The 69,682-nt window shown below is 35.8% G+C and overlaps 6 protein-coding genes across 6 annotated transcripts; 1 reads left to right on the top strand and 5 right to left on the bottom strand.

Annotated features, from left to right (window-relative positions):
- Positions 1-6,837: 6,837 nt before the first annotated feature.
- Positions 6,838-7,788, bottom strand: LOC118713238 (olfactory receptor 52K2-like). The gene has a single exon (XM_036427645.1). It carries the CDS (start codon positions 7,780-7,782, stop codon positions 6,838-6,840), a length of 945 nt encoding a protein of 314 aa, XP_036283538.1. The 5' UTR covers positions 7,783-7,788.
- Positions 7,789-19,448: 11,660 nt separating this feature from the next.
- On the bottom strand, positions 19,449-20,405 carry LOC118713237 (olfactory receptor 52D1-like). The gene has a single exon (XM_036427644.1). It carries the CDS (start codon positions 20,391-20,393, stop codon positions 19,449-19,451), a length of 945 nt encoding a protein of 314 aa, XP_036283537.1. The 5' UTR covers positions 20,394-20,405.
- A 9,604-nt stretch (positions 20,406-30,009) lies between these two features.
- Positions 30,010-30,955, bottom strand: LOC118713714 (olfactory receptor 52D1-like). Its single transcript, XM_036428619.1, is given in 2 exon segments — positions 30,010-30,159; positions 30,161-30,955. Coding segments are annotated over 2 exon segments (945 nt in total).
- Positions 30,956-44,330: 13,375 nt separating this feature from the next.
- LOC118713236 (olfactory receptor 52A1-like) lies at positions 44,331-45,281 on the top strand. Its single transcript, XM_036427643.1, has one exon. It carries the CDS (start codon positions 44,331-44,333, stop codon positions 45,279-45,281), a length of 951 nt encoding a protein of 316 aa, XP_036283536.1.
- An 8,097-nt stretch (positions 45,282-53,378) lies between these two features.
- On the bottom strand, positions 53,379-54,323 carry LOC118712777 (olfactory receptor 52B2). Its single transcript, XM_036426885.1, has one exon. It carries the CDS (start codon positions 54,321-54,323, stop codon positions 53,379-53,381), a length of 945 nt encoding a protein of 314 aa, XP_036282778.1.
- A 6,671-nt stretch (positions 54,324-60,994) lies between these two features.
- Positions 60,995-61,939, bottom strand: LOC118713565 (olfactory receptor 52K1-like). Its single transcript, XM_036428257.1, has one exon. The coding sequence runs from the start codon at positions 61,937-61,939 to the stop codon at positions 60,995-60,997; it is 945 nt and encodes a 314-aa protein (XP_036284150.1).
- Positions 61,940-69,682: the final 7,743 nt, after the last annotated feature.

Here is a 69,682-nt window from a genome sequence, read left to right as displayed (position 1 = left end):
GAAAATGAACGCCCCATGTGAGTGGCTGTCAGTGACCATAAATGAGAGTCCCTTTCTTTGTTCCTCTCTAGAGGGTTCTCTCTGATTGGGCAGATGACATCTTTGGGGGCTTTTGCAGTCACCAGAGGATTAGCCTCAGGAACCAATAATTAAAAAGTCCCTGTGCAGGCATTAGGGTCATAATGGTGATTATTTACTTGTACTTTGGTGAGAGTAAACATATACTGATTATATAGGCAAAAAGTTCTCTTTGCAGCATGAAACTGATTTAGCTTTCCATAGTCCCACATTTTTCAACAGTAGGTTGTCAGTCAGTATGGTTTAGAACAGTTATTTTTAACATTTTTCATCTCATGGCACACATAAATGAATGACAAAAACATATTTTTTTTGCTGACCTGACCAAAAATAGGTATGATTTTGGCTGATTTACAAAAAATAAAATGAAATAAAAATTGCCTACCTTTTTGATCCAAAGTGATTTAAAAAAAAAATCAGGTATCTCTACTTATACTTAAAGATATCAGATATCAAAAATCAACAAATCAGACACAACCTTCCTCTGCTCGGTGTCCAATAAGAGACAACTTTATGATATGACCTATGTATTTATGGTTCAAGACAGGGCATTCACACCGATGGCTATTGTTGCGTTGGTTCTTGGCATGTTTTTTTTTTTTTTTTTTTTTTAATATATTTTATTGATTTTTTTACAGAGAGGAAGGGAGAGAGATAGAGAGTTAGAAACATCGATGAGAGAGAGTCATCGATCAGCTGCCTCTTGCACAACCCCTACTGGGGATATGCTCGCAATTAAGGTACATGCCCTTGACCGGAATCGAACCTGGGACCCTTTAGTCCCCAAGCCGACGCTCTATCATTGAGCCAAACCGGTCTCGGCTCTTGTCATGTTTTTATTTGACATTCTTAAGGAAGTCAGTTCCCTGACTAAATAATAAGATATTGCATATTTTAAAAATTCTTGCAGCACACTGGTTGAAAATTGCTGGTTTAAGCAATGCTAATAAAATATTATCCATCTAATACCTGCCTCAAAATCACCTGATTGATCATATTTCCCCCAGATATTTTCTAAAATTTCATATTTCTATATATTATCTATTATATCAATTATCTGTTATTATTTCCTCATCTTTAAAAGGAGAATAAAATCTTTTAAAAATATATTTTATTGATTTTTTTACAGAGAGAAAGAGAGAGGGATATAGAGTTAGAAACATTGATGAGAGAGAATCATCTATCAGCTGTCTCTTGCATACCCCCTACTGGGGATGTGCCCACAACCAAGGTACATGCCCTTGACCGGAATTGAACCTGGGACCTTTCAGTCCGCAGGTCAATTCTCTATCCATTGAGCCAAACCGGTTTCGGCAAAAAAGAAGAATAAAATCTTATTAACGACTAGGCTGCCAAGGGAGGGCAGTTAGGGGTGACCGGGCCAGCATTTCAGGAGCATTTTGATACTAAAATTATAAATACATAGAATAAATTTTCCCATATACTCTGTGGCAAATAAAAGACATTTTGTACATTTTATTTTTGTTATTGTTTTTTAATATTGCTTTTCAGTTATAAGCTTAAGATTTCCATTTTCAAATGGACATGAGGTATGCAAAACCAATGTCAAGCAATATAACTAAATCCTCTGTAAATCTTTAAAGAATTTGTGAAATTGGAACTGATAATCATTGATGATTAATGATGGAGATGGTGTATTAGACATGAATCAAACAGAAGGCATAATGAATTATTTGTCCTCTTTTCTAGCTCATATTTTATCATTACTCTTTTCTGACCAATCTCCAGTTATAGACTTCCTTGGACCTTTAACAGTATCACTTATTTTGCATGTAAGGCTTATATTAACCTATCCAGATATATTCACTAATGCTCACAGGTAAATGATCTGACCAAATCAAACAAAGAGGAATTGAGGATGTCTCAAAGAAAACATTTAGTTTTGAGGGATTTAATATCAACTTGAAAAAACCTTACAATACTACATAATATTTCTTTATCACAAAAACTGAGTTTTCCTTATCAAAACAAATGTCTCTGTTTCCTTTTTCTTAGTATAAGGTAAAGGATCTTATCTGATATGTAAAGTTTAAATAAAGCATAGTCTCATTAATGTCAGAGGTTTATTCCATAGAAAGTCAAATTATAAGACAAATATGTTAATTATCAGGAATTCTATATCCTATTACTTCTTTTTTACACATTTAAATCAATAGATATAAATATATTGATATGTAGATAAAGACATATGTGAACATTTATTTACATATAGCTAAGATCATTGAAATAGCTAAAATGCATTAAGTGAAAGGTTCTTAATCTTCTGCTGAGGTGGGGAACTAAATGGTTAGTGCTTCTACATGAACAAAGCTTCCTTTTGCTCTTAACTCCAACATTAGCATCTTTAGATCTTTAGGAATATGATGAACCTCATGCTGTGGAAAAATACCTAGTTTCAGGTTTGGCTTTGCCACTTATTACAAGTGTAACGTATTTTTCTCTTTTAAAATTGATTTTTAGAGGGAGGAGGAGAGGAGAGAAAGAGAGAGAGAGAGAGAGAGAGAGAGAGAGAGAGAGAGAGAGAGAGAGAGAGAGAGAGAGAGAGAGTTTTTTTGTTCCATAGATACCTTCCCAGTGACATTCAATTTTTATTTTATTTTTAAACTTTATTTATTTATTTATTTATTTATTTATTTGTTTATTTAAAAATATATTTTATTGATTTTTTGCAGAGAGGAAGGGAGAGAGATAGAGAGCTAGAAACATCGATGAGAGAGAATAATCGATCAGCTGCCTCTTTCATACCCCCTACTGGGGATGTGCCTGCAACCAGGGTACATGCCCTTGACCAGAATAGAACCTGGGACCTTTCAGTCCACAGGCCAACGCTCTATCCACTGAGCCAAATCGGTTTTGGCTATTTTTTTTTTTAATTTTTAAATTACAGTTGATATTCAGTATTACATTAGTTTTAGGAGTAGAGCAGAGTGGTTAGATATTTATATAACTTATGAAGTGATCCAGTAAGTCTAGTACCTAACTTGGCACCATACATACCTATTAAAGTTGTATTGACTATTTTTCATGTGCTGTATTTTACATCCCGATGATTATTGTGTAACTGCCTACTTGAACTTCTTCATCCCTTTGGAATAAGTGGGAAATTATCGACACAGACAGAGCTCACTGTGCTGAGTATCCTGACAGGCTTAGTCTGACCACACAAATGGAGCAGAGTCTCCATCACTACTTTTCTTCCTCCCCTGAGGAACAAATTGAGATTTGCATTTGATACTTCAAAGTATATAATGGAAAATTTTGGAATTTTATTTGAGAGTTAAATTTCTTTTTCTTTTCTAAAAAATGAAAATTCTGTCCTGCCTGTGTGGCTCAGTAGTAGAGTGTTGACCCATGAACTAAAAGGTCGCTGGTTCCATTCCTGGTCAGTGCACATGCCCAGGTTGTGGGCTTGAACCTCAGCAGGGGATGTGCAAGAGGCAGCCAATTGATGTTGCTTCATCTCTCACAGATGTTTCAATCTCCCTATCCATCTCCCTTACTCTCTCTGTAAAAGTCAATAAAGAGATATTCTAAAAAATGGAAACCTGCCCTTTTAACATCTATTTAAAGATATAATAAACACCATAAACACCATAATGAACAACAACAACAAAAAAATAGATCCAGAGACATAGAATCATAGAACAGACTGTCAAACATGAGGGAAGAAGGCAGGAAGGGTAGATGTGAGGGCAGAAAGGTGTTGAAGGGGTAAGAGATCACCCAAAGAATTTGTATGCATATAAGCATAACCAATGGACTCAGATAATGGGGGCAGAGGCGGGTGGTGGTGTGAGAGGGACTGGGTGAAGTCTGTGGTTGGGAGGCGGGACAGGCTGGGAGAAAATAATGGGGGAAATGGGGACATATGTAATACTTTCAACAATAAATAATAATAATTATATATATATATATATATATATTTATGTTGTCTTCCTTTTGGAGCCATACAGAAAAAGGTATATCTGCTTCTTATCATGGTCCTTTAAATATGTGAAGACATCAATGCCCTTAGGCTATGTTGTGCTTTTTTTTTTTTTTTTTTTTTTAGAGATGATGTCTATGCCCCAATCATCCCATTTTCCTTGATATTTTCCAATTTTTTCATGTTCTTAAAAGAAGGGTGTTTCAGACAGGGAAGCAATTTACATTCATGTGATTCTGACTTGAGATATGTCGCTTTACAAAAATCGTAGAGACTTTCTCCAAAGTTTATTATCATATCGAAGTTGTCGTGTATACCTGTGGTAAATATTTCCAACTGTCTTATCCTCGAACAGAGTTTCTGAATGCTGTCCCCTTAATTATGAGAGATAGGTATAAAACTGGTAAACATTAAACTGCTTTATGAGAGGTATTCTAAAAAGCCACAATGCTTTTAATAGAAAATACAGGTTATAATAAAAGAGAAAAACATTGTCATTTACATCTGAGAGCTAATTTTTAATTGCATCTCAAATTTCATGGAGAAATATACTGGAGAAAATAAAATCAAGACAAGAATTTGTCAATAAATTGCAACTCAAAGTAGGAGTTGTTGTGTGCATAGAAGATTCTACCTCCCATCCCTCAGAGCTGTAGTTATTTGTAACCCGTATGAGACTTACAGTTAGACTAAAAGGGACCTTACACTTAAGGCATACATGCAATAGCACAGTTAAAATTTCTTCTGAGTCTAATCAGAAATTAGGTACTAAGGTCAGAACTATTTCTAGAATTATTTTTCTTAATCCCAGCTGCTATCCAATGTAGTCTTAATCCAAATACACATAGACAAGTCAAATGTCTAGTCACCCAGAGAACATGGGATTTCAACTACTTCAGCTAACTCCATGGATATTTTTCTGTTTGCTTATTTGCTATTGAATTATTCAGACTCATATTTGTAATTTAATGCTTTCATGTAAATATGAACATTACAAATGCCAGTTAATATATTATCATAAATTCCCACATGAACACACCTTTTTAAAAAAGGTTAATTTCAAAACATATTTGGCATTCTCTTCTTAACTTTACTCTATTTTCAATAATAATAAAAACAAGAGTAGTCAATATTTATGAGGTGTTTACTATGAATCAGATATTGTGATTAGTGCTGTAATTGTATCAGTGGTTCCTAACAGAGTTGATGAACTTTAAGGAACATTTTAGATATTTCTTAGTGTGGTTTTGTTATTGTCACAATTTGGGGAGTACTATTAAATTTAGTAAATATAAACCAGAGAGAATCCTCCTGCAATACATAAGATAATTCCTCCATATTTCCAACACTCTACAAATATTCTGTATCTAATAGAAATTTCAGATATGCAATTGAACATTGTGTAGTTAAAAAATACCTTATATTATGCTAAGTGAAATAAGCCAGTCAGAGAAAGAAAAAACCATACGATTTCACTCATAAGTGGAATCTAATGAACAAATTGAACTAACAAGCAAAATTGAGACAGATTCATAGAGTGGGCTGACAGTTTTGAGGGATGGGAATGCAGAGGGAATGGAGGGATTGAGCAACAAAAGGGGGAAAAAAAGAGAGAACTAATGAATACAAACAAGAGTGTGGTGATTGTGGAGGAGAGGGGAGTGGGTGGAGGTGGAAGAGGGACTAAGGGGATAAATGGTGGTAGAAAAAATAAAATCAATACTATAATGTTCTGAATGTATAATTTTACCTTGCTTTGTATTTATTGTTCTGACTGCAGCTTTTTAAACTTTGCTATACTAGTTATCATAAATTAACTCTTCATGGTTTTAAAATGAAAACATGAACTTGATATTCCAGAACATTAACTATCATGTATGTAAATTGAATATTGTATATTGTTGTGTTAAGACAATAAATATCAAGTTTTTTTTAAAACATTTTTAAATAGAAAAAAATTCCTTTAACAAATGACATCACCAAATGCAATATTTCTCATGACATTTGAGTAATTGATAAAATATACCAGGATTAACTGGCATTTATAACATTCACATTCACATTTATTCTATGCATAAGTACAAGGATCTGATGACTTTATTATGTCATCTAGTGTTGTCATGCACAAGTATATGTGTTACTACTTATATTTTTATATTATTATTTGGGTACTCACGATTTTTTAAAAATTTACTATTTTTTATTAGGAGGGTAAAATATATGTTAGAAAACTTTGTTGCATAAAGGGAGAATTATATTTGATTATGTTCAGAATTATTAATGTATATTGTTTTATTTAAGACTCAAGTTTACAACCATAGATTATGGGTTACTATCTTTGTAGTATAAATGAATCTTAATCTAAATCTCACATCTCAAACCACATAAAGTTTTCAAATATTTTTTAACAGAAAAATTTCATAACCCCAAGTTAGGAAATCAATTTCTTAGATATGACACAAAAAGCATGAAGCATCCATAAAAGAAAATTAGATAAATTAGACTTCATTAAAATTAAAATTATTTCATTATAAAGTTATTTATGGCTTAATAAGTCCCAAATAAATATAAGGTTAGGGAACATAAATAATAATAATTATTATAAGTTTTGTTCTAATTTTTCCTACTTTTTCTATATCTTCTATAATTGCTACTTCTCACTGAAGTTAATATAATTACCAATCTTAGCTATCCAATATTAATCCAAAACTTTGATGAAAAGTTTTATATTTCAAGTCAATGCTGATTCATTTTCAACATTTCCTGTTTAATAAAACTCTCATCTTTGTTGGGGAATGTCAAAACTTGCAAAGTCAAACACATTTGACTGCTAAAAATTTAAAGAATCCCTCCCTGATTCTTTTGGTTTTAATACCATAAATAATAGGATTCATCATAGGTGGAATGAGAAGGTATATATTGGCTATAAAAATGTGGATATGTGGAGCAATGTGGTGACCAAATCTATGAGTGAGAAAAGAGAAAAAGGCTGGTGTGTAAAATACCAAGATGACCCATACATGGGAGACACAGGTATTTAAGGTCTTCAGACGGGCAGCTTTGGATGGAAGATTAAAGACAGTGAAGAGAATAAGGGCATAGGAACAGATAATCAATATGAAATCCAATCCCCCAGTCAGGAATGCCACAATTAGGCTGTAGGCTCTCCGAATCTTAGTCTCAGTGCAAACCAGCTTTATCAGGGCCATAAATTCACAATAAGTATGGGAGATGACATTAGTTTTGCAATAGGAAAGCCACCTCAGCAGGAAGGGGTGTGGACTGAGGAGGATAGCTCCTCTGAAGACAATGAACATACCTAAGGCTACAATCACTGTAGGTGTTAAGATAGTGGAATGTTTCAGTGGGTAGCAGATGGCTACATATCTGTCAAAAGCCATGGCCAAGATAAACCCAGATTCCATAGTAGACAGAGAATGGATAAGATACATTTGTGTGAGGCAGGCTTCAAAGTAGATCTCTGTGTCATTGAACCAGAAGAGACTGAGTATCTTGGGGAGTGTAGAGGAAGTAAGCAGCAGATCAGCCACCGAGAGCATGCATAGAAAGATGTACATAGGTTCATGCAGTTTGTGGTCTGTCTTGACAATTAATAAAAGAGCAACATTTCCCATCAGTGACAGTAGGTAGACCAGGCAGAAAGGAATAGAAATCCATTTGTGGACAGCCTCTAATCCTGGAATTCCAAGCAGTAGGAAGATGGTTGGTTGAAGACTGGTCCTGTTAAAATCTGCCATTATCCAAACAATGGATATTCCATGATCCTGTCCAAATCAAACATCATAAAGATTTTAAATATATAAAGACCAACTTTATTTGTTAAGTTTGGGGAGAGATGTTAACATCCAATAATTTCTTTGGTAATAAATTGTCTCAATGCATCAATACATAGGGCTCTGCTTTTTGGGTAAGAAAAGTAGTAGAAAGGAATTCTCTATACATCTTTTCTCTTTCTTTTCTCTTTTTCAGAAAATATTATCTTGTTGGCTAAATATATTTTAGCAATATTATGTAGTTTTTAGAGGTAGTGTTGATATATTCTCAAATACCAAGATAGACTTTTCTACCATGTGAAACAGTCAAAAAAATTAAAGCTCAATCATCATGAATGAGATCAACAATTTGTATATTTAACTCCTGCTACCAACTCCCAAAGATTGTGCTTGTAGTTATAAGGAGAAAGGAGGTTTTGGGAATACTAAAGAAAAAATAGTTCAATAAATAAATGAGGACAAAACTGATCTTATATTGGAAGATCAGTAATTGAGTTAATAAAGGAAGGAGCCTTATCTTCATAAAATCAGCCAAACAGAATGGTAAGAAATCACATTGTGAAGATAATCCAATATAGAAAATGACTAAGTCTGGAAAGTGCAGGTTACTAGATATTTTTTTTAAAATATCAATTAAATTATCCCAAAAGGTACATAATTTACTCTTCAGTCATACAATGCACTTGATGCTGATTTTTGCTTCCCAAGTAAACTTCAATGCAACTCTTGGCTCAAGATAGCAGGTGTGTCTTGGGATATATTGTTTTGGAAAGGTATCCTAACAATCCTAAATTTTAAATTGATAAATCATTACTTTGGTTCAAATATTTGCATATAATAAGCTTATATAATCTTAGTCATCCTTTGAGTCTGAATAGAACAAAATTTAATAAAAACAAATACGGTTTTGAGCAAATCAGGACTAAATTCTAAGGCTAGCTTAACAAAAATTCTGCACAACACATGTATCTCAGCTTAAATATCAAATTAATCTTCTTCTGTCTTACTTTTTGTCAAGTCAAGAAATTGTGCCATCTTTCAGACAACCACAAAGTCTAAACCTTTACTGCTGTGACTGGTCCTAGGACCTCCAGCCTAGGCTCCACCATTCCTTTATCAAAGAAGCACTGAATTGTCCCTTCTCACCTTATTCACAGCTCCTCTGTCTTTCATCTGATTGTCTTACCTCTATAACTAGAAGGTCTCACTACTCAGCATGAGGCTCAACATACTATTGGATTTAATTACAACAGGGTCCATTACACTTCTTCTCCTGGGGGAGCAGAGGCCTGCAAGGAATATCCTATGTATAGACTCTTATAGGAATGCTATTTGATTGTAGGCAGTTTCACTAATCTGTCTCAAAAGGCACAATTTGGTCTTTTGGAAGGATTCAGTCTTATGGGGTCCATGCCACTTGAATTCTGAGCTTAAACATTAATGGGAGATAGACTCTGGATTCCAGGTCTTGTGAGATAATTGGTTTATTGTACCCAGGGGTTTAAGCACTAAATGCTTCCTTATAGAGCTAGTAGTGGAGGATATTTTGGAGCAACGAATTTAAGAATAATCACGGTGATTGTATTAATCTTTACATGCCTCTAGATATTCTTAAATAATTCAGTGAACCAATGTTAGTTCTGAAAATCAACTAAAACCCCAGGATATTTTATAGTATGTTTCTACTCTTTAATTCCCCTGAAATTTATTTGTTTGATTGAGTACAGTGTATGCATTATCACCATGTATAAAAGCATTATTATTTGTGTTTTAGTTGGGATGTTATACAATGATTGGATATATTTTGCTACACATATGTTCCTTATCATTCTCTTCTGCTCTGTATTTCACGAAAAAATGTCATATATGAAAAACTCACAACTACTTTGTGATAAACGATGAAATATAGAAAGCATTTTCTCTATGGTTAGGAGCAAGACAAGAATGCCCACTTTTATTATTTCTATTCAACGCAATACTGAAAATCCTAGCCATAGAAATTAGAGAAGAAAGAGAAATAAAAGGCATCCATATTGGAAAAGTAAAATTAACTGTTTGCAACTAAAATAACCTTATACATAAAAAACTATGAAGATTTATCTCTCGTTCTGTCAAACTCTCTCTCTCTCTCTCTCTCTCTCTCTCTCTCTCTCTCTCTCTCTCTCTCTTTCTCTCTCACTCTCTCCCTAATAAATAAATTACCAAATTAGAGGATACAAAATACTGAATAAAACAGTTGCATATCTTTACACTATAAATGAACTATCTGAAAAAGAAATTATACAGTTTCATTGACAATAATATTAAAAAATAAAAGAGACATAAATGAAAATTAAGATTAAAATTTATAAACTGAAAACTGTAAAAAATGCTGAAAGAAATTAAACACAAATAAATGGCAATACATCTTGTGTTCATGGATTAGAACACTTAATATTGTTAATATGCCAACACTATCCAGATTGATCTTCAGATTCAGTGCAATTTCTATCAATGTTGCAATGACTTTTTTTTTTTTTGTAGAAATATAAAAATCCATATGAATTCTCAAGTGATCCTGAATCTCCCTCCCCCAAAAAAAAATCTTGAAAAAATGGAACTTACTAGAAAGAGATAGTAATCAAAGTGGGATAAAAACAAATATATAGACAATTGAATAGAATAAAAGGCCCAAAATTAAACTCTTGCAAAGATGTTTAAATAATTTCTGCAAAGGTGCCAAGACCATTCAATGAGACAAAGCTACTTTTTCGACAAATGGGTTGAAATACCCAGATGTCTACAAACAAAAGAATGAAGTTGGACTTTTATCTTACATAAAAAAGAAGACACAAAACAAACAAACAGACAAAGAAACAAAACAAAAATGGATCAAAATCTAACAGAAGACATAAAATTCTTAGGAAAAAAACTTTTCATGATACCAATTTTGACAAAGATTTTCTTTGGACATGACAAAGGCAATAAAAGTAAAAATTAATAAACTAGATTTCATCAAAATTAAAAACTTTTGTGCATCAAAGAACACTATCAACTCAGTGAAAAGTTAAGGTAGAAAATCAGAGAAAATATTTGCAAGCCTTATATTTGATAAGCAATTAATATCCAAAATATATATTTTTAAAATCTTAAAACTCAACAACTACTTAAAAAAAAAATCACTGGATTAAAAATGGCAAATAATTTGAATAAATGTTTATTCAGAAAATATGTTCAAATGACCAATAAACACACACACACACACACACAAAAATGCTTAACATCACTAATTATTAGGAAAATGCAAATTAAAACCACTATGAGATAACATTTCAGAATGGCATTATTAAAATAATGGTTATTATTAAAAAGAAAAAAGAAAAAATTATTGGTGTGGATGTGAACAATTGGAAAGAACATTTGTGCATTACTAGGAAGAATGTAAAGTGATTTAGTTGCTACAGAAAATTGCAGGACAGTTAATAAAAAAAAATTAAACATGGAATTACCATGTGTTCCATCAATTCTACTTTTGTATATATGCCCCAGAGAAGTAAAAACAAGAATTCAGACAGATTGTTGTGTGTTCATAGTATATTCATAATACCAAAAAATGGAAACATCACAAGTCCCATCAGCAGATGACTGAGTGGATTAAAAAAATAAATAAATTCACAAAACATTAAAAAGGAAGGAATTTCTAACACATGTTAAAACATGGGTGAACCTTGAAGATATAATGCTAGGTGAGCTTGCCAGTCACAGGAGGACAAATATTTTGTGATTTTATCTATGTGAGGTGCCTAGAATAACTAAATTTCTAGAGACTGTAGAAGAAAGACTGTAGAAGAATTCTTTTCAAAGTAAGTAAAGAAGTGTGAGTGGAAAATGATTGTTTTATGAATATGAAGTTTCAATTGAGAAAGATTAAAAAAAAAAAAGCTCTAAAAGTGAATGGTGGGGCTGGTTGCACAACACTATAAATGTACTAATTCCATTGAACTGTATAAACTTAGAAGCAGTTAAAATGCTAAGTTTTATGTTATGTATATTTCACCACAATAAAAACAAACTCTGGGCATTCCCGCAGGGGTGAGTAATGTGACCCCAGAGACCTGGGCAAGGCAAGAACATGGGGGTGTCTCTGTGGTTGTTGGGCAGAGAAACTAAGTCACAGAGCTCTGCTGACCCATAGCCCAGAACTCGCTTGGGCCAGCCACCCTTGGTGTCAGGTTGAGGAGCACTTTGTCTGGGCACCTGAACACTGGTGCTACAGAATCGCGTTTTTCCCTGGAGCAAAGGGTGCACTCTATGAGCAGCTCCAGGGCCAGCATCCAGGGACATCCCGGCAGGCACCCAGACCAATGGAACAGAACTGAGAGCCCAGAAATAAAACCACATGTATATGAGCTAATTATTGTTGACAAAGAAGCCAAAAATACACAATGGAGAAAAGAAAGTCTCTTCAATAAGCAGTGCTGGGAAAATTAGAAAGCCGCATGCAAAAGAATGAAAGTAGACCACAGATTATGCTCATATACAAAAATTAATTCAAAATGGATTAAAGACCTAAGATATAAAATCTGGAACAATAAATTACATAGAAGAAAACATAGGTACTAAATGTGTGGAGCTTGGTCTTAGAATTTGATCCCCAAAGCAAGGGAAGTAAAAGCAAAAATAAATAAATGGGACTATATCAAACTAAAAAGCTTCTGAACAGAAAAAAACAAACACACCAAGAAAACGAAAAGGCACCTACCCAAATGGGAAGTGATATTTTAAAAAACAGTTTAGTTTGCAAACAAAGCATTAATAACCAAAAGTATGAAGAACTCATACAACTCAATACCAAACAAACAATCCAATTTAAAAATGGGCAAAGGATCTGAACAGATACCTCTCCCGGGAAGACATAAAAATGACCAAGAGAAATAGGAAAAGATGTTCAACTTCACTCGCTATTAGGGAAGTACAAATTAAAACTGCAGTAAAGTACAACCACCTCACACCTGTTAGAATGGCTATTATCAACAAGGCAGATAATAACAAGTGTTGGAGAGATTGTTGGGGGAAAAGAAACCCTCATTCACATAGGTGGTAATGGAAGACTATATGTATGTGGTTCTTCAAAATACTAGAAATAGAGCTACCAAATGACCTGCCTATCCCTCTCCTGGGTATCTACCTGAAAAACTAAAATAAAAATAAATAAAAAAATGTATAAAGATATATGTCTCCCTATGTTCATTGTAGAATTAATCATGGTTGTCAAGACATGGAGACAACTAAAGTATTATTGATAGACACCTGGGTGAAGAAGATGTGGTACATATAGACAATAGAATACTACTCAGCCTTAAGAAAAGATGAAATACTGTTATTTGGGACAACATGAATGGACCTTGAGAATATTATGCTAAGTGAAATAAGTCAGTTAGAAAAAAAACTAGTAACCATATAATTTCACTAATATGTGGGATAGAAAACTGAAACTCATAGATCATCTGGTTACCAGGAAGAAGGGAGTGGGGACAGTGAAATGTAAAGGGAGCCAAATCAATGGTGATGGAAGATGATTTGACTTTGGATAGTGGACACACAAAGCAATATGTAGGCGCACTTGAAATACATATGATCCTATTAACCAATGTCACCAATAAATTTAATAAAATAAATAATTGAATGATCAAATGATTTTATCAACAAAAGACATTAAAGGTAATTACTATATTCTTATCACTATTCTATTGCACTGCATTAAAACTATCCTATCCTTCAGAAGAGCTTAAAGTTATCAATGGAACAAGACAATGTACAGCAAAGAAAATAAAACACAAGTTTTAGTGTTTTATTTATTTTTTATTTATTTTTTTGAGGTGTTGGTAAATTTACTAAATAAGTGGCTAAAAGGGAATGAAATAAAATACATTCATTATATAAATAACAAAAATACAAATAATGCACAATTACAAAGATGGTAATATTAAATATAGTTCTTAAAGCAGTTTAAACAAAGGGTGCAGAACATAGAAAATTATAATCATAGTGGAAGAATCTAAAAAAAAATAGCTTATTATGTTTCCTCTATGCCGTAGCACCGATCTTTATGTTTCATTTAATTGCCATACAACTGTATGAGGTAGGTGCTTACTTTATCACTGTTTTTACATATTATAAAATTGAGGGGAAGGGAAATCTAATGGCAATAAAGCTACCCAAGTAATGAATATTGGACTTGATCTGAAGCAGTCTAACTCTAAAGCCTGGATACTTAAATATTAAGTGATTAGAATACCTGGAAAAATGTCATGACATCTAAATTATACCACAGTAAGAACATTAGTTTGCACATCAATTAAGGAATCAAAGAAACATTGCCAAATATTTCTAGTTCTCCAAAACAGAAAGCTTCACACTCTCCCTGTATTTGATTATGAAGTGAGAATGGTGAATTCAGAGATGTTAGTCTGCATGTTTAACAATGGGTGTGAGCTTCTAATGATAATAAGCAAGGGGAGATAAAAAGTTTCAAAGCATAAATATCAAAACACAATTTTTACATATCCAAATTATAAAACAGGTCCACAGATTTTAGGTTGTATTTTTAAAAACATATATTGTATTGATTTTTTACAGAGAGGAAGAGAGAGGGATAGAGAGTTAGAAACATCGATGAGAGAGAATCACCGATCATCTGCCTCTTGCACACCTCCTACTGGGGATGTGCCAGCAATTAAGGTACATGCCCTTGACTGGAATCGAACCTGGGACCTTTCAGTCTACCGGCTGAAGCTCCATCCACCGAGCCAAACCGGTTTCAGCTTAGGTTGCATTTTTAAAAAATAATAGGAAATTGATAACTGGGTTAGGAATCTAGTGTCAATGAACTTGTAAGTCCCTGGTACTGAGGCAATAAACTATTTCAACATTGTTTCTAATAAAAAATACCAGATCTTGTTTCTTGATACTGGGTTCCAAGTCATACAATGAATAAATGAGATAGAATCACTGCATATGGTAGCCTGGTAATTTGGTAATATTGACTAGTATTTACCAAAATGGGAATTCATGAACTCAATTTTAACAGACAACAGACTTCACAATATTAGCTTATTTTAAGAAATATACTCCTCCTCTATCAAAATTTCTTCAGAAAATGTGTCAGCCTTAATACTAAAATTAGTCTTCACAACAATTCAAGTTCGTTTGTTGAGACATTTGCTCAATATTAATGTTTAATATTTATATATTATTTCTACTCCTTTATCTAAATGAACAATAATTCTTTAATTTGATTGCATTATAGAAGAGATACAACATTGATCACCTGTTCTGTGAAATCACAGCTACACACATAATCAAATGGCTTTAAATTGCCAGGTATATACTGGACATCATTAGGTTCTCTGGAAATTTTTTTGTATATTATTTACTTTTCTTTTTCCTCTTCCTTTACCATTCACTCTATATTGTAATTGCCCTCTGAAAAACAGGAAAATAAATTGTTCTCCAAAGTTTTATGAATAAAAAAAGCTGAAATAACTTGTCAAATTAGAATTTTTGGGATTTATAGACATCTTACTTAATAATGCACAAATATGTAAATTGACCATACCTTCGCTATGCCACCAGCCAATCAGGAGTGATATGCAAATGAACCCAACCAAGATGGTGGGTAAATTTGTATACCCAGGCGGGGCAGGCAGCACCAGGCCCCAACTGTGAGGGTCCAGGTCCATTGCGGGCCCGGGGAGGCAGGGAAAGCAGCGACAGACCCAAATCGTGAGGTCCAGGCCCCATTGGGGGGCTCGGGTAGGTGGAGGGGCAGCCCCAGGCTCCACCCCCAAAGTCCCGGTCCATAGGGGGCCTGTGGAATTGGGTGTACAGCACCAGCCCCAACCTTGGGGTCCAGGTCCATCAGGGGTCTGGAGAGGTGGGGTGGGTGGTGCCAGGCCCAAATCGTGGGGCCCAGGAAGGCAGTGCCAGGCCCTGCCCACAAAGTCCCATTCCATAGGGGGCCCAGGGAGTCAGGGCGGGCAGCAAGTGCCAGGTCCCAACCACTAGATCCAGGTCCATCGGGGGCCAGGGGAGGCAGGGCAGTCAGAGGGAGGCTTTTTAGGCTGCTGGAGGGCATGAGAAAAGGCCCACATTTCCTGCTGTTTCTAGCAACACAATTGTCTATGTATTGTGCCTGAATTCTTCCGCCCCCTTACAGGGACTCTACATTCCCTTGAGGGTTGATTTTCAATGATAGCTGTTTATGGGAATTACTTGAGAGGGGTGTGTTGTGTGTGTGTGTGTGTGTGTTTAAAAAGATGATGTCTAGCCGAAACCGATTTGGCTCAGTGGATAGGGCATTGGCCTGCAGGCTGAAAGGTCCTAGGTTTGATTCCGTTCAAAGGCATGTACCTTGGTTTGGGCATATCCCAGTAGCGGCTGTGCAAGAGGCAGATGATTGGTGATTCTCTCTCATCGATGTTTCTAACTCTCTATCCCTCTCTCTTCCTCTCTGTAAAAATCAATAAAATATATTTAAAAAAAGAGATGATATCTATACCCCTAATCATCTCATTTTCCTTAATATTTCCCAATTTTTCACATTCTTAAAATTGTTTCCCTGTCTGAATTGTTTCAGACAGGGAAACAATTTACATTTCTGTGATTCTGATTTGAGATATGTCGCTTCACAAAAATCTTAGAGACTTTCTCAAGTTTATTATCATTTTGAAGTCTTTGTGCTATATCTATGGTAAATATTTCCAACTGTCTTATCCTAGAACATACCCTTTTTCCCCAAAAATAAGACTGTGTCTTATATTAATTTTTGCTCCCAAAGATGTGGTCTTATTTTCAGGGGATGTCTTATTTTTCCATGAAGAAGAATACGGTACACATTTATTGTTAAATGAAAATAAAGGAAATTTATTACCTGTATACGGTATGGTAGTACGGTAGTTGTCAACACAAACCAGACAAACTGAATCCTACAGTATCAAGAATTTACTCATTTATTCAATGACAATCATGTCATCATCTTCTGGAACATCAGCATAACAATCCAATTCCTGAATTTCCTGGTGAATTTCTTGTGACTCCATTTCTTTCAGAATCAGTGGACCAAATCTCTCATGTTTAGCCTGGGGGGGTGGGCTTATTTTCGGGGGATGCCTTAAATTTCACTCAGAAGGAAACCTGTAAGTAAGTCTTATTTTCGGAGGATTTCTTATTTTCGGGTAAACACGGTAGTTGCTGAATGATATCCCCTTAATTATGAGAGATATGTATAAAACTGGTAAACATTAAACTGCTTTATGAGGGTGATTCTAAAAAGCCACAATGCTTTTAATAGAAAATACAGGTTATAATAATAGAGAAAAACATTGTCATTTACACCTGAGAGCTAATTTTTAATTGCATCTCAAATTTCATGGAGAAATATACTGGAGAAAATAAAAGGAAGACAAGTGTCAATAAATTGCAACCCAAAATAGGCATTGTTGTGTGCATAGAAGATTCCACCTCCCATCCCTCAGAGCTGTATTATTTGTAACCCATATGAGACTTACAGATAGACTAAAAGGGACCTTACACTTAACACATACATGCAATAGCACAGTTATTAAGTTTCTTAACAGCATCCTTTCTGAGTCTAATCAGAAATCAGATGGTAAGGTAAGAACTATTTCTAGAATTATTTTTCTTGATCCCAGAAGCTATCCAATGTAGTCTTAATCCAAATACACATAGACAAGTCAAATGCTAGTCTCCCAGAGAACATGGCATTTCAACTACTTCAGCTAACTCCATGGCTGTTTTTCTGTTTGCTTGTTTGCTATTGAATTATTCAGACTCATATTTGTAATTTAATGCTTTCATGTGAATGTGAACATTATAAATGCCAGTTAATATATTATCATAAAATCCCACATAAACACACTTTTTAAAAAAAAGGTTAATTTCAAAACATATTTGGCATTCTCTTCTTAACTTTACTCTATTTTCAATAATAATAAAAACAATAAGAGTGGCCAATATTTATGAGGTATTTACTATGAAGCAGATATTATGATTTATGCTGTAATTGTGTCAGTGGTTCCAAACAGAGTTGATGAACTTAAGGAACGTTTTAGAAATTTTTTGGTGTGGTTTTATTATTGTCACAATTTGAGAAGCACTATTAAATTTAGTAAATATAAACCAGAGAGAATCCTCCTGCAATACATAAGATAATTCTTCCATACTTCCAATCCTCCACAAATATTCTGTATCTGAGAGAAATTTCAGATATGCAATTGAACATTGTGTAGTTAAAAATACTTTATATTATGCTAAGGGAAATAAGCCAGTCAGAGAAAGAAAAAACCATACGATTTCACTCATAAGTGGAATCTAATGAACAAATTGAACTAACAAGCAAAATTGAGACAGATTCATAGAGTGGGCTGACAGTTTTGAGGGATGGGCAGGCAGAGGGAATGGAGGAGTTGAGCAACAAAAGGGAGAAAAAGAGAGAGAACTAATGAATAAAAACAAGAGTGTGGTGATTGTGGAGGAGAGGGGAGTGGGTGGAGGTGGAAGAGGCACTAAGGAGATAAATGGAGGTAGAAAAAATAAAATAAATATGATAATGTTCTGAATGTGTAATTTTACCTTGCTTTGTATTTATTATTCTGAATGCAGCCTTTTAAACTTTGCCATACTAGTTATCATAAATTATCTTTTCATGGTTTAAAAATGAAAACATGAACTTGGTATTCCAGAACATTAACTATCATGTATGTAAATTGAATATTGTATATTGTTGTGTTAAGACAATGAATATCAAGTTATTGTTGTTGTTTTTTTAAACATTTTTAAATAGGAAAAAATTCCTTTAAAAAATGACATCACCAAATGCAATATTTCTCATGACATTTGAAGAATTGATAAAATTGAGGATTAACTGGCATTTATAACATTCACATTCACATTTTTTCTATGCATAAGTATAAGGACCTGACTACTTTATTATGTCATCTAGTGTTGTCATGCACAAGTATATATATTGCTACTTTTACTTTTATATTATTATTTGGGTACTTACGTTTTTTTAAAACTTACTATTTTTTATTTAGGAGGGTAAAATAGATATTAGAAAACTTTGTTGCATGAAGGGGAAATCATATTTTATTATGTTCAGAATTATTAATGTATATTATTTTATTTAAGACTCAAGTTTTCAACCAGGAATTATGGGTTATTATCTTTGTATTATAAATGAACCTTAATCTAAGTCTCACATCTCAAACTAAATCTATTTCTTAGATAGGACACAAAAAGCATGACCCACCTATAAAAGAAAATTAGATAAATTAGACTTCATTAAAATTATTTCATTATAAAGTTATTTATGGCTTAATAAGTCCCAAATAAATACAAGGTTAGGGAACATAAATAATAATGAGTTTTGCTCTAATTTTTTCTACTTCTATATCTTCTATAATTACCATTTCTCACTGAAGTTAATATACTTACCAATCTTCGCTACCCAATATTAATCCAAAATTTACATGAAAAGTTTTATGCTTCAAGGCAATGCCGATTCATTTTCAACATTTCCTGTTTAATAAAACTCTCATCTTTGTTGGGGAATCACAAACCTTGCGAAGTCAAACACATTTGACTGCTAACAATTTAAAGAATCCCTCCCTGATCCTTTTGGTTTTAATACCATAAATAATAGGATTCATCATAGGTGGAATGAGAAGGTATATATTGGCAATAAAAATGTGGATATATGGAGCAATGTGGTGACCAAATCTATGAGTGAGAAAAGAGAAAAAGGCTGGTGTGTAAGATACCAAGATGACCCATACATGGGAGACACAGGTACTTAAAGTCTTCAGGCGAGCAGCTTTGGATGGAAGATTAAAGACAGTGAAGAGAATAAGGGCATAGGAACAGATGATTAATATGAAATCTAATCCTCCTGTCAGGAATGCCACAGTTAGGCTGTAGGCTCTCTGAATTTTGGTCTCAGTGCAAATCAGCTTTATTAGGGCCATAAATTCACAATAAGTATGGGAGATGACATTAGTTTTGCAATAGGAAAGCCACCTCAGCAGGAAGGGGTGTGGACTGAGGAGGATAGCTCCTCTGAAGACAATGAACATACCCAAGCCTACAATCACTGTAGGTGTTAAGATAGTGAAATGTTTCAGTGGGTGGCAGATGGCTACATATCTGTCAAAAGCCATGGCCAAGATAAACCCAGATTCCATAGTAGACAGAGAATGGATAAGATACATTTGTGTGAGGCAGGCTTCAAAGTAGATCTCTGTGTCATTGAACCAGAAGAGACTGAGTATCTTGGGGAGTGTAGAGGAAGTAAGCAGCAGATCAGCCACCGAGAGCATGCAGAGAAAGATGTACATAGGTTCATGCAGTTTGTGGTCTGTCTTGACAATTAATAAAAGAGCAACATTTCCCATCAGTGACAGTAGGTAGACCAGGCAGAAAGGAATGGAAATCCATTTGTGGACAGCCTCCAATCCTGGAATTCCAAGCAGTAGGAAGATGGTTGGTTGCAGACGGGTCCTGTTATAACCTGCCATTATCCAAACAATGATGTTCCATAATCCTGTCCAAATTAAACATCATAAAGATTTTAAATATATAAAGACCAACTTTTTTATTGTTATGGCTGGGAAGATATGTTAACATCCAATAACATGCAACTGGCTATTGAATAATTTAAGTAATAAATTGTCTAAATGCATCAATACATAGGCTCAGCTTTTTGGATAAGAAAAATAGTATAAAGGAATTCTTATATCCCTTTTCTCTTCCTTCTCTTTTTCTCTCTCTTTTTCAAAAAGTATTATCCAATTGGCTAAATACATTTTAGCAATATTATGTAGTTTTTAGATATAGTGTCGATATATTCTCAAATACCAAGGTAGACTTTTCTACCATCTGAAACAGTCAAAAAATCATCAGGTTGAGATCAACAATTTGTATATTTAACTCTTGCTACCAACTCCCAAAGAGCTTGCTTATAGTTATAAGGAGAAAGGAGATTTTGGGAATACTAAAGAAAAATTAGTTCAATAAAGAAATGAAGACAAAACTGATCTTCTATTGGAAGATGAGTAATTGAGTTAATAAAGGAAGGAGCCTTATCTTCATAAAATCAGCGAAACAGAATGGTAAGAAATCACTTTGCAAAGATAATCCAACATAGAAAAATGACTAAGTCTGGAAAGTGTGGCTGTTCACGTTACTAGATATTTGTCCTCTTTTTAAAATGATCAATTAAATTCTCCCAAAAGGTACATAATATTGTATATTCTTCAATCATACAATTCACTTGATGCTGATTTTTGCTTTCCAAGTAAACTTCAATGCAACTCTTGGCTCAAGATAGCAGGTGTGTCTTGGAATATATTGTTTTGGAAAGGTATCCTAACAATCCTAAATTTTAAATTGATAAATCATTACTTTGGTTCAAATATTTGCATATAATAAGCTTATATAATCTTAGTCATCCTTTGAGTCTGAATAGAACAAAATTTAATAAAAACAAATATGGTTTTGAGCAAATGTAGTTCAGGACTAAATTCTAAGGCTAGCTTAACAAAAACTATGTATAACACATACATCTCAGCTTAAATATCAAATTAATATTCTATCTTACTTTTTGTCAAGTCAAGAAGTTGTGCCATCTTTCAGACAACCACAAAGTCTAAACCTTTACTGCTGTGACTGGTCCTAGGACCTCCAGCCTAGGCTCCACCATTCCTTTATCAAGGAAGCACTGAATTGTCCCTTCTCACCTTATTCACAGCTCCTCTGTCTTTCATCTGATTGTCTTACCTCTATAACTAGAAGGTCTCACTACTCAGCATGAGGCTCAACATACTATTGGATTTAATTACAACAGGGTCCATTACACTTCTTCTCCTGGGGGAGTAGAGGCCTGCAAGGAATATCCTATGTATAGACTCTTATAGGAATGCTATTTGATTGTAGGCAGTTTCACTAATCTGTCTCAAAAGGCACAATTTGGTCTTTTGGAAGGACTCAGTCTTATGGTGTCCATACCACTTGAATTCTGAGCTTAGACATTAATGGGAGATAGACTCTGGATTCCAGGTCTTGTGAGATAATTGGTTTATTGTACCCAGGGGTTTAAGCACTAAATGCTTCCTTATAGAGCTAGTAGTGGAGGATATTTTGGAGCAACAAACTTAAGAATAATCATGGTGATTGTATTAATCTTTACATGCCTCTAGATATTCTTAAATAATTCACTGAACCAATGTTAGTTCTGAAAATCAACTAAAGCCCCAGGATATTTTATAGTATGTTTCTACTCTTCAATTCCCCTGAAATTTATTTGTTTGATTGAGTACAGTGTATGCATTATCACCATGTTTTAGTTGGGATGTTATACAATGATTGGATATATTTTGCTACACATATATCCCTTATCGTTCTCTTCTGCTCTGTATTTTAGGAAGTGAACATTACAGCCTATGTTTCTCAGGATCATAGATCATCTCTCTTTAGACAGGGTTTGTTCAATGTCCTAGGACAATTCTCTCTATTTCTCTATTTCTTCAACTGCATCTATTCCATGGCTCCGGATTTTGCCAAAGGGTACTTCCAGGGTTTCAGCTTCTAATGAGAGACTCATATTTCTGATTTGTGATTCAACTAGTGGTGCCTCTGTGTGTTGCTGGCTAGAGTTGTTGTGGATTTTTGTGGTTTCTAATTTCTGGGAGTCCTCACTGTCAAATGTTGGGTTTATTTGAAGTTCTATAATGTGTGTAAATAATTAACTGTATTAAAGATTCTCTGTAATAAATAATATTTTCTGGTTTGATTCTGACTAACATATTGGCCACTCATAGTAATATAGGGCTAGTTACCTCAGAGATTCATTACATTGAAGAAATGATAGAGTATTGTGTTCCTAGTTATCTCTTTAAAATATTAGAAAGGGGATAATCAAAAGATACCAACAACCTCAACAGAAAAAGATGTCATACATGAAAAACTCACAACTTCTTTGTGATAAATGATGAAATACTGAAAGTTTTTCCTCTATGGTCAGGAGCAAGACAAGCATGCCCTCTTTTACTATTTGTATTCAATATAATACTGAAAATCCTAGCCAAAGAAATTAGACAAGAAAATGAAATAAAAGGCATCCATATTGGAATGCCTTTTATTTCATTTTCTTCTCTTTGCAACTAAAATAACCTTATAAATAAAAAAATATAAAGATTTCTCTCTGTCAGTCACACACACACACACACACACACACACACATGCACACACACTCTAGACCTAATATATAAATTATCAAATTACAGGATACAAAATTATCATGTACAAAAACAGTTGCATTTCTCTACACTATAAATGAGCCATATGAAAAAGAAATTAAACAATTTCATTGACAATAATATACAAAAATGAAAGGCATAAACTGAAGTTAAGATTAAAATTTATACACTGAAAACTGCAAAAAATGCTGAAAGAAATTAAACACATATAAATGGAAATACATCTTGTGTACATGAATTAGAACACTTAATATTGTTAATATGCCAATACTATCCAGATCGATCTTCAGATTCAGTGCAATTTCTATCAATGTTGTAATGACATTTTTTGGTAGAAATATAAAAATCCATATGAATTCTCAAGTGATCCGGAATATTTAAAAAAAAAAAATCTTGAAGAAAAAATGGAACTTACTAGAAAGGTATAGTAATCTAAGTGGGATAAAAACTTATATATAGACTATAGAAAGACTAAAAAGCCTAAAACTAAACTCTTACAAAGATGTTTAAATAATTTCTGCAAAGCTGCCAAGACTATTCAATGAGGGAAAGGTAGTTTTTCAACAAATGGATTGAAACACCCAGATGTCTACATACATAGAACGAAGATGAATTTTTATCTTACATAAAAAAGAAGACACAAAACAAACAAACAGACAAAGAAACAAAACAACCTCAAAATGGATGAAAATCTAGATGGACGACATAAAATTCTTAGAAAAAAAACCTGTAAATTTTGACAAAGAATTTTTTTGATATGACAAAGGCAATAAAAGTAAAAATTAATAAACTAGATTTTATCAAAATTAAAAACTTTTGTGCATCAAAGAACACTGTCAACTCAGAGAATAGGTAAGGTAGAGAATCAGAGAAAATATTTGCAAGCCTTATATTTGATAAGCAATTAATATCCAGAATATATATTTTAAAAATCTTAAAACTCAATAACAATTTAAAAAAACACTGGATTAAAAATGGGCAAACAATTTGAATAAGTGTTTATTCAGAAAATTTGTTCAAATGACCAATAAACACACAAAAAATGCTTAACATCACTAATAATTAGGAAAATGCAAATTAAAACCACTATGAGATAACATTTCAGAATAGCATTATTAAAATAATAGTTATTATTAAAAATAAGAAAGAAAAAATTATTAGTGTGGATGTGAAAAATTGGAAAGAACATTTGTGCATTTCTAGGAGGAATGTAAAGTGATACAGTTGCTATAGAAAATGGCAGGACAGTTCATAAAACTTAAACATGGAATTACCATGTGATCCATCAATTCCACTTTTGTATATATACCACAGAGAAATAAAAACAAGGATTCAGACAGATTGTTGTATGTTCATAGCAGCATTATTCACCCTACCAAAAGGTGGAAACATTACAAGTACCATAGATTGATGGATGAGTGGATAAAAAATAAATTTACATAACATTAAAAAGGAAGGAATTTCTAACACATGTTAAAACATGAGTGAACCGTCCAGACCGGTTTGACTCAGTGGATGGATCCTTGGCCTGTGGACTGGGGCTTCGATTCTGTTCAAGGGCTTGTACCCTGATTGTGGACACATCCCCAGTAGGGGGGGTGTGCAGGAGGCAGCTGATTGATGTTTCTCTCTCATCGATGTTTCTAGCTCTCTATCCGTCTCTCTTCCTCTCTGTAAAAAAAAAAAAAAAAAAAAGTCAATAAAATATATTAAAAAAACAAAACAAAACAAAACATGGGTGAACCTTGAATATATAATGCTAGGTGAGCTTGCCAGTCACAGGAGGACAAATATTTTGTGATTTTATCTATGTGAGGTGCCTAGAATAACTAAATTTCTAGAGACTGTAGAAGAAAGACTGTAGAAGAATTCTTTTCAAAGTAAGTAAAGAAGTGTGAGTGGAAAATGATTGTTCTATGAATATGAAGTTTCAATTGAGAAAGATTAAAAAAAAAAAAGCTCTAAAAGTGAATGGTGGGGCTGGTTGCACAACACTATAAATGTACTAATTCCATTGAACTGTATAAACTTAGAAGCAGTTAAAATGCTAAGTTTTATGTTATGTATACTTCACCACAATAAAAAAAAAACAACCTCTGGGCATTCCCTCAGGGGTGAGTAATGTGACCCCAGAGACCTGGGGAAGGCAAGAACATGGGGGTGTCTCTGTGGTTGTTGGGCAGAGAAACAAAGTCACAGAGCTCTGCTTACCCATAGCCCAGAACTCGCTTGGGCCAGCCACCCTTGGTGTCAGGTTGAGGAGCACTTTGTCTGGGCACCTGACCACTGGTGCTACAGAATCACGTTTTTCCCTGGAGCAAAGGGTGCACTATATGAGCAGCTCCAGGGCCAGCATCCAGGGACATCCCGGCAGGCACCCAGACCAATGGAACAGAACTGAGAGCCCAGAAATAAAACCACATGTATATGAGCTAATTATTGTTGACAAAGAAGCCAAAAATACACAATGGAGAAAAGAAAGTCTCTTCAATAAACAGTGCTGGGAAAATTAGAAAGCCGCATGCAAAAGAATGAAAGTAGACCACAGATTATGCTCATATACAAAAATTAATTCAAAATGGATTAAACAACAAAGATATAAAGTCTGAAACAATAAATTACATAGAAGAAAACATAGGTGCTACACATGTAGAGCTTGGTCTTAGAATTTGATCCCCAAAGCAAGGGAAGTAAAAGCAAAAATAAATGAATGGGGCTATATAGAACTAAAAACTTCTGTACAGAAAAAGAAATGACTAACAAAACAAAAAGGCACCTAACCAAATGGGAGGTGATAATTTAAAACAACAGTTTAGTTTTCAAACAAGGCATTAATAATAAAAATATAAATAACTCATACAACTTAATAACAAATAAATAAGCAATCGAATTTAAAAACAGTCAAAGGATCTCAACAAACACCTCTCCCAGGAAGACATAAAAATGACCAAGAGACATAGAAAAAGATGTTTAACTTCACTCACTATTAGGGAAGTACAAATCAAAACTACAATAAGGTACCAACTACCTCACACTTGTTAGAATGGATATTATCAACAAGGCAGATAATAACAAGTGTTGGAGAGGATGTGGGGGAAAAGAAACCCTCATTCACATAGATGGGAATGGAAAACAGCATGTATGTGGTTCTTCAAAAAATTAAAAATAGAGTTACCATATGACCTACCAATCCCTTTTCTGGGTATCAGCCTAAAAATCTAAAATAAAAAAAAGTATAAAGATATATGCCTCTCTATGTTCATGGTTGTCAAGACATGTAGACAAGTAAAGTATTATTAATAGACATCTGGGTGAAGAAGATGTGGTACATATAGACAATGGAATACTACTCAGCCTTAAGAAAAGATGAAATAATGTTATTTGGGACAACATGAATGGACCTTGAGAATATTATGCTAAGTGAAATTAGTTAGTTAAAAAAAAAACTAATAACCATATGATTTCATTAATATGTGGGATAGAAAACCGAAACTCATAGATCATCTGGTTACCAGGAAGAAGGGAGTGGGGACAGTAAAATTTAAAGGGAGCCAAATCAATGGTGATGGAAGATGATTTGATTTTGGATAATGGACACACAAAGCAATATGTAGGTCATGTATCATAGAAATGCACACTTGAAATACATATGATCCTATTAACCAATATCACCAATAAATTTAATAAAATAAATAATTGAATGATCAAATGATTTTATCAACAAAAGACATTAAAAGTAATTACTATATTCTTATCACTATTCTATTGCACTGCATTAAATCTATCCTATTCTTCAGAAGAGCTAAAGTTATCAATATGTGGCATACAATGGAACAAGACAATGTACAGCAAAGAAAATAAAACACAAGTTTTGTTGTTTTATTTTTTATTTATTCTTTTGAGGTGTTGGTAAATTTACTAAATAAGTGGCTAAAAGGGAATGAAATAAAATACATTCATTATATAAATAACAAAAATACAAATAATGCACAAATACAAAGATGGTAATATTAAATATTATAGTTCTTAAAGCAGTTTAAACAAAGGGTGCAGAACATAGAAAATTATAATCATAGTGGAAGAATCTAAAAAAATAGCTTATTATGTTTCCTCTATGCCATAGCACCAATCTTTATGTTTTATTTAATTACCATACAACTGTATGAGGTAGATGCTTACTTTATCACTGTTTTTACATATTATAAAATTGAGGGAAGGGAAATCTAATGGCAATAAAGCTACCCAAGCAATGAATATTGGACTTGATCTGAAACAGTCTAACTATAAAGCCTGGATACTTAAATATTAAGTGATTAGAATACCTGGAAAAATGTCATGACATCTAAATTATACCACAGTAAGAACGTTAGTTTGCACATCAATTAAGGAATCAAAGAAACATTGCCAAATATTTCTAGTTCTCCAAAATAGAAAGCTTTACACTCTCCCCATATTTGATTATGAAGTGAGAATGGTGAATTCAGAGATGTTAGTCTGCATGTTTAACAATAGGTGTGAGCTTCTAATGATAATAAGCAAGGGGAGATAAAAAGTTTCAAAGCATAAATATCAAAACACAATTTTTACATATCCAAATTATAAAACAGGTCCACAGATTTTAGGTTGTATTTTTTAAAAAATAATAAGAAATAGATAACTGGATTGGGAATCTAGTGTCAATGAACTTGTAAGTCCCTGGTAGTGGGCCAATAAACTATTTCAACATTGTTGCTAATAAGAAATATCAGATCTTGTTTCTTGATACTGGGTTCCAAGTCATATAATAAATAAATGAGGTAGAATCAATGCATATGGTGGCCTGGTAATTTGGTAATATTGACTAATATTTATCAAAATGGGAATTCATGACCTCAATTTTAAAAGCCAACAGATTTCATGATATTAGCTTAATTTAAAAAATACACTCCTATGAAAATTTCTCCAGAAAATGGGTCAGCCTTAATACTAAAATTAGAGCCTTCACACCAATTCAGGTTCCTTTGTTGAGACATTTGCTCAATATTAATGTTTAATATTTATATATTATTTCTACTCCTTTATCTAAATGAACAATAATGCTTTAATTTGATTGCATTATAGAAGAGATTCAATATTGCTCACCTGTTCTATGAAATCACAGCTACACACATAATCAAATGGCTTCAATTGCCGGGTATATACTGGACATCATTGGGTTCTCTGGAAATTTTGTTTATATTATTTCCTTTTTTGCCCCCCCCTCTTCTTTTACTGTTCACTCTATATTTGTAATTACCCTCTAAAAAGCACATACCTAGGAGGAAAATAATTTGTTCTCCAAAGTTTAATAAATAAAAAAGCTGAAATAACTTGTCAAATTAGAATTTTTGGGATTTATAGACATCTTACCTAATAATAGACAAGTATGTAAATTGACCATACATCCACGACACCACCAGCCAATCAAGAGTGATATGCAAATTAACTCAACCAAGATGGTGGGTAAATTTGCATACCTAGGCGAGGCAGGCAGCACCAGGTCCCAACCATGGGGGTCCAGATCATTTAGGCTTCTGGGGAGACGAGGTGTGTAGCACCAAGCCCAAACCAGTCCAGGTCCATTAGGGGCCCAGGAAGTCGGGGCAGGCAATGCCAGACCCCAATCATGGGGTCCAGGTCCATCATGGACTCGGGGAGGTGGGGCAGGCAGTGATAGGCCCTGCCCACAAAGTCCTGTTTCATCGGGGCCGAGGAGTGGAGGTGAGGAGCGCCAGACCCAAACTGTGGGGTCCAGGTCCATTGGGGGGCCTGGGGAGGTGGAGCAGGCAGCCCCAGACCCCACTCCCAAAGTCCCATTCCATGGGGACCCTGGGGAGTTGGAGGGACAGCACCAGGCCCAAACCGCGGAGTCCAGGTCTATCGAGGACCCGGAAAGGTGGGGTGGGGAGCATCAGGTCCCACCCACAAAGTCCTGTCTCATCGGGGGCCCAGGGAGTTGGGGTGAGCAGAGCCAGACCCCAACCATGGGGACCAGGTCCATTGGGGGCCCGGAGAGGCAGAGCAGGAAGTGTGGAGGCTTTTTAGGCTTCTGTAGGACATGAGGGAAGGCCCACATTTCCTGCTGATTCTAGCAACACAATTGTCTATTCATTGTGCCTGAATTCTTCTGCCCCCTTATAAGGACTCTACATTTTCTTGGGGGTTGATTTTCAATAATAGCTGTTCATGGAAATTGAGGTGTGTGTGTGTGTGTGTGTGTGTGTGTGTGTGTGTGTGTGTGTAAAATATTCCAAACAACAAGTCTACCCCTTCAGAAATTAGTGTTCCAATTTTGTTCATTTTCCATAGATTCTGATTTTGCTGATTTGGAGAGTATTCAGCCAACAGTAAATTTTAAGTCCCTGAATGATTCTACCCTGTGGGTTAGAAGCCCCTGCTTATGTTTATGCAAACACAAGAGCCACATGTCCAGGTAAAATACAGGAATCTCAATTGTACAGCTCAATAAATGTTTACCTATGTCTACACCCAGGTAGCCACTATCCAGAATGTTCTGTTGAATCTTTCTCCATTAGCAACAAAGACAGAACCAGCTACTTATCTTGGAGAGAGGGAAAAAAGAAAACAAAGGAGAATGTATGGGAATATGTAATAATATCTCAGAACGGTACTTCCCAATAATTTTATTTATCAGATTATAGGCTCTTTCTCATCTGTGTTGTACTTATCGGCAGTCAGATATCCCCAAGCGGTCCCAGGGCTACTATTATGATAAAAAAAAAAATACATTTCAGGCAGTAAATGCAATTCAGCTTGTGCGAGTGACAACAGTTATTGTCCTTACATTATCTCTATTTATTCTTGAACCATTTTTTTTTATTGATTGATACAACTAAAATTAGGCAACTTTGACCATTAGTATCCTAAGAACATGTTCACGTATTTTCTTGGTCCTTACTCCATACACAATGGGGTTGAGAAATGGGGGCACCAAAAGGTACATATTTGCAATAAAAATATGGACATGTGCAGGCACATGTTTCCCAAAAACGGTGAGTAAAAATGGAAAAACCTGCTGTGGAGTAGAAGACAAGAATAACACAGACATGGGATCCACACGTGCCCAAAGCCTTAAGGCTAGTGTCTCGCGATGGCAGGCTGAATACAGAGCGCAGAGTAAAGGCATAGGACACAGCAATGAGAATCGCATCACACGAGCCGATGATTGTAGCCATACTGAGGCTATAACGTTTGGTGGCTCCTGTGTCCATACACGCCAGCTTCACCACAGCCATGAACTCACAGTAGGTGTGGGCAATTCTTCGAGTCCTGCAATAAGGCAGCTGTTTGAGCAGGATGGGATGTGGAGAAAAGAAGGCTACACCCCGAATCACCACAATGATGCCCATTATAGTGATGTGAACGTGGGTGAGGATGGTGCTATGGCGCAGTGGATGACAAATGGCCACATAACGGTCAATGGCCATGGCCAAAAAGAAGCCTGATTCCATGGCAGTAAAGCTGTGGATGAAAAACATTTGGGCCAAACAGGCATCAAAGGCAATGTCATGGGCTCCAAGCCAGAAGAGACAGAGCATGCGGGGGAGCGTAGATGTGGAGAGGACCAGGTCAGTGACCGACAGCATGCACAGGAAGAGGAACATGGGCTCATGAAGGCTTCGCTCTGCCCTCACCACTGCCAGGATGGTCACATTCCCCACCACAGCCACTATGTACATGGAGCAGAAGGGAATCCCGATCCAGACATGCAGGTGCTCCAGTCCTGGGATGCCCATCAGCAAGAAGGTGACAGGAGAGGGATGAGAAGTATTGAGAGGAAACATGATGATTTTTTTCTTTGACTTTTGTAGTGCTTCTGAAGGTAAAGTTGCTATGTCAAGAGGATCACAACCAGAAGCTATGACTTATGAAGATTATGTTCAGAAGGTCCATTAAAAGATGTGTTGTTAAAAACAATTTAAATTCATAATCTGGAGTATTTGAAGTCATTAGAATCAGATGAATAAAATTAGTAATAACATACCAAATTATTGTTTTTAGAAATATAGAAAGATAATACTTATATCATTTCAGAACCTATTAGTCACTTAGTCCTTTCATTTCCAGTAAAATATTCTATCTGCAGTCATACTTGTCCTTAATTCAACAAATATTTATTGAGCAGTTATGATGCTTCTCCTTTAAGATCACAAATAGTAATTCTCTCATACGAGTGAATTTTCCGTAGGTGGCAGTGATCAAATCAGAGGCCTTGTGAAAATTTTAGAACATTCTTTAAAAGACCTTTAAGTGGAAATAGAAATAAATGGTCTCTGTCCCCCTCTGTCTGAACATGATGTTGAAATCTTTGGCAGAGCTTTTGAAATAGGATTAACTCAAAATACATCTTCAGCCTTTCATTTACACCTCTGCATGTGTGACTAATCTGACAAATGAAATATTCTGGTTTATTTTCTATTATTTTCTTCTACTATGTTCCCTTGAAGTAGGCATATATTAAGTTTTTTATATTACTATATATTGTTAATATTTCTTAGCATTAACCCCACTCACTACCTTCTCATCTTCATTGTCTTAGACTAAGATAATTTCACTGTGCAGATAAAACCTTCCTGTGCCTTTTCAGTTGTTGAACCCGAAACCCACGTTCTAAACTATGCACAGAAGTCTACTCATTAAATTGGTAAATAGACCCAATGATGTTTGAAAAATTAGTTACTAACTAAAACAGATTTCTTTATACTTTTTCCCATAATTCCAATGAATAGTCAAATTTCCCTGACAGAGATTCCTTGGAATAAAGTAGTTGAGTATGAAGCAGGAAGTGGAAGTGTTCAAAAAAAAGAAAAAGGACTCTTCAGTCACCACAAATGCTTAGGTTGTAGAGAAAATTTTGGTTTCTAATTTCCTGTTTTCCCATCTACCTCAAGGCAATACGTGGTACTTGAATAGTACTACCATTAATACTTAAGGAAAATCCACTTCCTCTGTCTCAAACCAATTGTTAAAAATATAACAAGCATCGATAAGAACTTGCATAAAGATACCTATGCTTTTCAGAATCATGACAACACACTTACCTTCTCCAAATACCATTAACTAGAGAAATATTACCTAAGTTTTTATATTTACATTTCTGGGCTTTATTAAGTGAAAAACACTGGGACGATGCAAAGATGGCTTTTTAAAACAAACTGTTTAGCTTTAAATAAATAATTACACTTTAACTTTAAGCAAGTAATTTATAAGGCAAAAACTTACCTCAAGTGGGAAGGTAGAATGAATTATGTAGACATGAAATTAAGAAATCAAATTTAATTTAGTCAAGGAAAGCATTCTTGAATAAATAGCACTTATGTTGGAATGTAAAGAATATATGACTTCAGCCCATGAAATTTTAATATAGATGAATAGGTATTGATATATCTATCTTTCTGTCTATCATCAATCTATCCACATATGCACGCACATAAACAAAGGAATATAAATAGAGTTACATCAGAAAAGGCAATCATGTTGTAATGAATTAAAATCTAATGTAATTGGGATGCTAAGATTATAAGGAGATAGATCCAAGTGAGATGAGAAGGGCCCACATATTCATGTATAATCACATATAGAAAATTTTATAATCCAATCTCTAGATAAAGGCTGAATATCACTCAGATATTCAGTAAGTATATGTCAGAGGTATAAATATAATATGGAGCATTACAAGAACATATTTATAAAGTGAACACACATACATACATTAGTTCCCAAAATACTTTTTTTTTGTACAAACATGCATGATATAATCTAAGTGATACCGTCTTCCTAAAAATACCAACCTGTAGTTGAGTCCAAACATTATAAGGTATTCATAGTTTTGTTCCATAATAGATTCATACAAAATGAAATATGGTCAAATTGAGAGATCATTTTTACTTCTATAATATCCTTAAGTAAACTTTTGCTTCCTAGAATCCAATTTCATATTCATTTCATCTATAGAGAATGAGAAATGTTCATTTTCTCTGTTTCAAAGGATTATATCTCTTCCCTTGAATCTAAGTCAGTTGTAAAATTAAAAAGATACTTTTTTGAGGGAGCCCCACATACTTTAAAAAATTATTTAGGTCACTCAGAATATCTCTTTCTCTACATCCCTTTCTAGTTTCATAATAGCCTTAATTAGCTCAGAGAGAAACTGATTCAGAGAAGGAAGCAACCTAAAAGTGGAGCTTCTATATGTAGAAACATCGCTGTAGTAATCTCAGAGGATTAGCAGGAATAACACCTGACACAAACAGGTCCTTATGGAGTCATTGGGAGAAGGGGAAATGTTTGTATTATTGGTAATTCACAATCTTCCTAATTTCAGGGATAGTAATTTACCTGTGCATTCCCTTAGGTTTATAGCTATCCTTCAGTATCCCCCAGTTAAGAGTACCAATTCTAAAGGGAACTGAAGACACTTTTCTTAAATAGATCAACTGCATTCAAATATCAACTTGAGACATAAACCTTGTAGTTAAGAAGAGAGTTGAAAGATATATTTAAAGTGTTTGGGAGGGGAGATAAAAATTTTTGTATCTGTCAAAACTTCAAAAATGAGGAAAAGATTAAGGTATTCTCAGAAAACAAAAGCTAAAGGTGTTTATTACCACTAGGCCTACTCTATAAGAAATATTAAAGGGACACCTTCATGTTGAAATTAAAGGAAGCTAGAGAGTAACTCAAACATATACAAAAATATAAATACATATACAAATAGAAAAACCAGCATTATCATAATTTTAGTTCACAACTCCACATCTTATTCTTCTACAGAATTCAAAAGACAAAAGCACAAGCACAATTATAAACCTATGTGAATGGGTACACAATACATAAAGATGTAATTTGTCACATTAATAACCAAGTGTGGGAGAAGAACTCCAAAAGAGTAAAGTTTTTTGTATGTGATTGAAGATAAGTTGCTATCAATTTTAAATATATTGTTATAACACTAGGATGTTATGTGTAATTCCTAAGAAAATATAGAATATGCACAAAAGGAAATGACAAAGTCTTGGAAGGTGTCATTACAAAAATCAACTAAACACAAAGGAATGCAGTATGGGAGGATATGAGGGGCAAAAATTGTTATAAGACATACAGAAAACAAAGATGGCAATAACAATTCCTTCTTTATGAGTAATTACTTTAAATGTAAATGCTTTAAACTCTCTGGTCAAAACACATAGGTAGAATGTCAGAATGAATTAAAACACCAGGTTGTAGACTTCAGTGTACCAGTTCAGCAAGTGAGAGGTTGGAACTTAAAAATTTGCTCTAACAGTAAAAAATTAGAACTATTTGAAAATCAACAACTCTTCTCGTATCCGTGAGACAGGGAAGTCTGCTGCCCCCAAAATTAAAGAAATCAAAAGTGAAAACAGAAAAATCACAATTTAACAGAACAGAAATCTCCACAAGAAACAGTGCCACGCCAGGAAAGTGAACTGTTATTAACTAATTGCTGGAGGCTTAGTGTAGGAAGCCTGAGATAAACTCCAGAGGGACCCAGTCATTGCTGAGTCCTACAGTTTTGAGTTTTGTCCCTAGGAGTTCACTATGTCCTCTGAATATCACAGAAAAATCTGCTCAAGCTTTGGGCAGGGTATGGGGGAAATGAACCATTTTTGAAAACACCAGACCATTCTATTCTTCTTCACAGAGTCTTCCTTCAGAGAAAAACTAACTATTCAACAAGAACCTTACTTGATAGGTTTTTTTTTTTTAAAAGGAAGAGAGAAAGAAGACAGCGAAGGAAAGAGGAGAGAGAGAGAGGAGAGAGAGAGAGAGAGAGAGAGAGAGAGAGAGAGAGAGAGAGAGAGAGAGAGAGAGAGAGAGAATATGAGTATGTGCCCGGATTAGGAATCAAACTCACCACCTTTCGGTCCATGGGATGACAACCAACTGAGCCATACTGGCAAGGGTACTGGGTAATGATCTACTATACTAAGTAAACTTGGTAAAACACATAAGTCTCACACCTGAACTTCTATATTCATTATTTTACTGTAGTCTTGACATAAAAAGAGCTGATTAATGTAAAATATATAAAATTGCAGATCACACATGAACAGTCATCTGATTATGATAAATATGCTATAAGATGTTGTAGAGGATAACATCTTTTTTCTATTCAATATATTATGCTGAGTAAATGAAATATTCATATGGGAAAAAATTAGCCTTGATTCCAATCTCACACCACTAAGGGGGGAGCAGAGTTTTCCAGCCCCAAATTGTGGGATATTTAAAAATAAGCTAGCTATTTTTTAAAAAAAACAAAAGATTCAGGAAAAACCATTGACCTTCCCTTTAACTGCCTCAAAGTATTTTGAGACCTGCTCTAGCAAGGAAACTGTCATCATAGATAACTACAGTTTAATATGAACTAGTATGTGATAGATATAGTGAAAACCTAGAAAGCCCATTTGACCAAAGTCTTCTCTGTGTCCCATTGTTAACGATGGTCCAACAAAAACATATGTTAACATTAGAATGTCAAAATTTGTAGAGAGTTTTAGTATTTATTTTCAGAGATAGAATATGCCTGGAAGCAAGATCTCAACAGACTGAAAAAAATGCTTTGGAGAGTAATAGCTTGTACTTCAATGCATTTGAGGTACAGGAGGGGACATAAGGAAGGTTGCATTAAGGTGAGTGAAAACAAAGTGGAGATTGTATTAAAAACACATTGAGTATATAAATCTTGGGGTCATGCTTTAGTAGGAGGGGTCTGAAAAGGAGGCATTTCAAAACTGTTTTAAACTAGATTCATAGAATCGATAGACAAGGCTTGCTTAAGGCAAATATGTCTTTTATTGAACAAGTTATATATTCTATGGTGACTACCTATCATGACCTGCCAGGAATTTATGATCAGATTACTTATGAGTTCCCTAGCAAGCGTGGGTCAGTGGATAGAGCATCGGCCTGCGAACCAAAGGGCTCTGGGTTTAATTCTGTTCAAAGGCATGCACTTTGGCTGCAGACTCCTCCTCTGCCAGAGCCCTGGTCAGGACTTGTGCAAGAGGCAACCGATCAACGTGTTTCTCTCACATCAACATTTCTCTCTGCTTTTCCCTGTTTTCCACTCTTTCTAAGAAAATCAATGGAGAAATATCCTTGGGTGAAGATTAAAAAAAAGGATTATCAGTGAGGTTGCTTTGCATAGATCCCCCTTTTCATTCACATAGGTTTTACTATGCATTTTCTTTTTCATCTCCATGTGAATTGCCTCTCTGAACTTTAAAGTCCCAAACCACTATTCATTTCCTCCCCTTTCTTTCTCCTTAGCTCCAGATGGTAGATAAGCCTCAACTGTGTGATTTACCATATTCTTACAGAATCCTCATATGTATATAAGAAATAAAATTTTGTTATTTTTCTCTTGTTACTCTGTCTCATGTCAAGTCAATCATTAGTTCAGTCAGAACAACAAAGAGGGAAAAGAAGGGATTTTTTTCCATTTCTCACACCATTAAAAATAAGTCAGTCCCAGACTTATTTTCTATCTAAATGTGAAAGGAAAAATAATAAAACTGTAAGTGAAATTTTAGGGGGATATGTTCATGATCTTAATATAATAAAAATTTCTTAAATAGAAAATAAAAATATAATTTTGGGAAATATTAACAAATTGGATAGTATCAAATCAAAAATGTCTGTTCTCTTAAAAACACATTTAAGAGAAGGACAAGACACAGAACAAGGATACACATATTAAATTGCATTAAACCTATAGATCAATTTGGAAATAATCTATCTAAAATAATAAAAGCATAATATCCAAATCAACTGAATGGCCAAACCAGATGACCACGTTATGACACACGTTGGTCAGGGGAGCCCCTCCATTGCCCTATGATCACCTTTCAGAGGGAGGCCTAGGCCACAGGTTGGCAGGGCAATCAATCTGGGGAGGTTCCATGATGACCCCAAAGAAGGAAGCTTAGGCTACCCGGCTGCTGCGCTGAGGCAGGTGGGCAGGGCCTCCCTCTTCAAGGTAATTGATCACTGGGCTCCTGGGCTGTGAGAGGGTGCAGGCAGGCAGGGCTGAGGGACCTCCTCTACCCAGTGTACAAATTTTGTGCACCAGGCCTCTTGTCCAATCTAATAAAGAGGGAATATGCAAATTGACCATCACACCATCACAAAGATGGTGGTGCCCATAGCCACAAGATGGGAGTGTCCAGTCCTCTTAGCCCCACTGGAGTCCCCCAGTCTTTTCAGCCCCACCAGGGGAGAGGTGGCAGGTGCACAGTGTGGCTGGAACCACCCTCAGATCCCCAGCTTCCTAGGGCCAGACTGAGGCAAAGGGAAGTCTCATTGGCTGCTTAGCTGTCCAGGGCCACCTGAGGCTCACGAAACCTGGGCTGGTCATGGCTTGTGCTGCCAGCAGTGGCAGCAGCAGGAGTATGATGGGGGTGTCACCTTCCCCTGATCGCCAGGTCACCTCCTGCCCCTGAGTGCTCCCGGACTGTGAGAAGGGGCAGGCCGGGCTGAGGGACACCTCCCCCCTCCAGAGCACGAACTTTCATGCACCAGTCCTCTAGTGTATATATAAAAGGCTAAGTGTTCATCTGTCTGACCAGTACCTGTTATGTGCACTGACCACCATGGGAAAGACGCTCATTGCAGGAGCTGGCATGACATGCACTGGCCATTTAAAAATAAATGGCACCACAAACCTGGTGCCAACAAACCAACACTTGACTTCCCCCAAGTGGGACACAGGCCCTGCCACCACCCTGAAACAACACCCCACCAAATTACAGCCAATGCTGCCAACACCCCATGGTCAAAATGCAGCTCACAGTGCAGCTCAGCTCAGAAATAATGGCTGTGGGCACCAGGTAATGACATCACATAGCAGCGCCCGGCTTCCTCTCCCTAGCAACTAGCTTCCTTGGATTTTTTTCAGCCCAGGAACCGACTTGCTTTATAGTCAGGTGCAAACATTTTACACTTTAAAGAAGTGTTTGTGAAATATTTTCCCATGCCTCATCTCATTTGATCCTCACAGAAGTCTTGAAGTAGGTATATAGGCGACTCAGTAGAATCCTGTTTTCTTTTCATTAGCCAGAAAATGGAGATTTAGAAAGCTTAAAAACTTGACCTGATTGAAAAGAAGTAAGAAATGGTGGAGCTTGAAAATGACGTCAGGTTTTCTCATTGCGCAGAATATAGTCAAACACTGCTGCAGTTAAAAGTTTTACCCTGCCAAAACCGGGTTGGCTCAGAGGATATAGCGTCGGTCTGTGGACTGAGAGGTCTCGGGTTCGATTCTGGTCAAGGACATGTACATTGGTTGCAGGCACATCCCTGGTAGATTTTATACATTTTTGTGGGCTCATACTTAAGTATTTTTCTTTTTTGATATATTAAAATATACTTTAAAATTATGATTTTTCTATTGCTCATTGATAAAAAATATAATTGATTTTTTTATACTCATCTTTTATCATGGTATCTTGATAAACTCAATCATTAGTTCCTGGAAAATTTTGTAGAATATTTGGTATTTTCCATGTAGACAATTATGTCATCAGCTTTTTTGAGGTACAATTATAAAATATTTAAAGTTTACAATATGATGAGTTGATATATATGTGTACATTGAGAAAGGATTTCCCTCATTGAGCTAATTAATACATCCATCATTTCACATATTTACCTTGGTTTTATAGTAACAACATTTATGTTTGATTCCCTTAGCAATTTCAATTATTTGGTACAGTGTTAGTGAGAGTAATTATAGTAAAAGTTCTAGTAGCTACAAGTTTCTCCCTATATATTAATATAGAATAAATGTATATAAAATAGTAACATTACATTTTATAAAGATAAATATATTTTCTATTCCTTAAGCTACAATTCTGGCCATAGGCCAGAAAGTAGACTAAATTACGGCCTTCTTTCCTACAAATTTTTTCATTTCTCAGATTATCTTTCCCCATACTTCAAATGATTTCAAATTCACCTTGCTCTAAAAGTGACCCATAATTTGAGATTTCCTGCTTCTTATTTCTTGGGATCAACTCAGAGGTAACTATTTCCTGGCTACCTGCCTGCAGACAAGGGTTTCCTTTCTCCTATAAAAGAGAGCTGGGCTTTCGCAGTGTAATGACCTCTCTAGGGCAAGGTCTGAAAATTGCACTGGGATCAGATAAGATTGTAAGGCCAAGAAAAGCAACAGCTAATGACAGTCCATGAGAGATACTTAGTAGCTAATACCTTTCAGAATCTAAAGCCTGGCAGAAAAGGGCTCTTCCTTCTACTGATTGTACATTCTAGCCAGCTACCTGTTTTCCTGGGTAAGTTTCTTCTCCTTGAATTGGGAACCTGTTATTGCTCAGAGTTTCTAAATATAGCAAGTTTTTAAAAATATATTTTTATTGATTTCAGAGAGGAAGGGAGAGGGAAAGAGAGATAGAAGCATCAATGATGAGAAACAATCATTGATTGGCTGCCTCCTGCAAGCCCCACACTGGAGATCGAGCCTACAACCTGGGCATTTGCCCTGACCATGACCTCCTGGTTCTTAGGTTGACACTCAACCACTGACCCATGCTGGCCGGGTTAATTGCAGCAAATTTTGACAGAAGTGGAAAGTGCAGTGAATGAAATAATCTTGATCCTGCATCTCTCAGTCACAAACTTTCCTTTGGAAATCACCTTTTTTCCTTCTTATTCAAGTTTATCATTAATAAGAGGACAGATCATACTCATGTCATTTAGAGATAGAAGAGATACGAAGATAATCTATTACTATCTTCTTTATATTTGAAGAAAACTCAGAACTGGCACATTCCAGTTAATTAGTGGCAGGGCAAGATGAAAACAAGGTTTCAGCTTCCTCTTCTAATGTTTGCCTACAAAATAGCTCTAACATTGCTTAATTTATTAAAAATAAGAGGAGAAGATCTTGTGGTTTGGAAAGTGCGTGTGTTTGCAATTTGAGCAGGAGAACTTTAAAAAAAAAAAAAAGTCAAAGCAGAAGCATCCTATTACTTAAAGAGCTTTGGTGTCTGGTCTTGTTGCTACTGTAACTCAGATCTTGTGCCCTGAAATACAGTCTATTTTTTATCTGGGGCATTAAAACCTCATTTGTTTGTATCTTTCTCTGCGTTTTCCCCCCTTGTCTTTTGTTTCTTACTTTACCCTGTCTCCATCTTGATTTAAGATTTATTTTTGTTCCTTTTTCTGTCTCTTTCAAGGAGTCCAGCAAATAACACTTTCTGATCTGATTACCATAGAAAGACAAGTTGCATAAAATGCATGCTTTTGATGTCTTAAAAGCTATTTTTAAAAATCTAAACACTTTCAGAAAACTGGTTTCCCGATTCACATGTTTCCCATCTACCAAGTAAGACATTTACGGGGAACATGATTATTTCTCAGGTGAAGTGGGAAAATCAATTTAAATAAGTGAAATACTAGTTTGTTGACTCTACCAAGGTCTCCACATCACTAGAGGTCATTTCATCGGCTACATGAATGTCCAGTCATATAGATCAAATTGAGGACAGTTATTCTGTTCCAGAATTTTCATCATCTCATGGATTTTTTATATTTTATTCAGAAAGTTTCCTCATTTCTGAATTTTGTTTTAGACGTCCTTAAGAAGGTAGTAATGTATCTCTGTCTTCACAAAAGTTCTCTAAAAGTTCCGACAAATACTAGCTACCAAAAATTAAGTAAATACTTTCTTCCATACTTTGCGCTGAATTTTTCATGTATAAACTTATTTAGCTCTTCCAATAATTCAATGAATTAAGTGACATTATTATTTCCATGTATAGCTTTGTAGGCTTAAGAAATGTGGACAAGATTCCATGTAAGGTAAATATGTAGATCCAGCATTAAATTATGTTTGTTTGTTGGATGGTTGGTTTGGCTTTTATGAGTGATCAGTCAGATGCAACCATAAGAAAAGACAGAAGAAAGGCTCTGTAACCATAAGAAAATAAGATCATTAAACCAACAGGCTCTAAAGATAGGAGGCACAGCAGGCCTTGCAGTATCAAATAAGAACCACCATGATGATAGGCTGATGGGGATGGGGGTTAAGACACAAGGAGGAGATGGGGGTGGGGGAGTTAGGGTTCTAAAGCCAAGGCCTTTCCTAGGGTGTACACAGCAAAGCAAGGTAGAGAAGGGCAAACAGTTTAGGATTAGCTGGTTTGAGTAATTTGGGTACAGGAATGACCTCTACTTGCCTGGTAACTAAAATGATTAAGGCAGAGGACTATTGCCTCCTGGAGTGCATGGATAGATAAAGGGGCTATGGATTGGTTTGTTTGCACAGCACAACTATGCTCCTGGTTGGGACTTTTGCTGTCTCTAAGAATATTCTAGACCAGATAAGGAGGGGCAGTCTCTCCCCAGGGAGACAGGTATTTTAAGATGTCAAAAATCACAATATACAAAACCTTACATACATATATTATATATATATACTTTATAATATATAAGGTGATATATTATATATTTACTAGAGGCCTGGTGTATAAAATTCATGCATGGAGGTGTGTGTCCCTCAGTCCATCCTGCATCCTCTCCAATCTGGAACTCCTGGAGGGATGTCTGATTGCACATTTTGGTGGGCCTAAATGGGCAGTCGGACATCCCTCTCACAATTCAGGACTGTTGGCTCCCAACCACTCATCTGCCTGCCTGCCTGATTGCCCCTAACAGCTTCTGCCATCTTGTGTGCTGGAGAGATGGACAATTTGCATATTACCTCTTTATTATATAGGATATATGTATATGTTTATATAATATAAAGTATATAACATATTATTTATATAAGTATATACTATAAAATATGTAACATTATTTATGTCCTATATAATAAAGAGATAATATGCAAGTTGACCATCACTCCAATACACATGATGGACAATCCCACGTGGACACAAATGGCAGCCACAAGATAGCAGGCAGGGGAGGGCAGATGTGGGCCATCTGGTCAGCAGGGGAGGCATTTGGGAGGGACCAGGTCTACAAGGGACAGCAGTTGGGGGTGACCAGGCCAGCAGGGGATGGCAGTTAGGGGTGACCAGGCCAGCAGGACACAGCATTTAGGGGCAATTGGACCGGCAAGGGAGCAGTTAGGCATCGATCAGGCTGGTAGATGAGTGGTTAGGGAGTGATCAGGCTGGCAGACAGAAGTGGTTAGGGGCAATCAGGCAGGCAGGCAGGCAAGAAGTTTGGAGCCAACTTCCCATCAGGCCTAAATGGGCAGTCAGACATCCCTTGAGGAGTCCCAGATTGGAGAGGATGCAGGCTGGCTGGGAGATACAGACCCCCCTGTCCCAGTGCACAAATTTTGTGCACTGGGCCTATATTTATACAGTAAATATTAATTTATATATTATATAATATACATATTATACTTTATAGAAGAAAAGTAATTTGATGAATACATTATCATGTGTAACAATGTACTTGGAGCTAAATTTTATTTTTATTCTTATATTGTCATATAATTTATAAATAATCATGTAGGATATATAATCTTTTATATACAGTATGAAAGATATGACCTTTATCTGTTCATGTCACAATTACAAGTTATATCCATATTTATTACCATCACTTCTAAAGGTTATTTTATATGGTCACCTAAGTGAATCTCTTTTCACAAAACTTCTAGTTGTTTTAGTATATATCTCTTTATTAGTCTTAAATATAGTCTACTGATGAATGTAGCTACTAAACACGTAACAAAATCTCATTCTCTTCATCAGCTTTTAAAGTATTTTATTACATTGGGGACATTAAAGTTATACCCAAGTGTATATATTCCTATTGACTATGAACCTGTCAATTTTGTTTCTATAATTTTACAGCAGCAATCCCTCTAGTTTTCCTTTAAAGAAAAATACACAAGTCCCATTTATAGTGGTACTCCTTATTCAATGTTTTTGACTATGACAAAATCATAAGGAAGTTAAAACTTTTGAATGATGTTAAGCTTGTAGAATAGTTAATGAAAAAAAAAAAGGGAGTATATAAAGTTTCTTAAGCTTTAGTGAATAGATTTCTAAGGAAAGACTTGAAATGTTATAAAAATATCAGAAGTTTGAAGTGAGTATGAAGTGAAACAATATAATAAGAGTTTTCATTTCAATTTATTTTTTTTTGTCAACTTATAACATTAAAATGAAAGAACACACCTACGTTAGGTTGGACTTCATTATAAATAGTAGCATGGCCTCAGCCAACCTTACCCCTTTTTATCTGAAACACATTAATATTATCAAAATATTTTAGCTACAGGGTTTAGCCAATAGGTCAGTTTATATATTTAATTATTCTATCTTAATTGATTGTGCCTTTAATCCAACTAACTTATTTTCCCTTTCTTCTCAACATTTTGTCTTCTATAAGATCTGTGAGTACTTACATCACCTTCTACCCCCTTCTGTTACACAACCACATTTAAATAGAACAGACCATAATTATCTTATTAAATCAAATATGCTTCTCTACTACAGATAATAGCAACTCCACCTCACTTCCAAGAACCAGAATAATGAGCCTGCACATAGGCATATCAACCAATACTTGCTGAAAAAACAATCTTCACTCCTTCATCTGAGAGTCAATTTGTTAAATTTGTGGGGAAGTGTTTTGCTTCCTATTCTTGGGAAAATGGAAAGATGGAAAGGCTGCCACTATCTAGGGATTCTGAGCTTTGAACACAATGAACAAGGCTTTGAAATTATGGATCTAGTCTACAATTTTAAGTGTCATAGAGAAATTTTGCCTAATCTGAAGTGTGTCTGAAGTTAGGAGGTAGATATAGAAAAAAAAAAGTTAGTTATCTGTGATACAACCTGAGAACATTTCATTAATCAGCAAGATCAATGGTGTTAGAATCATGATTTCCATTTCTACAATTTCTAGGTGACAAGCACTGGATTTACCTTTCTCGCCTATAAACACCCACATTGACTTTGGAAAAAGATATCCAAGCATTCTATTCTGATACTGACTTAAATGGATTCCCAAAGGTTCAGTTATATGGCCATCTTTTCATCATGTTTTTCATGCTCTAGGAGAAATGGTGAGGAAAATTCCCTCCTTTCTTCCTATCTGTAATTTTCCTCTGAACTGGTAATGGAGTCAGTGGGGAAAGGATTTACCAACCTGATGGAATCAACCAACATGTCATATCTGAACCCAAAGACAGTGATCCTGATTGGGATCCCTGGACTAGTGCATGTGCAGTTTTGGATTGGATTTCCCTTTTTTGGGTTGTGCCTAGTGTCTCTGCTAGGAAATATTTTCTTGTTAATCATCATCCCTATGGAACGCAGTCTTCACCAACCCATGTACATCTTCCTGGCGGTGCTGGCAGCCACTGACATCAGTCTCTGTGTGGCCATTGCTCCAAAGATGTTGGCCATCTTCTGGTTTGACTCTTGTTCCATGGCATTTGATGCTTGCCTTACCCAGCTCTTCTTCATTCATGCCTTGCAGGGTATGGAATCTGGCATCCTGTTGGCCATGGCCTTCGACCGCTATGTTGCCATCTGTAATCCTTTGAGGCACACATCCATCCTTACACCTTTCTTTCTAGGTCAGTCGGTACTGATGGTGGCAATCCGGGCAGCGGTGCTTGTTGGGATTTTACCCATTCTACTTAAACGACTGCAACGTTTCCAGTCTGTGGTTATTGTCCATTCCTACTGCGAGCACATGGCTGTGGTCAAGCTGGCTGCAGAGGATGTCCATATTAATAAATCTTATGGGCTCTTTGTAGCTTTTGCAATTCTGGGTTTTGACATGATCTTTGTCTTCATCTCCTACATTCTAATTTTTCAGGCAGTTTTTCATCTTCCCCAGAAAGAGGCACGACTTAAAGCATTCAACACTTGTACTGCCCATATTTTTGTCTTCCTGGAGTTTTATGTCCTTGCCTTTTTTTCCTTCTTCAGCCATCGTTTTGGACATGTGTCACCCTATGTTCATATCTTATTGTCTACCATCTATCTTCTTGTGCCCCCTGCCCTTAACCCCATTGTCTATGGTGTAAAGACCAAAGAGATTCGCATGCGGGTTGAACAGATTTGTACTCTGAGACCTGACACCCAGAAGTGATCCAAAAATAATACAAAATAGGAAATATATGTATTTATTTGTTTAAGATGAAAACTCCTTGCACTATGTATATCTTAGTGAGGTTTTTACATTATAACTATCTCCCCTAAATAATCTATTTTCCTCAAACAAGAGCACTCAAATTTGAGATAAACTTGGTTGAAAAAAATATATTTATAACATTGATTCCTATTATCCCTCATCTTTCCCTTCCTTTGTTTTTTATCTTTTGTTGTAACCCTGATATGAGAATTAATGGCATAATATAGTTTTGTCTAAAAATCTACCTTTCTTTCTTCCCTATGGTATAACACTTTGTGGTTCATCTACAAACTAAACAAATTTTTGCTTTTTTTCCTGAATCAAAAGTGAAATTATTAAACATCTTAGAATTCTTACTATTATAAAAACGGAATTTGAAGGCTCTGATGATTGGCTCTTGAATGTAAGAAAAATGTGCTAGACAGAATATATTGGGTCGGCAGCTAAGTAATTGCGGATTTTTTAAAGAAAATCAAAGACAATTTTTTCATGGAACTAAATAACTTTATTCTGTAATGTATTGCCCATTTTGATCAATGACCTTTTGCCATCTTTCAGGCAGCATCATAATCCCACGTTCAAAAAACTTCTGGTTTTTATTAGCAAAAAACTGAATCAGGTACGATTTGACATCATCATCATTATTGAAATTTTTACCATTCAAGGAGTTTTGTAAAGATCGAAACAAAAAGTAATCAGATGGTGCAAGGTCAGGACTATATGGTGGATGTGGCAAAACATCCCAACCAAGCTCCATTAATTTTTGCCGAGTGACCAAAGATGTGTGTGGCCTTGCATTGTCATGATGGAATACAACACCTTTTCGATTTGTCAATTCGGGCTGCTTTTCTTCAACTGCATTGTTTAATTTCATTAGTTGTTCAATGTAGACATCAGAATTGATCGTTCGGTTGGGTGGTAAGAGTTCAAAGTAGACAATTCCTTTGTAATCCCACCAAACTGATAACAAAACCTTCTTTTGATGAATATCAGCTTTTGATGTTGTTTGAGTTGGTTCACCTGGCCTGCTCCACGATCTTTTCTGCTTGATATTGTTGTAAACAACCCATTTTTCATCGCCAGTTATCAGTCGTTTTAAAAATGGATCATTTTCATTACGTTTCTTTAGCAAATCGCAGCTGCTAATGCGTAGCGTTAACTGTGATTCTTTCAGTTCGTGAGGAACCCATGTATCGAGTTCTTGAACATAGCCAAGTTGTTTTAAGTGATTTTCAATGCATGTATGTGATACATGAAGCTTCTCTGCAATCTCACGTGTTGTACTGTGACAGTCCGAATTGATTATTGCTTTGATTAGGGCGTCATCAACTTCAACTGGACAACCAGAGCGTTTTTCATCTTTGAGTGAAAAATCACCAGAACGAAATTTGGCAAACCAATTTTGACACTGCCGTTCTTTTAAGGCTTCGTCACCATAAACAGCACATAACTTTTTATGAGCTTGCGATGCGTTTTTCCCTTTGCGGAAATAAAAAAGCAAAATATGACGAAAATGTTCCTTTTGATTTTCCATTTTTCAACAAACGCCAAACGAAAACTACAAAACAGATCAAAAAACTTTTTTCACTGATTAACAGCTGAATAGCCAACTATCAAATAACAAAATGTGTTTTACATTTGTACTACGTCTGCAAACCTAAAAATTCAACTGAAGCCATATATGTGTGAAACCCACAATTACTTAGCTGCCGACCCAATATTATTGTGACCAGCAAATTTTATACATTTTAGGAGTTGTTATAAAAAAGGTAAATTTTAGCTCATTATTGCTAAGAATACAATGGAAACACACTGCCCCCAAAATAAAAATATAGTTGTAAGAATAAAAAACTATCAATAGTGATTTTTAAATAATGAGTGAATAATCCTATATACAGATGGCATTCTTCACATGGCAGGTGGGGTTACAAAAATATCATAGCAACTGTAAATACCACTGGCGTGGTTGAGTCAGAGCTGAAAGAAATAAATGTTAGTAATAAATTTATTTGCATTAACTCTAAATAAAGACATTACCCACTCATAGCATATGTAGTAGAAAGATGTCACATTCTAAAGAATGTTCTTATTATCAGATTCCAACTGTGGCTATAATTATTTTCAATAGGTGAAAATGTGAACTTATGAATGAATGGTTGTTGGGATACTTAAATAGTAAAAATATTTAAGTACTTTTTTCCTCTACATGATTTAGCCACTCCATACTGTGCCCAATTTATCCTTTTTTTTCCTGGAATAATATGTAGAGTGGATTGAGAGTCTTCTCATAGTGAAGGAGGAACAAGAAAATAAGCAAACCTTCTGAGTTATGGGAGGAAACTGGTGTCATGTAGAATAAGGCATACTGTCCTAGAAAGAAAGAGATGTGTCTTGGCTCCATGACTCTCTATACATCTGTATACATAAGCAAAGGTGTGCTGAATACCTTGGAATCTCTAGAGAAAAACTCTAATCCACAACACTGAGAGAAACCATATATATATACATTTATCATGCAAGCTGATGTGGGGAGTACTGGAAAATAATCACAGGTGAATAATAATAACAATGATAGAGATGTTTGGGAACATAATACACAACCTAGAGAGAAGGTAGAAACTGAAAAATTATTTATGATTGAAATGGAAAAAAGCTGAGTGTGGCAAATTGTTTTCTAAGCACGGCTATAGCTGTATCTTCCATATGTGATCTTGCCTCACCATCATAAAGAATAAACTCGTATTTATTCCTCTCAATAAGTTTGAGCCCCTGCAACTGCTAGGAATGCAACAGAAGTCAATGTGTGTCAGTTCTTGGCAGAGATCTTAATTGATATTGTAGCTTTCTTATTTCCATGCCAACTTGTAAGAGCCCCCTGGGTTCTGCTTTGATGGAACAAGAATCAGTGTGGAGGGGGGCTGAGTGTCTGACATCTGAGAGGAAAAGAAGCCTTTTATCCAGACCTGGGTTCTTCTTTCAAACACTATTAGCAGCTGCTTGAGGGACTCCCAGGGAGAACGTTACAGCTGAGGCCAACCAATCAACAGAACTTTGAGGGGAAAAATAAATAAATTATAAGCTGTTGTTTAAAGCTACCAAGTGTTGGGTTGTTGTATTACACAACAATACTTAAATGTAAGAGAAAAAATGGTGTGAAGAGTTTTTGCAGTAACAAAAGCCTAAAACATGCAGCATTTGCTTTGAGAGTAGATGGACAGAAGCTTAAAGGGTACCAGTGTTAATGAAAGGTGTAAATAGAGTGACATTGTTACTATGTACCAGAGAAGATACGGATCTGTGCTTTGTGGTGGTGGAACAACTGACAAAACTATTACTTTTTTTTAATGCAGAAAATTAAAAAAAATATATACCTAGTGAACATTTAAAGAAAATGTTGAAAGTACTACATCTACTAAAATATATAGAAAAAGATGAGTTAAAGAAGTGTTCAACTTTCAAATAGGACTCAGAAGAACCATAAAGGTTTATGATATTTCTGAATTTGAACATTTACTTTTTTTCTAGACATTATCGCTTCTTTTTTAGGACACAAAGTTTTCTTTGATTACTTTTTTTTTTTCCTGGGGGTTGGGGGAAGGAACATCACATTTCAACTCAATTAGAAAAAATATTTTTATAAGTACAGAGTTTTTTTGTTTTGTTTTGTCTCCCCCCCTCCCCCCCATGCCATGAATTTATGGGGAGTGGGCTCCAGTAGCTCAGGCTCATTTCCATGGATTCTCACAAAGTGTGCTTCTCTGGGTGGAGCAGGCTGACACTTCAGTTGAACCTGATACACTCTTAAAGTCAGAGCTGGCCTCTGGAAGATCAGTATGCATGTTTTAAGATTCCTTATTGATCAAAAGTAATGCCAGGTTAGACCGAAAAGGACCGTGACAGCTCAAAATAAGAAGAATTATTCAATACAGACCATCCCTAGCCTTGTAGCTTCTGCTTTTATCTTTTGAAGCCCCGAAACACAGGTAAGAAACCCAGGCTAATTTGAGGGAGAGAGCCCAGGGAAGGAGTACTGAAGCTCGTCAGTGAAGAAGCCTTATTGAATGGTCGCCATGCTTACAAACCTTCTGAGAATCCAGATGCAGCCCTTTTGTGTCATGCAACCATGTGAAGATATAAAGTGAGAATATGAAATGAGCCCTGTCAACACTGCACACAATTTGTTTGTTACATAGCAAAAGACAATCATAATGATTGGGAAGGGGAATTATACTTGAGGGAACACATTGGCCCACTGAAGTTGAAATATTATGTCCTACATAATATTCAGAAGTGGAGCTGAAGAGATTTCGCTAAGAAAGTATCCTTCTATAGAGAAGAATTTTGGCTAATCAAACAAAATGCTTCTTTCCTCCCTCCTTCCCTCCCTCTTTTCTTCCCTCTCTCTGTCTGTCCTTTCTCTTCTACCTTTCTTTTTGTCCTCTCATCTTTCCTTCCATTCTTTTACTTTTAGCACATAAGCCAAATAAGTTCACACATTCTTTCATATTTGTGTTGCTTCATCAGAGAAGTTATTTGAAATGGGACTTGACCTACTCAACACATCTTTATTAACCTTATATTATATGCCATGGAAATTCTAGGTACTATGAAAACAAGTATAAACAAAATACTAATTTTAATGTAGAAAAAGATTATGCAAATAGGAAATTATCATATGTGTTATGATTGATAAAGGAGAGGTGACATTGCAGATCATTGGAATGAATGCAATATAGAATACAGAATAAAAAGAGGCAGGACGTTAGGGAAGGAGGAAGTATTGCCTAAGATGAACCCTAAAAGCTGATAAAGAGCATACAGTTAAAGTGTTAATCAAGAAACAGGGCTCTAACTCAGCAGGGGCTAACAAAAGAAAGCTCCTTCTGCAAGCCCAAGCTTGCACAAACATGCTCCCCTTGAGTGGTTATTTTACAGAAATTCCTGAAGACAATAACTCCTGAACCGCAAAACCCTCCCTCCCCCCAAGAGATAGGATGGCTGGCACCAGCAGAAGGACAAAGGGCAAGGCCCTAAAACCACAACTGGGGGCCAGGTCCCAGATAGGACCGACAGCTGAAGCTCTGTCTGCAGCTCTCCCTGAGGACATAGGAAGCCTGCTCCCTCCCCATTCACCACTGACTCCTTTCTCAGACACAGTCCACCTGCAGCCAATGCCTTGAATAAATAAATACATTTTTTATTACACTGAGCCCTGAGTTGATTCTGTGCAACCAGGGCCCAACTCTAAACCTTTCAGTTGTTGAATTCTGAGAGGAGTTATTAATTTATTTGAGTAAATTTATATATCTGAAAATTGGTCCAAACTGTGCAAAGGTTAATAGCATTTTTGTATATTTGAGATAACTGATATGTACATCAAATATATGTTTGCACACATGTTCTTGTGAATGTATGAATATGTATAAATATAAGTATGATAGTGGTTAGAGAGAGAGAGAAAGACAGAGAGAGATGCTTATAAACAAATAAGACGATAGGAGGTATGTATCTGAAATAAAAAGCATGTATATTTGTGTATGGGTGTATGAAATAAATATAGCCTGTGTCATATTTGTTTCAGGTAGAGCTGGGGATATCTAAATTATAAACCTTAGGGATAGAGAGATGGTCATAATTTACATGCATATATCCCTTGGTTTATGAGTTGGTGTTTAATAGAATTTTTAAAAAACTAAGACAAGATTTTAAGATCTGCTTATGTGTAGTGTAAAAATCAATTTCTGGGCATGGCCCATGCCCTTCAAGCAATATCAGTGTAAAAAGGATGGCAAGGCATGCAGATTAACATCTGAAGTATAGGATAGATCATGGACAAATATATGTCAAAAACCTAAAGTGTCTGGCAGTACAGAAAATGACAGGTTGGTATTATGTGAAGACAGGCATTAAGGAAAACAAATTGAAGAAAGTGTCTCTTGAGATGGGAAGGGTTTTTTTTTTTTTTAATAATATATTTTATTGATTTTTTTTTTTTACAGAGAAGAAGAGAGAGGGATAGAGAATTAGATACATTGATGAGAGAAAATCATCAATCAGCTGCCTCTTGCACACTCCCTACCGGGGATGTGCCTGCAACCAAGGTACATGCCCTTGACTGGAATCAAACCTGGGACCTTTCAGTCCAAAAGCTGACGCTCTATCCACGGAGCCAAACTGGTTTCAGAGAGATGGGAAGGGTTTTGATTAAGAAAGATCAAGGGAAAATGCCTCCCAAGTAACACAAAAACTGAGCTAAAGTAGCAAGGGATGTGTAGCATCTTTACAAATAAAGCAGTAGGTTTGGCCAGATTGATGCTTATATTGTGATTTAGCAAAAATAAAGCACCTGGAAATGCAGACTGGAGTTAAGTCATGCAATTATTTGAATGCCATGCTATGAAGTTAAGACTTTATCTTGAAAAACAGACTGTTGAAAATTCTAAGTAGATAAAAGAAGATATTTGTGAATACAACTCTAGTTACAGAGTTAATAACAACTTTGAATATGATAGAAATTGGATATATGAACATTAGTTGGAAGAATTTTACAGTACAGAAATTCTAAGTGATAAAGTGCAAGACAGAAAAAAAATATAGTGGAAATGTGCAGTGGGCTGCTTCTCCTTTCTCCGAGTCCCCCACGGAAAGGGAGAAGGACAGGTTCCGGAGTGGAGGAGCTGGGGATTAAAAAATAAAAGAAAGAAAGAGACAAGAGGCAAAAATAGATTTAAAAGCTGGGTGCCCGGTAGATGCTGTCACTCTGATGGAGGGACAGTCAACACCCACCACAGACAACACAGTGCATTTATTGATTTCCAGAGGGGGTTTAAAGTCAAAGAAGTTTTGGGTGTGCCCAGGTCTTATTTATTCCCTCAAACCTGGGATTTAGCATATCAAGACCTGGGTAAGTCAAGGTCCTATTCGTTCCTCATTCCAAGCACATGGATAAAGATAAGAAATCTGTACTGATGTAGGTCTCTAACATTTTGGGAGGCTGTTTCCGGGGACAGCCATGCCAGTCACCTGGGACTCAGCTGACTTTAATTCAAAGGTCATCCATGTGCATTCTCAAGGGGCCCTCTACAGAAATGTACAGAGAAATCTTGGTGATAGTTTGGGTGAAGGGAAGGAAATAAAAATAATTAAGGATATCAGGTTTTAAACTTAATTTAGCTCAAGTCAAATGAACAAAAATGGGAAACATAGAGGGATAATGTAGCTGGCACAGAGACTAGAAGTTTAGTTTGGAAAGACTTAAGATGCATGTGAAGAGTGATTCACAAAGCTGTTACAATATGTTTTCTGGAAGACAGACATGATTCCTGGTTTAAAATACAGGTGACTTGAATTTGTGAAAACAAATATAGGTAGGTAGAAGGAAAAAGTGAAGCTAAAGAAAGAATAGATTTAGGTTTTCTTCCTCCACCCCCCATGCTTTCCTATCAAATTCAGTGTACTGTATATTGGTTCCAGATTTTGACACTAATAATAACTCTCTAAAGAAGAATCTTCTCTATTAAAACCCTTCAGACATAAAAGATCTTTACTCATTGACATGAGCTTGGGCATTTATACACACTTATTCCCATTAGGATTACTTTCCATGATATATAATTCCATATTGGTGAAATATCTAAAACATAAATATGAAAGAGAAATCATTAAATAAAAAAATCTTAGAATAAATAGTTGTGCTCAGAGGTCTTGATACCGTATACCTAAATTTATTGTTACCTCATTTGAAATAATGTTCTTCCCATTTATGTTATGTAATGCGATCAGATAAACAATAGATTAAAAACAGTATGTTTTCATATGTTATTACTTGCATCAGCATTTGAGAAGTTTTCTGGTCATGAGGGTTTCCCAATAACAATATTCTGATGAAAAGAACATGTCTCAGTTACTATATTCCCACACTGACTAAGTCCTCCTCTTGCCTTAGTTATTCCCTTTCCCACGAAGCCCCCAATCTGGCATGATTTATCTCTACCTCCAACCTAACATGATTTCCAGCTCCATAATCCAGGTCCCTGTCTACCTCAGGTATCAACCTCAGTCTCCACGACAGTGCAGGATCCGAAGTACCCACTCCCGCATTTGCTTGGTCCGGGCTCCATATATCAAAGGGTTGATCATGGGAGGCACCAGGAAATAGAGATTGTCAATGATAATCTGTAGATGAGGAGCCATATGATAGCCTAAAATCTGTACCAGAACAGAAAAGACAACAGGAGAATAAAAGAGAGCAATGACACAAAGATGAGAGCCACATGTGCTGAGAGCTTTGCCCCGTGCCTCCCAAGAGGGTATTCGAAAGACGGCATGAAGGATCAGCCCATAGGACAGACTGATAAAAAACAGATCAAATCCCACAGATGCTACGATAACCATGAGGCCGTAGACAATGTGGTCAGAGATGTCTCCACAGGCTATCTGCACCACAGCCATGTAGGCACAGTAGGAGTAAGCAATGACGTGGGTTTGGAAGCTTTCCAGTCTTTTTGCTAGGATGGGTGCTGGGGTCAGCACTGCCACTGCCCTGGCCAGGACAGCCAGTGCCATCTTCACAAGCATGTTGTTAGCAAGAATAGTTGTGTATCTCAGAGGGTGCCAGATAGCCACAAATCTGTCAAAAGCCATGGCCAGGAGGATCCCAGACTCCATGACATAAAAGGAAGGGATGAAAAACATCTGGGTGAGGCAAGCATTGAAGCTGATTTCCTTGGCATTCATCCAGAAGATGCCCAGCATGCGGGGAACAGTAACACTGACCAGGGAGAAGTCAACAACTGACAGCATGGCCAGCAGGAGAAACATGGGCTCATGAAGACTCCTTTCCACTAGGATGATGCATAAGATGGTGGTATTGCCAATGACTGAAATGACAAAGACCAAGAAGAAAGGCACAGAGAACCAGCCATGGGAAGATTCCAGGCCAGGAATTCCAGCCAGGACAAATGTCAAAGGCTGAGGAATGGAGCTGTTGCAAAAGGACATTCCTACCCTAAGCTCCTCCAAGGGCTGATTCCTGAAGAGAAAGAAACAAGGGACATTTGAAATCAGGGCATATTTCCATTTAAAACACGGGGTAGTACCTTATGGTGGCAATCATAATTATATCATGTCAACTAATTATCAAATAAATGTTTCTGCAACTTGTAGTGAGAGAGGAGATAATCCTAGGCTGCAAAAAGAAAAAATAGTCTCAGGGATTAATTCTCAATAAAGACATATTAACTCCATAGTTTAGATTGTAGCTCTGATTCCATTTAATATTCACTGTGTGAAATCCTATAGGATTTTTTTTTTTTTCTCAGATAGCAGGGCCTGGCAAGAGACCCAACATTTTAATGTTATAGGTAAAAGCTAGAAATCACGGCTTTCACTCAAGATGAGGAAGTTGAGATTGGCCTTGGTTCTTTAGGATTCTCTAGAGTATTTGTTGATTTTTACAAAGGACTTCAGAAACTGGCTGATCTTACAACTGACACACATTCTGGAGAAATAAACAAATTTTGGATGACAAAGGTGGATTCCAAAAAAAGCCTCAATAGATAACAGTTTAATATTCAAGTTCCAGTATTTTAGTATTAAAACATGGTAGACAGTGGGTAAAGTAAAGTTTTGGGGTGGTATATATATATATATATATATATGTGAATCCATGTGGTTTTGTATGGGGAACATAGTTTAGTAATTAATTGTAATACATATTTCCATAAAAATAAGACTACCGTATTTGCTGAACATTTTGAACTACATAATTATTTTGAATAGAAATGCATATTTATAAATTATTTGATGTTATAGATTAAATAGTATATTTAACAGATTAAAAGTAAAAAACATAAAAGTATATAGTAAATAAAAATAGTAAAGAAATACAAATATAGCTTTTTTGTTATTAATATGATTGAAAATAAATTTCATGATTAAAGTTTAAATTCCAAATATTTGTTAGAAATATTACAACTATATAATATTTAAAAGAATCACACCAAAGAACATTTTCAATTCAGAGCTGTTTGCATCTAAAATTATATAGAAATTGCTATAGTTTTCTTCAAAATCAAGTTTAAAACATTTTCATTTCCTGTGACCATATACAACTGAAATTAGGATGAAACCATATAACACAAAGTTGCTTTAAAAATAAAAGTACAGTAATATTAATATTGTGTCATTTTGTTTTCATTGTTGATGAACTTGGATTATTTATCTATTTTGATAATTAATTTATTCTAAATATACTAAAATAGAGTGGTATAGTTGCTAAAATCCCACATGTAAACATTATATAATTAATATTTTCAGATCTAAGTATGTCATATATCAACTGAATTTGGTAAAAGGCATAGCATAGCTGAATAATAGGTTGGTCTCCTGGAATTTAACTTGGTATAGTGATAATAGCAAGATCTTTGAGATTACACATGTTTGAGAAACAATCTCAGCCCTCCCACTTATTTTGAAATCACTCAGATGTAATTTGATCAATTGTTTAAGCCTTTGAACATCATTTTTTTTTCTTATCAAAAGTGGGATAAACCTTACCTTAAAAATTGTAATGAGGATTAAATTCATCATTGAATCACATTATATAAAACAATATTCTTGACATAATTCTTTGAATATTTTCTTCTTTTAGTATGAAGTACAAAGTTTAAGTGAAAGATGCAAAAAAATAATGTTCTTTTTTGTTTGTTTGTTGTTTTGTTTGTATTAATCCTTACCCAAGAATATATTTTTTTCCATTTTTTAGAGAGAGAGGATAGACGAGGGAGAGAGAGAGAGAAACATGGATTGATTGCCTCCCACAAACTGGGTATGTGCCCTGGCTGAGAACTGAATCTGTGACCCTTCAGTGCAGAGAATGACACTCCAACCAGTTGAGACACACTGGCCAGGACATACTATTCTTTTTGTTTTTTGTTTCTTAGAAGGAACTGTAACTAGGATAAATTAATAGTCTTGAACTGACAACATAATAAAAAAGATTTGATGACCCTGGTAATTTTATCCTCAAATATTTTTAGATTCATTATATTCTTGAATGAAAAAAAGAATTTAGTATCCAAGAGAGATACCTGATCAAATAAAAGATGCTAAAAAATTTAAAAGCTGCACTTCAGTTTAATAAGGAAATAGCCCTATCACAAATTCAAACAGAAAAGATACCCTATGGGTAGAAATTGAATGATCATCAATCAGGAACACATTGATAAATATATTCCTGATAAAATTCCCCATCTGGTGATGGAATTAGGATATTATTAGTGATTTAAGCAACATGGTAAATTTTTTCCTGAGTTATCAAAAATAATTGCCAGCAACAACAATATCAACATTAATTTCAAGTAAAGAGATCATCAATTTAGGTGTAAAAATTAGAAACACTCGTATTCTTTCCAAAAGAATGCCACTGGGTATTCTAAAAATTGCAGAACCGAACCATGGACTTAATAGGGTTGGTGAGTGGTATTTAGGAATCTCTTTTTCCTACATGACTTTGTATCCCAGGATTTTCTACTCTTTTCCCTCCTTCTTCTTCTTTCTTTTCCTAGAATAGTACCTGTAGATGGTTATGAGTCTGACCACAGTGGGACTGGGACCAGCAAAGCAACTGTCCACATGAAGTACAGACAAGATCTGTTGATGTCCAGAATAAGATGAAGTGTCTGAGCTAGAGGCATATTAATGCTGGTTTGTCACTGCCTCCTCTTCCCCTCCAGGGTCTCTAGGGACCTCTCTGTTAGGCAAAGTGCTTTACTTGCCTTGAATATTATGGGGAACAAAGTCTAGAGCCAGTTATTGAATGTAGCACCTGTAGTTAAAGAGACAGAAGGAGAGTAAACTTTGGGTTGTGAGCACAGATGCTGTATTATGAAGTTATTCATCTGAAATTTATATAATGTTACCAACCAATGTTACCCCAATAAATTAAAAAATTTTAAAAGCAGATGTTTGGGTGGGAGCATTGTAGAACTAGTGTGGTGTGTGTGTGTGTGTGTGTGTGTGTGTGTGTGTGTTGTAAGAGGTGGTGTGTATGGTTTACATTCTGGAGGAGAAGAGTAAGGGCTGAGGAATCATTTAATATGAGATCAAACTTAGAGTAAAAGAAGGTAGAACTGTTTGCAGTTATAATTACATACACATTGCTTCAAAACCAATACTTTAAAACATCTTAATTTCCTGTGACCTTGGCAACTCCATAAGCAAAACTTAAAGTGAAATTAAATTTTAATTTCCTCTATGCAATTAAAAACCAAAAAAGCTGGAAAAAAGGTATGTACTAAGTACATTTTAACTGACTAAATTAAAGCCTTGTTTGGTAAATAAACCATGTAACAGAAACAAGGAGTTGAGATTAAAGTAGGAGCAATAGAGAAGATTTAGAAAAAAAATATTGCACAATACCAAGTTTAAGGGAAACTGAGCTTCAGTTTGTCCCAGGACAAACCACACAGTCCTGGAGCTGAAGCTATAGGGGGTTGGAACTGTAGGAACTGCAAGAGGTAAGTCCCTGGGACTGTGGCTAAAACAAGTGTAGTCTGCAGGAAGTCCTAGGGGCAAGGCACACCTAGGTGAGCTGTGCTAGGGTGTGTGCAAGCTGAGGAGTCCCACAGGCAAGTCAGGTGGCTGGAAGCAGGCTGCATGGAGACCTATTTCTCTCTCTCTCTCTCTCTCTCTCTCTCTCTCTCTCTCTCTCTCTCTCTCTCTTTCTCTCCCTCTCTCTCTCTCTCTCTCTCTCTCTCTCTCTCTCTCTCTCTCTCTCTCTCTCTCTCTCTCTCTCTCTCCTCTCTAGCACAATCTGGCACATTTTGCCATCCCATAAAGTGATTTTTGTTGTATGAATATATGAATAAGTTGCATTTTTTTTTTACTAGAATTTCATTCATGGATTTTGAATATTTAGTTTTGTGATTATTATTGTTACACATTCAAATTTGAGAACCATTGGTAGATAGCTTATAAGTATTAACTTCTTGGTTCATATTTTGAAATGTAACATATAAACAATTCTGATAATTGTCAAGGAATGTATTATAATTAAACTAGAGGCCCAGTGCATGAAACTAGTGAATGGGGGGAGGTTGTTCTTCAGCCCAGCCTGAACCCTCTTCAATTTGGGACCCCGGTAGGATTGGGCCTAAATGGGCAGTTGGACATCCCTCTCACAATCCAGGACTGCTGGCTCCAAACTGCTTGCTTGTCTGCATTCCCCTAACTACTTCTGCCTGCCAGCTGATCACCCCCTAACCACTCCCCTGTCAGCCTGATTGATGCCTAACTGCTCCCCTAACAGCCTGACTGCCCCTAACTGCCCTCCCCTGCAGGCCTGGTCCCCCACAACTGCCCTCCTCTACATGCCTGGTCCCCCAAAACTGCCCTCCCCTGCTGACCTGGTCACCCCTAACTGCCTTTTTCTGTCAGCCCCATTGCCCTTAACTTCCCTCCCCTATCAGCCTGGTCACCCCTAACTGCACTCCCTTGCAGGCTTGATTGCCCCCAACTGTCCTCCCTTGCAGCCTGGTCCTCCCCCCCACTGCTATCCCCTATAGGCCAGGGTCCTCCCTAATTGCCCTTCCATGAAGGACTTGTCTCCCCTAATTGCTTTCTCCTGCAGGCCTGAGTCCCACCCAAATTTCCTTCCCTGCAGGCCCGGTTGCCCTGTAACTTCCCTCCTCTGCCAGCCTGGTCACCCCTAACTTCCCTCCCCTACAGGCTTGATTGCCCCCAACTGCCCTCCCTCGCAGGCCTGGTCCCTCCCAACTGCCCTCCCCTGCTGGCCATCTTGTGGCAATCATCTTGTGTCCACATGGGGGGAACCATCTTGTGTGTTGGAGTGACAGTCAATTTGCATATTACTCTTTTATTAGATAGGATTGCATAATTCATGGTATTCCAAATACAAAGAAAATACAGCCAAAACATTTATCTTGGCAATTCATCTTCAGGAAATACCCAACATAATGGCAATATTCCCAAAGTTTACATTTCCATAAGAGAGATCTATCACTTACTATCTCTGAGGTCCTGAGAGAGATCTGTCCCTACTCCTAGTATCATTGTTATTTTTCTCCATTATCTTATAAGAAGATCATCATTAACCCTGTCCTTATGATTTTAATTCAGCTAGTATCTTAATTATAACTATCACACTATTAGGAGTTCTAAAATACAGGCCACATAAATTCAAATATCTTATAGAATTATTCCTTCAGAAGCATTCATTGAATTCATGTGTTCATAGATACTGAGAGGTATTAGTGATAAAAAAATAAATGGATGATACTCTTTAAGTATGGGATTGAGTACTTTTGTGTTTATTTAAATCCAAGTAGCACCACTTAATCAACATGTGACATTGAGCAAATTATTTAAACTCCCTAAATCCAAATTTTTCATTTATAAAATCAAACTAAAACTCTGATGATTCTGATGATAACATATGCTTGCATATGTACATTGCTCATACATATCTGACAAAATCTTGCATATAATAAACATGCAAAATTATACTTGTTATGGTAATCCAGTTATGTAGTGTCTATTTATTAAAGTCTACTATAAGTCTAGTATAGTGCCTTTTTTTATATGCTTTCACTCATTTAATCCTTAAAATTCTTACAGGGAAGGAAATCTTATGATCCCTATTTTATTAATTATGACAATAAGGCCAAGAAAGTGACTGGATATGCAGATAGTAAGTGACGGAGATAAAGGATGAATCCAGACACTCTGATTCTAGAGCCAGTGCACTTAACCTCTAACTATATTAAGAATTTAATTGGAAAAAGACATACCAGGTTAACTACAATATATAGTGGCATTTTTCACAATAATGGTAGAGACAGTTTTTAGTTAGTTTTACTTGAGGAAATAAAATTTCTACTAAGATGGGGGAGTTTAAATAGGTGATGCACCTTGAAGTATAACTAAGTTTTTTTTTTATAGATAAGAAGGTGCCCAGACAAAGGGAAGCATTCTAAGTAAAACCATGAAGATATAAAAACAACTTTATTTTTTTGGATGAAGGCGGGAGTCTTTACAAACAGAACCGAGCATGCAAAGGATGTGTAAGTATGACAGGAGAAACAGTAGAAAGGTAATTCATATAGGTTTACTTTTATTATAGTAATTTGTGAACACAATTATTGCAATGTGGAACTTTTCTACATTCCTATTGTGAAAATGATAGGCAAGTATTTCTTGCACTCAGAAGACATGAATCTTATTATATTGACTCTTCTATAGAATGTTAAGTGATGATTGATTTTCATTTGGTGATAGTTTCTGTGGCATTTTTTGAGGTTCTTATGAGTTTCTTTGCTTTTTTAATCACTTCTTGTTGGACAATACACTATTACCCCCCATTCATATAACAGAAGGTCAGTAGCAGCAGGGAGCAGAAGGGGACCCCTTTCCAGTTTATCAAGTTCTAAGTAAGCTCCCTAAAATTCAGATGTACACAAAATAAAATGTGCCTACTAGCTGCATTAGAATTGGGAAACTTCTATAATGTGTGGTTACTCTTCTCCATTGGAATCTGATAAAAAGTCTTATTTCAGCAGAAGGAAATGTCATGTCTATTATGAGATGAAATACATTATTTGTACTCTTCCCTTCACGTTCTGATACTGTCTCTGCAAATAATTACAGTATAATCAGGCAAACTTTACCTTTAGAAAACTAATAACATAGTCTCGAATTTTCTTGGTCCTAACACCGTACACAATAGGATTAAGAAAAGGTGGGACGAGAAGGTACATATTGGCAATAAAGATGTGAATCCTGGGAGCCACATTGTGGCCAAAGCGGTGAGTGAGGAAGGTGAAGACAGCTGTGGAGTAGAAAACAAGGATGACACAGACATGAGAGCCACATGTGCCTAGTGCTTTAAGACTTGCTTCCCGTGATGGAAGATGAAAAACTGCACGGAGGATTAGAACATAAGAGATGACAATAAAAAGGCCATCACAAGAACCAATGACAGAGGCCACACTGAGGCTGTAACGTTTGGTGGCTCCTGTGTCCACACACGCCAGCTTCACCACAGCCATGAACTCACAGTAGGTGTGGGCAATGACTCGAGTCCTGCAGTAGGGCAGCTGTTTGAGCAGGATGGGATGTGGAGAAAAGAAGACCGCTCCTCGGAGTACAACAGAAGCTCCCATTTTGGCAATGTGAGCATGGGTGAGAATGGTGCTATGGTGCAGTGGATGACAAATGGCCACATAACGGTCAATGGCCATGGCCAAAAAGAAGCCTGATTCCATGGCAGTAAAGCTGTGGATGAAGAACATTTGGGCCAAGCAGGCATCAAAGGCAATGTCATGGGCTCCAAGCCAGAAGAGACAGAGCATGCGGGGGAGTGTAGATGTGGAGAGGACCAGGTCAGTGACCGACAGCATGCACAGGAAGAGGAACATGGGCTCATGAAGGCTTCGCTCTGCCCTCACCACTGCCAGGATGGTCACATTTCCCACCACAGCCACTATGTACATGGAGCAGAAGGGAATCCCGATCCAGACATGCAGGTGCTCCAGTCCTGGGATGCCCATGAGAAAGAAGGTGTTTGGAGATGTTTGAGATTCATTGGCTGGTACCATGTGCTGCTGCTGCTCTCTGTCTTTTGTAGATGGAAACCTTTTTAGGACAAAAGTTATCTTCCAAGATCATCACCCCAAATCTGGCAAAAAATGAAAAATACAACTGGAAGACCCCAAAACATCATGTTAGAAAACATAAAAGGTTGTAATTTATAGTGGAAAACACACACACAAAACTTAGTAAAGCTAGGCAAAAACTATGCCACCAGATACAAAGTACTTACTACAAACCAAGTCATGAATCTTACAATTTATTAGAAACAAAACCAAAATAAAAAACCAACATGGCCCTTGCTGATTTGGCTCAGTAGATAGAGCATTGGCCTGCAGACTAAAGGGTCCTGGGTTCAACTCCAGTCAAGGGCACATGCCCCAGTTGTGGACTTGATCCCCAGTATGGGGCATGCAGGTGGCAGCCAATCAATGATTCTTTCTCATCATTGATGTTTCTATCTCTCTCTCTTCCTTCCTCTCTGAAATCAATGAAAATATATTAAAACAAACAAACAAATCCCAACATGCTTAATATCTCTGTACAATAAAATTCAATATAATTTTTTGATTCATACTTTGATTAAATAAGACCAAATTAACTTTTGATAGAAATGTCATATTATAAATGAAATTAATCTGAGAGTCGTTTTTAAACATAATTTTCTAGCTGATGTGTGAGTACTCTTAAGTATGGATTCTCATTTTTTAGACAGTCCATTACATCTCCTAGTACTGTCACACAACCAAACCCAGGAGCCATGAGATTGGGTTGCCCTTTCCTATTGTGATACTTTTTTATATACACCTGTCTTTTGCATAGAAGTCTTCACAAAACCTGAGATTTGCCTCATGCCTCTACTAAGTTTCCTCCTTTTCTATGAAACATTTCCAACTTATACATCTACTTATTTTAAGCTCAATTTTTAAAAAATCTTAATTTCCTACCTCTTCTGTATATTTCCCAATGTACCAAGTTCTTAACTTTTATTTTGTGTCTGAAGATCCTAGACATTACAGAGATCCATGTACTTGGTATCTCTTTTGATTTATACACTATTCGTATGATTTTAGTTCATATTATTATTTTTTAATGAAGTGAAGAGGAAAAGTAATACTTAGTGATTTTAATATGAAAAGGACATCATCTGGAATCTTTGTAGATGTTAATTTTTAGTTGAAAAAATAACACAACTAAATGACTACTTTATAGTAATTTATTTTGAGTTACTATGATATTTGATTGAGAGTAAATAAAATTTAATAATTCTTGAAAATTATCAGCTATCATAAGTAATGCTATTACTCCTGTCTTTTTTATCCTCCTTGCATCTGATCATATTTATTTCCATCATAGGCTCTTTTTATGTTCTTGTATTAAAACCAAGCACACAGGGACTCTTTAAACTTTCTAATACTATATAAAGACTCTTTCAAGAACACCAAATTAATGCTCAGATAAGTGCATTCCCATATGAACAAATTTATTTAAATAAGCTGATATTTAAATGCACAAACAAGGCACTCAGTTTTACTCATCAGAACTTACCTTGGTTACTTTCAGAATTATTAGTTTTTCTTTAGGACAGAAATCCAGATCTAGGTATGGAAGAGCTAGAAAGAGATGTCAATCCTCTTTTAGAAAATCCATTCAGGAGAGAATTTTATGTCCCACAAAATTTAGTCTGAAAATCTTTCTCTGCTTTTTCCTCTCTTTTATCTAGTATAGCTCAACTAGTTTGAAGATAAACTACATAAAAAATAATGGTTGACTATGGCTTGTCTTTTGATTGCCTTATTAAACAGATTTTTTTCACCTTAGTCCTAAATTTTCTTCCTTCCACAAGTGTTGCTTAATCAGGTTTAATGCTGGTGGAAAGAAATGCATTCTTTGATCACAGCTTTCTCTGACTCAAAAACCTTTCTTAGTCAAACAGCTTTTAAGTTATTTTAATTCTAATTTATAGTTTCTGTGACCCAATAATCCCTATACTTTAGCTCCTCAACACGTAGCTACATTTACATCAGTTATGGGGAAAAAAAGGTCCATTTCACCTTCTTACCATATTGTATGTATACAGTATTTATTCTTTTTTTAAAAGTATATTTTTATTGATTTCAAAGACGGAGAGAGATAGAAACATCAATGATGATAGAGAATCATTGATTGGCTACCTCCTGCATGCCCCACACTGATGATCAAGCAGGGCATGTGCTCTGACCAGAAATTGAACCATAACCTCCTGGTTCATAGATTGTTGCTCAACCACTGACCCACACTGGCCAGGCTACAGTACTTATTCTTAATTTTCTTAAGGGTTTACAAAGAGTTACACATTAATTATCTTTTTGAGAATCTTATAATTCTATAAATGTAGATGTTGGATATAGCCCTTTACTCTCTTTTCCTGTCATGCATATATACCAACTCACCCATATTAAAAGCTGAGATTCATCCAGAGAGCCAATTTCTATAAAAAGTAGCTGCTGAGAACTATGCACAGTGAGTAAGAGCTAGGTTTTACTCCGCTCCTAATCACACTGGATTAAAGGAAGTAGATGGCAGGGGACTCGGTGGTTCTCTGGGATATGAGTCTTTTCCCAAACCACATGACTTAAATTACATTCAGGTCAAGTAATTGCTATTAGCTATCCCTTAAGATAATAAATAAGGACATTATTATTTCTCAAAGGTCTGCTGAGTGCTTTGATATGGAATGTATTTGCTTAATATATCAGCAAAATATTATAAAACCATAGAATGAAGGAAAATGATTATGTTTATGTTCTATGAGGTCATCATGTTCATTGCCCTAGGCTTAAAGTTTAACATTCATTTCTCACTGATCTGTGTAGCTGCCTTTGGAAAAATAAATGACACTAAACAGATGAGAAAATAAAGAGACTAATAGATTAAATAATTTATGTACAATTTTACAGCTAATAACAGTGATGCCAGGATCTGAATCTGGATATCCCTGGTTCCACATTTCATATACTTAACCACTAAATTACTAAGATTAAAAAATAAGATATGTCTGAATTAAAGTCTCTATCTTTTTTATACATAGTAGTAAACTTCATAGATTATAATTGCAATATCCAAAATGACCAGTATGTATCTTTATAAGCTGGTCCCTGCAACCCTTTTGGCATCACTTTCTGCTACACAGCTCATATTTTTTAGTTTCCTTGAGTTACAGTTTCAACTTAAATGTAAGAGGGAAACCATAAAACTCTTAGAGGAATCCACAGGCAGCAAATATCAGATATCTTATAGCAATATCTTTACTAATACAGCTCCTAGGGCAGTGGAAACTAAGGAAAAAGTCCCAAACCAATGGGACTACATTAAAATAAAAAGTTCTGCACGGCAAAAGAAACCATCAACAAAACAATAAGAAAGCCCACTGCATGGGAGAACATATTTGCCAATGTTATCTCCGATAAGAGTTTAATCATACAACATGACAAAAGGAAGGTATACAATCAAATAAAAAGATGGGCAAAATATGTAAATAAATACTTTTCAAAAGAGGGCATACAGAAGGCTAAGAGACATATAAAAACATGTGCAAAGTCATTAATCATCTGAAAAATGCAAATCAAAATGACAATGAGGTGCCATCTCACACTTGTCAGAATGGTTATCATCAGCAAATCAAAAAATGGCAAATGCTTGAGAGGATGTGGAGAAAAAAGATCCCTCATGATCTGCTAATAGAAATGCAGACTAGTACAGCCACTATGGAGAACAGTATGAGTTTCCTCAAAACTTTAAAAATGGAACTCCTATTTGACCCAGTGACCCAATGGCTAGGAATATATTACAAGAAATCAGAAACACCAATCAGAAAAGATATATGTTCATAGCAGCACAATTTACAGCACCCTTATGTTCATAGCAGCACAATTTACAATAGCTAAGATTTGGAAACAGCCTAAGTGCCCATAAGCAGATGAGGTGATTTAAAAATTGTGGTACATCTACACAAAGGAATACTATGCTGCTATAAAAAAGAAGGAACTCCTACTATTCACAATAGCATGGATGGACCTGGAGAGCATTATGCTAAGTGAAATAAGCCAGGTGGAGAAGCATAACTATTCCATTATTGCACTCATTTGTGGAATATAATGAACAACATAAACTGATGAAGGCAGGAGAACATTGGGGGAAGTAGAGATCAACCAAAGAACTTGTATGCATGCATATAAGCGTACTCAATGGAAACAGACACTAGGGGGGAGAGGGCATGTAATGAGGGTGGTGTAGAGTGACTGGGGAGAGGCCAATGGGGGACATATGTAATATTTTAATCAATAAAGAATAAATAAAAATTATCCTATATAATAAAACCCTAGTATGCAAATTGACTGAATGGTGAAACAACCAGCTGCTATGATGTGCACTGACCACCAGGGAGCAGATATCAATTTAGGAACTGTCCCTGAGAGGTTCCAGACTGTGACAGGGTGCAGGCTGGGCTGAGGAACTCCTCTCCCCCTTCAGTGCACGAATTTGGTGCACTAGCCTCTAGTTTCATATATACTTTCAACCCAAACCTTTGTCACTCTTCCCCATCCCTAGTCTCAGATTATGACCTAGATTCCAATTTCACTGAGAAAAAAGAATGAAGAGAAGATCCCATCAGCATGCCTATCCATCCATCTGCTATTATTAAATCCATCTAAAACAATGATATAATCCATTATTTCTACAAAAGAAAACTATGATCCACATACCGTATATGCTAGCGTTATCCACACCACGTATCTGCTAGCTAGTGCCTTATTTATCTTACTCATTTTTCAGCAATATCCCTGAAACAATTGTCTATAGTCACCCTTTCCAATTTTACTCTTTCCGTAATTTCTAAAATCTATTGTAGCTTCCTCTCTCTGTACACAAATGGTAAAAGACACAACAAATTTTTAAAATGTTTTTATTGATTTCAGAGAGAGAAAGAAAGATGGAAAGAGATGGAAACATCAATAATGTGAGAGGACCATTGATCAGCTGCCTCCTGCATGTCCCCTACTGGGGATGGAGCCCACAACCCGGGCATCAACTCTGACCAGTAATAAAACCAGTAATCTCTTGTTTCCTGGGTTGATGCTTAATTGCTGAGCCACACCCAGCTTGGTGACACATTGATTTTACAACATCTATAATGTTGCTATGTAGCTCCTACATGCAGCCTATTTCTATGGTTATCAAATATTTGATTATCTTAAGTGTATGAATGTGTTGTGTGTTTTATTTTTTTTTTATCATCATTTACTTTCTTTTTCTGTCTTTGCTTATAAGTTTATACATTTTCTCCAAATTCTTGAAATGTGCATTTAGCTATTATTTATAGCCAATATTCTTTTCTGTCACATATATCTAAATTTATGTTTTCTATCTAACCTCAATTTGAACTACATCTCACAGGATGAATATTTCATCTTATTGTGCTTTTATTCCTTTTGATTAATTGGAAATTAATATTTAAATTTTGATATAAATGGAAAAGTTTCACATCAATATTTTATTTAATTTTTTTGTTTAATCCTATTGTAGTAAAATAACAGATTATAAGATTTCAATCTGTTGAACTTTGTTGAGTCTGTAACACAATACATGGTCAATTTCTGCAAATGTCTTATGTGTGATTCGAATCTTCTTTATCTTTATTAATATTTTGCTTCATAATTTAATGAGATTTTTAAAATATTAAACTATGATTAAATTTGTCTATTTTTTCTTATAATTACTTTTCTAGCAGAGACTGAATAAACAAATGGGAAGTGGCCAGACCTTATATGACAATGAACTGTGATCCACATGGGAAGCCTAGAAATCCTACCCACAACCTCTCCAGCAATTAATGCAAAATAGTCAGAATTTGATCAACAACTGCCAACTTCCTAGTTGTGTTTGTCTCCATGATCAACTAGAGGCAGCCAAATATGTCTCCCAAGCCAATCATGGAAGAAGCCTACTTCTAGTTAACCCACTTTCAGTTTTGATATGCTGACAACTTCCATTCAGAGCATATCTAAAACCTTCCCTTGCATTCCCTCTAAAATTTTCTTACCATTCCAACAGTCTTTGAATCTCTGCAAAAGGCAAACAATTATAGTACTGTGGTTAAGCAAGTTCTGAATGAACCATTTCTGCTTCATTTGTTTATTCCACAATAGTACGAATTTTTAAACTATGGCTTAGTGCCAAACTAGTTGAGTTACCATCAAAAGTAGTGTAATAAGAAAATGCTAAATTGTATTTTATACTCATAATATCTAATTCTACATGATATTCTATATAAATATGAGTTATTCAACTTCAAATAAAAAAAAGAAGAAAAATGGATGATATCACAGTCAATAGTGGCTAGATTATAAATTATGAGGAAATACCAAAGCAAACTGTTTCTCTATTATATAATACTAGAGGTCCAGTTCACAGATTTGTGTACTGGATGCATCCCTCGGCCTGGCCTACAGGTCTCCTACCTCCTCCCAAGGGTCCCAGATTGAGAGAGGGCACAAGCCAATTTGAAGGAACCCACCGATGCATGATCGAGGCTGGGGAGTGACTGCAGGAGGGCTCCGGCATATGTCTGACCTGTCTCATCTAGTCCCAAACAGCTAGACCTCAGCAGCAAGGTAACCTACCGGTTGGAGCTTCTGCTCCTTGGTGGTCAGTGTGGGTCATAGCTACCGACTGAACAGTAGAATGGTTGAAAGGTCACTTAGGCTTTTATATATATAAATAGGTTGGGAGATGATCAAAGAATGGGAAAGGGAGCTATAGATATTTTTAAAGAACTTGAACCACAGTGAAGAAATAGAAAAAGGGAAAATGGTGGAACAATATTGGATATCATTAAGTCTTCTGTGGGGTATTTGTGAGAAATGTTATTCTTTAGAAACATTAAAATGATTCTAGCTATATATTGATATAATAAAATAATATGTCACAAGAAATTGCAGATGGCCTCTGGGAGGCATACTATTTCAACTTCAAAGGTTATAGATTAAAATGCTTTTAATTTTACTGTCCAGGAGATGTAGACAACCCCATTAATTCAGTCCTACAAATGTATCAGTGAAAGTCAGAGATAATGAGTCAATAACACACCTCGGATAAAGTTAATAAGACAAAACAGAATAGACTGTGGGAGCAAACATATGTTATCACATAATAGTGGAGATATTGCATTATGAGGCAAGTATATATATTTTTTAATAGAACAGAACTTAGTCAATGCTTACTAATACAGTACTTTACAGATTACAAATAGGAAATGTAGGAATTCAGCCTTCTATAAAGAGGGTTAATGTCTTCCTCTCCCCATGCCCCCATAAGTCTTAAAAATGTGTTAAGGGAAGAGTTAGCTATTTTATAATTTGTAAGAAGTCAAAATTTGAAGAAATCGGTCTCTGATTCTCTTGGTTCTTATGCAATAGATCATTGGGTTCACCATAGGTGGGATAAGCAGGTAGATGTTAGCCACAAATATATGAATTTGAGGAGCCACATGGTGTCCAAATCAGTGAATAAAGAAAGAGAAAAAGGCTGGAGTATAGGTTACTAAGATTACACACACACGGAATCCACAAGTCCCCAAGGTCTTGAGTTGAGCAGTCTTGGATGGAAGATGGAAAACAGTATAAAGGATGACAATATAGGAACATAGAATTAATATGAAATCTAAACCCCCAGTAAGGAAGGCAGCAGTTACGCTATATAGTCTGTAGATC

Source organism: Pipistrellus kuhlii, unplaced genomic scaffold, assembly GCF_014108245.1.
Source record: "Pipistrellus kuhlii isolate mPipKuh1 unplaced genomic scaffold, mPipKuh1.p scaffold_m20_p_9, whole genome shotgun sequence".
NCBI classification, from domain to species: domain Eukaryota; kingdom Metazoa; phylum Chordata; class Mammalia; order Chiroptera; family Vespertilionidae; genus Pipistrellus; species Pipistrellus kuhlii.
This window is presented reverse-complemented; position numbering and strand designations above follow the sequence as displayed.

What these genes read in the sequence shown, in the direction of transcription:
- LOC118713565 (XM_036428257.1), bottom strand. Translation starts at nt 61,939, where the DNA reads ATGGTACCAGCCAATGAATCTCAAACATCTCCAAACACCTTCTTTCTC.
- LOC118713238 (XM_036427645.1), bottom strand. Translation starts at nt 7,782, where the DNA reads ATGGCAGATTTTAACAGGACCAGTCTTCAACCAACCATCTTCCTACTG.
- LOC118713236 (XM_036427643.1), top strand. Translation starts at nt 44,331, where the DNA reads ATGGAATCAACCAACATGTCATATCTGAACCCAAAGACAGTGATCCTG.
- LOC118712777 (XM_036426885.1), bottom strand. Translation starts at nt 54,323, where the DNA reads ATGTCCTTTTGCAACAGCTCCATTCCTCAGCCTTTGACATTTGTCCTG.
- LOC118713237 (XM_036427644.1), bottom strand. Translation starts at nt 20,393, where the DNA reads ATGGCAGGTTATAACAGGACCCGTCTGCAACCAACCATCTTCCTACTG.